General features: G+C 40.3%; 1 protein-coding gene across 1 annotated transcript; it reads left to right on the top strand.

The window, feature by feature from the left end:
* Positions 1–344: 344 nt before the first annotated feature.
* Positions 345–41,931, top strand: katnal1 (katanin catalytic subunit A1 like 1). Its single transcript, XM_062974693.1, has 11 exons — positions 345–587; positions 8,028–8,203; positions 16,004–16,164; positions 17,060–17,225; positions 22,449–22,576; positions 23,761–23,866; positions 29,802–29,960; positions 31,881–32,007; positions 32,186–32,320; positions 35,777–35,903; positions 39,389–41,931. Exons 2-11 carry the CDS (start codon positions 8,042–8,044, stop codon positions 39,585–39,587), a joined length of 1,470 nt encoding a protein of 489 aa, XP_062830763.1. The 5' UTR covers positions 345–587; positions 8,028–8,041; the 3' UTR covers positions 39,588–41,931.
* Positions 41,932–60,948: the final 19,017 nt, after the last annotated feature.

Genomic DNA, 60,948 nt, shown 5'->3' with positions numbered 1-60,948 from the left:
TGCCAATGCTTGATCTAGACTGTAGAATTAATGCACTTTGATCCCACTTTAACTGTTATTTACTAATTGTTTTAAAATATGCTATGATTGGGTATGCTCGTCATAATAACGCTTAGCTCCATTTATTTAAGACTGTGGTTCTGTAATTTATTGGCAGGCCCAGTCAGCCATCCTATTTTCCTGAGGAGAACCGTCTCCTGAGGGGACAAGACTGACAGGATTCGGATCTTCCTCTCACCAGGGCAGTGGGCGGAGCTACGGGCGGGCGGGGCCACAGGCGCTCTTGACTCCACCTCTCCCCCTCCCTTCTCTGTCTCCATGGTAACCAATCGCCGCCACTGCTCCCACCAAAGACCCAGCGCCTCGGCTAAACGCGAGTGCGCATGCGCCCGCGCCCACCAGCTCTCCAAAAGGGGAGGCTGCACCAACGGATAGGCCCACCGCTCTTCCATTCATTACCTCTCCCCTCTCAACTTTTTTCCTTTTTCCCTCTTTTTGTATCCGCTCGATACGGGACAATGCGCAACGACCAACTTCTCCGGTCACCAGGAATCGCCCTTAAAAAAAGACGTCCCTCCTGATTCAAAGTAAGTCATGATATATATAAAAAGAGGGCCGGGAGTGGGGGAGAGATCTCTGTCGCAAAGCAGGACGGGAGTCGTAGTCTAAGCGGGTCCTGCTTTGTACAGTCGCCTATGGAGCCGTGGGCTCCGAGAAACTACAAACCCCAGCTAGCTTTGCGGGGGAGATAATCAGATTCGTTTGGCTCTTAGACCCCGAGGCCTCCCCTCCCCCCGCTTATCCTAATGAACGATCGGCCAATGGGAGGCCCTCTGGTAGGTAGGAAGAGGCATTTGGAAAGGCGCCCGAATAACGGTGATGAGAGGAGCCCCGCCTCACTATGATTGACAGCATTTTCTGCGAATCATAGTGGCTGATTATTTGGGGCTGTAAATTTAGGTAGAGAGGATAGACTAAAAGGTGACATGTAAGCGACAGGAAAAAGCTGGAAGTGGAGACTGCCAAATAAATGACAGGAGGCTGAAGGTTTTTTTACACACCGTATGTAGGCCTGCCTTTGAAAAGGGCTAATATTGTTACCTGGGGCCTTTTGTTGTCTTTCTGAGAGGCTTTAAGGAAGGCATGGGCCAACTTGGGCCCTCCAGGTGTTTTGGACTTCAACTCCCTCCATTCCTAACAGCCTCAGGCCTCTTCCTTTTCCCGCTCAGCCGCTTAAGTGAAGGGGCCTGAGGCTGTTAGGAATGGTGGGAGTTGGGGGTCCAAAACACCTGGAGGGCCCATGTTGGCCCATGCCTGCTTTAAGGAAATTCACTGCAAGGGCTTTTACTGACTTTGATATTCTGTCTTTTGATGAATTTGTTGGTTATTATTATTCTCATCATCGTGATTGCTGTTACAACTGTGATTACAGAGATCAGCATTTTCTTTCATGGTATCTTGGTTTTGAGGCCTGTTTCTAGGTTTCATTGGGGCACCGATTCAGAAAACTGCATTGGATAGTCCACATCAGATCTGGTTTCCTAGATATGATGATCATGGTTTTTTATGGGCGAGCATAGAATCATACAGTTGGAAGAGACCTTGTGGGCCATCCAGTCCAACCGCCGGCAAGGAGCAGGAAAATCGCATTCAAAGCACCTCCAACAGATGGTCATCCAGCCTCTGTTTAAAAGCCTCCAAAGAAGGAGCCTCTACCACAGACTGGGGCAGAGAGTTCCACTGCTGAACAGCTATCACAGTTCGTTCTTCCTAATGTTCAGATGGAATTTCCTTTCCTGTAGTTTGAAACCATTGTTCCCGGTCCTAATCTCCAGGGCAGCAGAAAATAACCTTCTCTCTCCTCCCTATGTCTTCCCCATCACATATTTATACGTGGCCATCATCATGTCTCCTCCCATCCTTCTCTTCTGCAGGCTAAACATGCCCAGCTCTTTAAGCCACTCCTCATAGGGCTTTTTCTCCAGACCCTTGATCATTTTAGTCGCCCTTCTCTGGACACATTCCAGCTTGTCAACATCTCCCTTCAACTGTGATGCCCAGAATTGGACACAGTATTCCAGGTGTGGTCTGACCAAGGCAGAATAGAGGGGTAGCATGACTTCCCTGGAGCTAGACCAGTGGTTCTCAACCTGAGGTCTCTAGATGTTTTTGGCCTACAACTCCCAGAAATCCCAACTAGTTTACCAACTGTTATGATTTCTGGGAGTTTAAGGCCAAAAACATCTGGGGGCAGGTTGAGAACCACTGATCTAGACACTATTCTTTATGCAGGCCAATATCCCATTGGTTTTTTAAGCTGCTGCATGACATTGTTGGTTCATGTTCAACTTGTTGTCCACGAGGGCAAGATGTTTTTCACACATACTGCTATTGAGCCAGGCATCCCCCATTCTGTGCCTTTGCATTTCATTTTTTCTGCCTGTGGAGTATTTTGCATTTTTCTCTGTTTATCATCATTTTGTTAGTGTTGGACCATTTCTCTAATCTGTTAAGATCGTTTTGAATTCTGCTCCTATCTTCTGTAGTATTGGCGATCCCCCCCAATTTGGTGTTGTCTGCAAACTTGATTATTGTGCCTTCTAATCCTTCATCTAAGTAATTAATAAAGATGTTGAACAGAACTGGGCCCTAACGGAACCCTGCAGCACTCAACTCGTCACTTCTTTCCAGGATGAAGAGGAAGCATTGGTCAGCACCCTCTGGGTTTGTTCACCTAACCAATTACAGATCCACCTAACCACATTTGACTAATTTGTTTGCCAGAAGGTCATGGGGGACCTTGTCGAAGGACTTACTGAAATCAAGATATGCTACAGCCTTTTGTCTGTTCACTCCAGGTCTTGATGAACTACTATTCCCAAGGATATTGTCACCCTCTCTCACACAACCTAGTTTAAAGTCTGTCTGTTCAGGATTGCCATTCTCTGAGCAAAAACATTCCTTCCTACTTCTGTGTGGTGCAACCCATCCTGTGCTAGTAGCTTCTCTTCCTAGAAAAAGAGATAATGGTCCAGGAAGCTAAATTGTTCTTCCTGACACCATCTATGGAGCCAGTTATTCACCTCTACTATTTTTCCCACTCTGCCTGGGTCATGTTGTACAACAAGGAGATCAAAATATCCCCTTTACATTAAGATCTTTTAGTTTTCTTCCGAGACCTTCAAAATCCTTTCTGATCTTTTGAAGGCTATTCTTTGCAGTATCTTTGGTTCCTGCCAACATGAAAGGGGGAGGGTCAGTGGACTTTGTGAGTTTTGTCAGCTGCTGAGTTACGTGGTAGATTTTTGCCCCAGGGAGGCAGCATAGTTCTCTAGACATTCTGTCAGGTTTGCAAATCACAGCTTCTGTTCCTCTCAGGAGGGAGTCATCTATGACCTATACCCATCTCCTTTGAGGATTGCCAGGGTCCCTTTCCTGTAAGGTGCTCTGAAGGTCTCCTGAAAACTGACCCTGTTGCTGAACTGGATTGTATAGCTCTAAACTGGCCTCCTCCTCAGAAACATTCCTCCTGCATTTATCAAGGATAGTCCAGTCAAATATGTCCAAGACCCCATCATTCACCCTAGTGTGTTCTTGTTCTGCCTCATCTATGTTTGGGGAAGGATCCTCTGCTTCATTCTGTGACTGCAAATTCCATGATTGTGAGCTGTCTATCTCCTCAGAGACATCCTCTATGCATTGATCAAGGACCGTCTACTCAGTTGTGTCTGAGAACCTCTCATCCTCCCCAGGATATTTTATTTCCTTATCATCTGTTACTGGTGAGAGAACTTGGAATCACTTGTGTAACTCCAGATTAACAGAAGGATTAACAGAACAATGCCTGGTCCTCTTTCTCTTTCTAAATGTCACATTTTTCCAAGTATCAGTGTTCTCCGCATTTGAAGTGATTTCTCCTTGCCCTGCATGTTCATCTGATGTGGATTGTGTATCTAGAAGGGTCTGCTGGGCTGTGTCTAAGAAAACCTTGAGTTCCTTTATATCCTTAAGTGTCTCAATATGGGCCTCAAGTTGTTGGATCCTCTCTTCCATTGAAGTAAGCTGTTCACACTTGTTGCAGATGTAGCTCACTAGATGTTCTGTCAAGATGAACATCCTACAGCCCCTCCATGCGATTGGAACAGCTTGCCCCTGCTCCATATTCTGGTGACTCAAGGCTCTTCCACACAACCAGAATATCAAGGCAGAAAATTCCACAATATCTGCTTTGAATTGGGTTATCTGAGTCCACACTGCCATATATTCCAGTTCAAAGCAGATAATGTGAGATTTTATTCAGCTATCTGGAAGGGGCCTCAGGTTATCAAGCAGGATCCTTTTAAAAACCCCTCAGTTCTGCTGTGCACTATGTTTTCGAAATATGAGTGCGGTTAAGTTGCTCCACCCTGAGAAAGGTCAGATGATGTAGCTGAAGGAGCTCCACCCCTTGAGCACACAGCAGAAGCTCTGTTTCTCAAGCACAGAGCCAAAGTGCCATCCCCCTCAAGCACATAGTCTCAAACAGAAGGCCACAAGCAAAAGTATCAGTTCCTTAGACACCGGAACAACCACAAAGCCTTAGCAACACATTCACCACCTTATAAACAAGTATCCAACCTTTAAACAATAAGAGACAAACAAACACTCTAGTTTTCTAGTGCACTCTTAAGAGACAAGGCTTACCTCGAGCTGTTTCCTCTTTGGCTGCTGGAGCTGCTAATCTCTCAATATGACTGTTCCCCCATGCTTTCTAATATCTACATGAAATCCCCAATGGAAATAATCTGGGAATCTGAAGTGTAAAAATACAAATATTCTGGCAATATTGAAAACCTCTTTGTTTTTTCCATCATAGTCCATAAAACCTACTTAGGTCAAAGTGAATCTGAATACAAGCAAGATAATTTGTATATATTATTTTGGTTGCTAGGACTGTTAGTGTTATATCGGGTTTTATTCCTCTCAAAAAAACAACAACAAGCAGGCACACTGTTTGATAATACTTTTGGGCATGGCTTTGTTGGTGCCTGCTGCTTGATCATGGATCCAAGGCAGGTTTCTGAGTATTTACTCCTGATTTTATTATGATGTTCTTTTTTGCTGTTCTCATTGTGTTTATACTTTTTTATGATAGTCAGCTAACACTCAGTCATTAATGGCCTTGCATTGATAACCTTGGCTCAGTCATCAATCCAAATAGAAACTGCTGTCAAGTCACCAGAAGAAGAAGAATTGGAAGGGCAACTATGAAGGAACTAGATAAGACACTCAAGAGGACAATGAAATAAAGCAGCTCATTTGAAATGTTGTGCTGGAGGAGAGTTCTTTGAGTGCCATAAGCCTGTCAAAAAGACAAATAGATGAGTCTGAGAGCAAATCAAGCTGGAACTCTTTATTATAAGCCAGAATGACTAATCCAAAACTACTTTGCTTTGGACATATGAAAAGACCCTGGAGAAGACAATAATACTTGGTAAAGCTGAAGGTAATAGGAAAAACAGAATGCTATATTAAAGATGGAGTAACTCAATATGAATTTGCAAGATCTGATCAAGCCTGTTAATTGCATGTTGTCTTAGTAGTTTGTCATTCATGTGATCACCGTAATCCAAAACTGACTTTCTGGTACGAGGCAGCAACAACAAATCCTGTATGTTCAATTTTTGGACTTCTTACCCTTTGTTCTTTACATTTCATCAAAAAAATGAAGATTTTTTTTTTCTTGAGAGAGAAAAAAAACACCCACCCTTTATTTTCTTCTGTTGTCTCTTCTTCTTCCCACTTGTGAGAGAATGGATCTAGGTGAATGAGCTTTGCTTCATTCAATAGTGGGACCCTGACTTGATTTCAACTTGGAAAAAGATCTGTAGATATCCCTGTTGCATTCTGTATGAGTTGTGTTCTCTTAATTTGTGGAGACATTAGACCTTGAACAATCCAGACTTCTGGTTATATTTGTTATTAGTAGGACATCATTGACATTGCCATAGCTACTTGTCTCTTCCTTGTGCCAAAAATATCTGGATGACATTAGCCTGTCTGTTGCAGTGCTCTCCAAAGTATTCTGGAGGGCTTTGCTGTATCTCAAGTGCATTAAATGGTTTGGAATGATTGTCCTGGAAAGCAGCCAGCTACAAGTAATTAACAGATGTGTACATTAGAGCAAAAGCCTGTTGGTAAGCCAGAGCTTGCAAGAGTGTTGTGTTAACTGCTTTATGATGGACAGTCAGAATAATGTTATCTATGACTAGCTTGTGGTTTTTTGGAAGATTTAGAAAATCAGGACCAGTACAGATGGGCAGAATTAAAAGAATGTTAGAACCTGATCACTTGGATAAATATTTTGTGTCAGAAAACAATATCTTGGAAGAAATGGGTATCCTTGCACATAGTCTGCAAGCTTGATATACTTCTCCTCAGCCATGTTTGTGTTTCCCAAGGCATCTAAGAAACAACACTACCAAATTTTGGCAAAACCCCCAGGAAGAGCCATTTAAAGCAAACATCTTGCTTTGCTATAAATATCATGTGATGGTTTGCCACTGAATTTTGGTGCCAACTCGCTACACATCATTTCAAACAAAGCCAATGCTTTCTTTAAATGAGATTTCTCCAGTTTGCAACAGAATTTTGACAGTAAGGTGATAGTGTGAGAGCAACTTGCATGAGGTCCTTGGGAGTAAAATGGGTTATGCACCCAACATATTTGTCCATCCCTGCTCTGTGTTTCCAGGTCATATTCTAATATTGATTTTTTCATGAAGAGCTAAGCATGATAATATGTGGCTGAGGGTCCATCACTACTCCCCTGTTCAAGGAGCTCCACTGGCTGCCTTTTATTTTCCGGTCCCAATTCAAGGTGTATACCATCACATATAAAGCCCTAAACGGTTTGGGACCCACCTACCTTCGTGACCGTATCTCCTATCACAAGCCTACACGATCCCTTCGCTCATCAGGGGAAGCTTTCCTGTCCCCACTCCCGATATCCCAGACCCGCCTTGTGGGAACAAGGGAGAGGGCCTTTTCTGCTGTGGCCCCCCGATTGTGGAATTCTCTGCCCACGGAGATTAGGCAAGCCCCCACACTAGCAGCCTTCAAGAAAACATGGCTCTTTCGCTGCGCTTTTGGAGAGTAACCATTTTATATTTCTTTTCCATTGCTCCCCCTAATATCTATCCTCCAGAATACCCCACTCCCTTATGACCCTGTTCGCTGTGGTTTTTATTTTTATGTCTTTCTCACCCCGAGTTATAACTTAATGTTCATGTGGTCTGCCCTTGTTTTTATTGTCTCCTTGTTTTATTTTGTAATGGATATTATTTACTGTATTGTTTATTGTATTGTGTTGTGCTGTTCTTTTATATGCTGTTTACATTGTATTGTTTTGGGCGTGGCCCCATGTAAGCCGCCCCGAGTCCCCATTGGGGAGATGGTGGCGGGGTATAAATAAAGTTTTTTTTTAATTATTATTATTATTATTATTATTATTATTATAGAATTAAGGCAGATTAACATGACTTTAACTCATTCAATACTGTAGAATCCTGGGATTTGTAACTGGGTGAGGCACCAGAACTCTTTGGCAAAGATGTTTTCTGACACAAAACATCCAAGTGATCAGGTTCTAACATTCTTTTAATTCTGCCCATCTGTATTGGTCCTGATTTTCTAAATCTTCCAAAAAACCACAAGCTAGTCATAGATAACATTATTCTGACTGCCCATCATAAAGCAGTTAACAATTCCCATGGTTCTAATGTGGTGTCAGACCACACTAATTCTATAATGTAGATGTACCTTAAAACAAAAATGGTTTAAAATATATTAATCATAGAGCCAACATTGTCTGCAGCTAACATTCTTTGTTATACACCTGGATAAAATTTCCAGCGATAATAAAAGGCTTCATAGTTGGCAAAACAACACTAAATAATGCACAATGTCAAAACCTGCAGCCATTGATTACATTATTTGTTTTACTTCATTCAATATTTGACTGTTCATGAATGTGTGTCTCATTGTAGATTTCTCAAAGAAGATGAATTTGGCTGAGATTTGTGATAATGCTAAAAAAGGAAGAGAATACGCACTGCTTGGGAATTACGACTCTTCAATGGTTTATTACCAGGGTGTCATACAGCAAATTCAACGACATTGTCAGTCAATCAGAGACCCAGCACTAAAGAGCAAATGGCAACAGGTATAGTGAAGCAATGCTTGAGTGGGAAAAAATCATCCACATATATTACAAGGTATACACAGTAGGTTCTTTGTATCTGCTGGAGTTTGGTTCTAGTATCTGTGAATGCTCAAATCCCATTATGTACAATGACATAGTAAAATTGTGTCCCTTATATTGTTGTGGCACTTCTATAGTGCACCCTTGAAGGAGTCGCTACCTTAATATAGCATGGCAAAATCAAGGTTTCCTTTTTTCTTTAAAAAATTTGGATTATTGAATTTGTGAAGGCAAATTCTGTGGATATGGAAATCTAACTGTACTGTTACCTTTGACTGGTACGATGATTGCAAAACAGAATATGAACGTGAAACTCAAGATGGCTGAGTCATTAGCCAAACTTTAACAACCATTTTCATAATTTTATGATTCATAAAATCCCCTTGTTCTAGTGATAATTTAGCCTCATCCCTACAAAGAAATCTTTCTCAAATGCTAGTGGCAATTTCAGAACAGAACCTTTCAGGTTACTTTTGAGAAATGATAACCCTTGAAATATTCTGGGCCTAATATTAGAAAGCAGAACTGCATTCCATCAAGTCTTTAACATGTTGATTAGGTAGGGAGTTGAAGTTTATATTGAAGTTTATAATGTCTTGTTCAGATTTCAGTGTATTTTTCCCTATGAAATGTAACTTCAGATAAATCTAATTTCTTTGTTGCTATTATCTCTTATTCAGTCTTTCATCTTTTGGGAGACAGATTATATATATATATATATATATATATATATATATATATATACACACACACACACACACACACACACACACACACACACACACACATTCATTTGCTGGTGATTCACATCAGCATAGTCTAATGGAACTATGGAAGCATCAAATTAACTCTACTATCTTCCTGCATTTCTCTTTCCCATCCTTCACATGCAAATCCGTTTTCCTGTGTATTACTTTGATCCTTTTTTTAGGAGAGGCATTAGTAGCTGAGTTTTACAACTGATTCTCTCCCTTCCACCTCATCTCATCATGATCTCATTTAATGTGCAGGAAACTATGGGAGATGAGCTGATGCACTAACATCATTGCCTTTGTCTGGACATTATATTATGTGATCAAATTTTTGTGGCACAAATAGTGTGGTGGTTCTATAAGTGTTCCCTTTTCTGCATATGTCTTTTACTGGTGTCAGTTATGCATTTTATCTTTCCTTCTGAGCTAAGAGAGGAAAGCTGTGTCGTAAATCATTATAACCTCCATTTTAGGGCCTAATACAATTCAAAGCATACTTATAATAAGTATGTTCCATGGAAGGTGGTAGTTGCTTTAAATTTTGGCTATGAGTGATATTCTTTTTCAGCTCTCATTCTTGTTTCACTAATGTATTCTAAACTAAATACATTAAAAAGAATAAAGACAATCATATTATTTCAGTCTCTCTCTATACTGAAAAAGCTGGTTGGAAGCTGGTGGTGGCAGCGAAAAGACTGGTGGAAAGCCGCACTGTTCTGTCAGGCCTTCCCACCAGTCTTCTCGTGGCCACCATCAGCTTCCCACCAGCCTTTTTATGGCCACTATCAGCTTCCCACCAGCCTTTTAGTTGCCACTATCAGCTTCCCACCAGCCTTTTTGTGGCCACCGCTGCATCTCCCTTCTCTGTCCTCAGACGGGATCCCTTGCCTAACAGTACAGGCAGGTTTAGGTGCATGATTCTAATGCAACATCAAATCTAATGCACACTTCAATTTTAGCAATGCAATTTAGTAAATATGGTCTTCCAAAATTGTACATATGGAGGGCTAAGACAGTGATACTTTTGCTTTCTTGTGTTTCAGTGTACAGTACTGCATTAGATTCTTCAGTATAGAACTCTAGGTACTTCACTAAAGTAGAAATCCCAGCAGATGCACATCAATGTAAACAATGAGAATAATAATAATAATAATAATAATAATAATAATAATTGAAGGAAAATTCTCACAGAACAAAATGGAACTGATGGAAATAACAACTGAAATGATCAGCAAACGAGTGCAAAAAGTCAAGAACTGGACATCGCCTGGTAGTGATCAACTTCATGGATTTTGGCTCAAACATCTGATTAGTTTACATGGAAAAATGGCCCAACAATTCAATGAGATGCTGCAGAAAGGAAGTATCAGTGAATGGCTAACAACTGGAAGAACATACCTGATACAAAAGGATCCAGCAAAAGGAGCAGCACCAGGAAACTACAGGCCAATAACGTGTCTGCCCACTATGTTTAAACTACTGACTGGCATCATAGCTGACAGAATTCAAGACTATCTTGAAGAAAAAAACATCTTGCCAGATGAACAGAAAGGCAACAAACGGAAAAGCAGGGGCACAAAAGACCAGTTATTGATTGCAAAATGATTCTGGAGAACTGTAAGAGCCGAAAAGCTAATCTCCACATGACGTGGATTGACTACAAAAAGGCCTTTGACTCACTCCCACACGGCTGGATCATCAAGTGCCTGGACGCCATCGGGATTTGTAAAACAGTTGGCACCTTCATTGAAAACATGATGGAGCACTGGAAAACTGAACTGTTTGTTGGAAATGAAAGCTATGGACTTGTCAACATCAGGAGAGGAATTTTCCAGGGAGATTCATTGTCCCCTCTGCTTTTCATTATTGCCATGATCCCTCTGTCAACAATCTTACAAAAAACAAATCTCGGCTATCAAATATCTAAGAATTCTCACAAAATTTCACATTTGATGTACATGGATGACCTGAAGCTATATGGGAAAACGGAAACTGAAATCCAGTCTCTGACCAACACTGTCCGAATTTTTAGCACTGATATCAACATGGAGTTTGGTTTGGACAAATGTTCGACAGTGGCATTGAAGAAGGGAAAAATCATTGAAAGTGAGGGCATAAATATGCCCAATGGCCAAACAACAAGTGTCACCAGCCAGAGGCCTATAAATATCTGGGCATACTACAGCTGGACAACATCAAGCATGAACATGTGAAAACTGTGGTCAGCAAAGAATACACACAAAGGGTCAGAAAAATTCTCAAAAGCAAGCTCAATGGAGGCAACACCATCAAGGCCATAAACACCTGGGCCATACCTGTCATAAGATATACTGCTGGCATTATAAATTGGACACAGGTGGAACTGGACAATTTGGACAGAAAAACAAGAAAACTCATGACCATTCATCATTCCCTGCACCCTCGCAGTGATGTTGACCGGCTCTATCTGCCTAGAAGATCAGGGGGCAGAGGACTCTTACAAGTAAAACAAGCAGTCAAAGAAGAAGAACATGCCCTGGCAGAATATGTCAAGCAAAGTGAAGAACCTGCTTTGATTGAAGTCAAAAATCAGAAACTCCTCAAAACACAGCAGACAAAAAACCAGTACAAGAAAACCGCACTACAAACTAGAGCTGACAGCTGGCACAACAAAACACTGCATGGAAAGTTCCTTGACAAAATTGAAGGAAAAGCTGATAAGGAGAAGACCTGGCTCTGGCTCACGAATGGGACCCTGAAGAAGGAGACAGAAGGCATGATCTTTGCAGCCCAGGAGCAAGCCATCAGAACAAATGCAATTAAGGCCAAGATTGAAAAATCAGCTGATGACCCAAAATGCAGACTGTGCAAGGAAACCGACGAAACCATTGATCATATCCTCAGCTGCTGTAAGAAAATCGCACAGACAGACTACAAACAGAGGCACAACTATGTGGCCCAAATGATTCATTGGAACTTATGCCTCAAGTACCACCTCCCAGCAGCAAAGAACTGGTGGGATCACATACCTGCAAAAGTATTGGAAAATGAGCACGCAAAGATACTGTGGGACTTCCGAATCCAGACTGACAAAGTTCTGTAACACAACACACCAGACATCACAGTTGTGGAAAAGAACAAGGTTTGGATCATTGGATCATTGCCATCCCAGATGACAGTCGCATAGATGAAAAACAACAGGAAAAACTCAGCCGCTATCAGGACCTCAAGATTGAACTTCAAAGACTCTGGCAGAAACCAGTACAGGTGGTCCCGGTGGTGATGGGCACACTGGGTGCTGTGCCAAAAGATCTCAGCCGGCATTTGGAAACAATAGACATTGACAAAATCACCATCTGCCAACTGCAAAAGGCCACCCTACTGGGATCTGCACACATCATGTGATGTCTCATGGGCCTTGTAGTCCCGTTCCTAGTGCTATTGAGGCAGACGAGGAGGAAAACATGGGATTTCCACCGGTTCAGTTTGAAACGGAGCCTCTCCACCTGGAGGATGTTTGTCCTCAGGAAGTTACCCAAACAAGCTTTGGGCAGAATTCTCCCCCGTTTTCCCGAAAGGACAATTATAATAGAGATAGAGGAGTCAGGGAGGCTAATCGCCGGAGTCTCAGAATCGCTGCCAAACAACTAGCTGATTAAGTCTGCTTCCCGTGGGAAATTCTAAGGAGTCATGCATCTGGTCAGAGTTGGGTTTCGCTTCTTGTTCTCCAGGGAAAGTGTTCTGTTGGCGGGAAAACAAGACCCTATATAGGGGTTTTGCCGCAAGGGGAACCTTGCGGAGTCAATTGATCAGCCTGAGAGAGAGATCGTGTGTGGACTTCGTATTCCTTGTTCCCTGCTTCCCGGATCTAGTTCCAAGTCTTGCCTTGTCTCACGTTTTGCCACGGACCTTGTTTCATGCTTCAGGTTGCCACGTTTCAAGTCTTTGATCCAGCCAAGAATCAAGCTCGTGATCCAGCCTTGTTGTCAAGCTTCAATGGACTAAAAGACCTTGTCATCTCCCCACACTATTGCTTGGCAAAGTGTGTGTTTCGGTTAATGGATTATAACTTTGGACTCGAATATCTTATATTGGACAATATTTTCCTGGACTATATTTGGCCTTTCCTGAAAGGTCTGTTTCTGAACTATATTCTACACTTGTTTTTATTGACTTTATATATTTCTTTAATAAAGATATTAGATAGAATCTGGTCTCTGCGCATGGTTATTGGTGCTCTGCAGCCTGGGTCCTGACACATCATCAGAAAATACATCACACAGTCCTAGACACTTGGGAAGTGTTCAACTTGTGGTTTTGCGAAACGAAATCCAGCATATCTATCTTGTTTGCTGTGCCATACAACGTCGTTGTGTTGATAATAATAATAATAAGACATCACAGGTGTGGAAAAGAAAAAGGTTTGGATCATTGATGTTGCCATACCAGGTGACAGTTGCATTGTCAAGGACAGAACGCCACAAGATTCAAAGTAACAGAGTTTATTAGATTACAGAACTCAAAAATGCCCGTAAAACACAAGGGCCAGGCAATTTTTGCCTTTAGGAGCAAAAAAGGGACAAAAGTAAATGTTCAAAAGATAAACCGGATTAAACCGGAGTTTAATCCGGGTAAAAACAAACTGCTTTCTTCAGCCTGGGTATAAACAAAACGAAAGGCAAGGAACAAAAGATACAAAGAATGCAACTAATTGGCAGCAGATTCCTCTCTGCTGCCAACACTGAGTTTAGAGTAACTTGCGTTGCTCCCACACACACAGCAGACAGGATTCCAAACACGAACAAATCAGCCAGGGATTTTAGCAGTAGAGTAGACCAGTTCCGTTCCGTAGATCAAAGCCAGAAGCAGACGTTTGTAGTTTTTCCAAGTCCAAGAAGGGGGGGAAGACAAGCCGTGGTCAGTTCAGTCCGAGTTCTCAAAGCAGGAGATGGCGTCCGTCAGGAAGACGACGGAAGGTCAAGCTAATAAGAGTAAGCACAGGTTTGCACAAACAAATGCCCACACAATCCCTCCCGCCGTCTGACCCTGGATTCCAATCAACTTACGTCTCAGCACAGGAAAGTACACAAGTCTTCAGGGAAGCGTCCCACACACACACACGAATCCCAAGCGTTTGCCCAGATTACCTTGCCCGACGCAATTTGCAATTGCTCCCAAGCCCCATTTTATGCCAGTTACAAATCTTCATCACTGTCAGCTGCCCTCCTTAACCCGGGCGTTTCCTCATCACTTTCCTCGTCAGAGCTGGAACACCTCTGACTACGCCCAACAGCATCTCCAGCTGTGGATCCCGTCCCATCCCTCCAGCTACGCCATGGGTCTAATCCTGAAGGTCCCCATTCATCTTCTGCCCCATCATGGCCAGTGGCCCCCAATTCCTCCCTTACCCGAGTCCAATCCATCTCATCCTCCTCTGAGCTAACCAGCCCTTCCTCCATTCTCTCCGTGAACCCTTCGAAAGACTCTTCGTCAGAGGGTGCTGCAAATATGTCTCGCAGTCTTTTTCTCTCTCGCTCCTCGAGAGTATCCGACTCTCGAGGAGTCTTACGCCCACGCCTGTCAGAAACAGAGCCACGAGGCTCAATCATAACATGCATTGATGAAAAACAACAGGAAAAACTCAGCCGCTATCCGGACCTCAAGATTGAACTTCAAAGACTCTGGCAGAAACCAGTGCAGGTGGTCCCGGTGGTGATGGTCACACTGGGTGCCGTGCCAAAAGATCTCAGCCAGCATTTGGAAACAATAGACATTGACAAAATTACGATCTGCCAACTGCAAAAGGCCACCCTACTGGGATCTGCGCGCATCATCTGAAAATACATCACACAGTCCTAGACACTTGGGAAGTGTTCGACTTGTGATTTTGTGAAACAAAATCCAGCATATCTATCTTGTTTGCTGTGTCATACTTATAATAATAATAATAAACTTAATGTATATCCCGCTCTCTCTACAAACAGGAATCGGGGCAGCTACAAGAAGTAAAAACGCAGTGCAAAGCACAAATTACAAAATTAAAATATGATACATAAACAATAAAATCAAAAACCAGCAAAATCACAATACAAAACATAATACTTAACAATAATATATAAAAAACTAACAGATTGACATAACAATAAACACAAGGGAAATAACACAAATTTTTGCTGGATTTAAACATGTTGTCCACCAGAGGCAAAACCAGTTCAAGTCTGTTGGCATTGGTGCAGCTAAAAACCAACATGACAGTAAAATTATAATTAACCATTTTCGAACACCTGCTTCCACGTCCAAGTTTTAAATTCTTTTCTAAAGGAAGCTAGGGAAGGAGCCTGTCTAATTTCCTTTGGAAGGGCATTCCAGAGACTGGATGCCACCATCGAGAAGGCCCTTTCCCGCATTCCCACCAACTGCAGTTGTGAGAGTGGTGGGACCGTGAGAAGGGCCTCCCCAGAGATTCTTAAGGCCCGAGCAAGTTCATAGGGGGAGACATGGTCATGCAAATAAACAGGACCTGAATTGTAAAAGGCTTTATAGGTAGTGACTTGCACTTTGAATTGGGCCCAAAAACTCACAGGCAGCCAGTGGAGCTGCTTTAACAGAGGAGTGGTGTGCTTCTTGTAGTCAGTTCCCATCAGAAATCTGGCTGATGATGTCTGCACTAATTGCAGATTCCGAACTGTTTTCATAGGCAGACCCACGTAGAGTGCATTGCAATAGTCCATACGAGATGTAACTAAGGCATGGACCACCGTGGCTATATCAGACTTTTCAAGGTATGGGCACAGTTGGCGCACAAGTTTTAATTGTGCAAAGACTTCAAGAGTCAGCGCTGAGTCCAGGAGGACCCCCAAACTGTGGACCTGTGTCCTCAGAAGGACACAGGTTGCCACTCTATACCCTGTTTGGTCCTGCGTCTGACCAAGAGGACCTCTGTCTTCCTTACCCTGTTGACCTCATTTGTGTTAGAGATAGGTTGTGCATGACACAGTCTTTAGGGTAAAAGGATCTATTTCTTTTTAAGGTTCGTCAAGAATTGCTGGAAGAATATGAGCAAGTAAAAAGCATTGTCAACACTTTAGAGAGTTTTAAAATAGACAGACCTACAGATATTCCTGTGTCTTATCAAGATGACCATTTTAGGGATCCAGCTGTCTGGCCACCACCTGTTCCAGCTGAGCACAGGTAACAAATCGCAAGATAAATGATGGATTTTAATAAGTAGAGTTGGAGAGTATGTAAAGTGTAATAGCAAAAGAAATGAAATGCTGCCTTTTATCTCTTTGGGCCTGTAGTTGTGGTTTCAGCTTTACTCCTAGGCATTGCATTAAAATGGTGCATGTGCAATGTTTTTCTTTGCTCACTGTTACTATTTAATGGTGACTATACCTTTGAAGGTGTCACTATAATGATAACTATAATATTTCAGTTAAGACACTATACCTCACTATTATTTATACTAGTTATTGTTTTCAGTTTCACCTCAAACTTTATTTTTGTTAGTAGTTTTCTGAATCAAACATCATACCAATAATGAATTAAAGTATGATGTCTGGATTGAGTCTTTGGCTCCTGATTCTCTCCTTACACTGGTTGTTTTGACTGGATAATATTGATTCTTTGCCCTATTTCCCCACTGGCTACGCTCATGTTTAGTATCTTGTTTCCATGGTTTACACGTACTTTCTTTCACTAATAAGATATTTTGAAAGCCTAGGTCCTAATATTGCTGCTTCCTGCAAATCTAGTTATGTCCTTGGGGTCTTAAATACATTTGTATCCTTTACAGAAATAAAACAAACAATTTTCTTTAGCCCAGTAGAGGGAAATTTTTATCTTTCTGTGGACATTTTAGACTATAACCCCCCACAGTCCCTTACTCCATTAACTGTACAGGATGGACTGATGGGAGCTGTAGGCCAAAACATCCAGAAAGTAATTGGTTCCAAGCCTTCTCAAACCTTGACCATCCACCTGATGGTTCCTCATAGGTCAATCTGTATATTCTGAACATCAGCTTTGTCTATTGGATTGGGTATCAAATGAGAAGGTATAGTATTTTGATTTTCTTTCTTGACAGAGCTCCACCCCAGATAAAACGTCCCAATCGAGAAGTGAAGCCCTTGAGGAGAGAATCGCCAGGATTGCAGCGAGGACCTGTGGGCAGAGCTCAACCAATATCAAAAAATGAAAAATCTGCCAGCAGCCGAGAAAGGGAATCTAAAGGAAAAGGAAAAGATGAAAAGGTAAGATTTCTAAATCTAGAAAGAGTTCGATATAGTAGCATTTAATTTTAGAAGCCTGATAGAAGTGCCATCTTCTATATATATAAAAATGTAATGTGCATTTTTCCCATGGAGTAAACAACAAAACCACTGAACCAAATCACACCAAATTTGGCCACAAAAGACATAGTCATCCCATCTATGTCTGTCAATCAAAAAAACCTAGAAAAATAAAGTCCAAATTACAGAGGACAAGGAAGAGCCGTTCTCCCACTGGCTGCCAGTCAGGAGGGTAGGCCCTATCCCCTTTAGGCCTCACTCACTTCGTGTCCTAGCAAACCCCTCAGCCACAATGGCTGAGGGTTCACTTAGGCCTTTTCCACACTGCCTATAAAATGCATATTATCTGATTGGAACTGGATTATATGGCAGTGTAGATTCAAGGCCCTTCCACACAACATTTGCTTCCACAAACAAAAACCGACTTAGGACTATGCCACAGCAACGTGTGGCCGGGCACAGCTAGTTACTTATAAAAGAGACAATCCCTTTTCATTTATTCTCTGATATTTTAACTGTTTGATGTGCTATGATGCTTTTCATTTGATTTATGTATTTTTTCATTTCATTTGTATTTTTATTCTCCTAGAATTAAATTCCTCTGAAGTATTCCTTGTGATAAAACTACCTGTGTTTTGAGTAAAACATGAAGTATATATTAAGGATGGGAGATTTTTGATACAAGAAGCCCATCTCTGTATTTTACTATTTGCAAGGGGTTCTGCTAGTTCAGAAGCTAGATTGTAATGGAATAGGTTGCAAGAGATGCCATTCCCATTGAACAGATGACACAGGAAATAATTTCAAATTCAATAATATTTACTATTTAGCAGTTGCTTTAAAATGTTTTCTTTTTGTCAGGGGAGGTACAGAGTAGAGAGAGGAGGAAATTTTCCCTGTCCACAGTTGGATGCATGTTGTTCATGCATGTTCACCTTGTTTCATAATCATACTTGTGCTTAGAGATTAAGACTGCTTTTTTGTTGCACATCTCCTTGACCCATCTATGTACTCTCTGGGCTTGCATATTTTTAGCTTAGTTGCAATACAGTGACACAGACATGGGCTTTGTAGTTTTATGCTGCTACTCAGTCGTTTAGTTGTCTCCGACTCTTTGTGACCTCATGGACCAGTCCACCCCAGAGCTCCCTGTCGGTCATCCCTGCCCCCAGTTCCTTCAAGGTCAAGCCAGTCGCTTCAAGGATACCGTCCATCCATCTTGCCCTTGGTCGGCCTCTCTTCCTTTTTCCTTCATTTTCCCCAGCATCATTATCTTTTCCAAGCTTTCCTGTCTCCTCATGATGTGGCCAAAATACTCCAGCTTTGCCTCTAATATCCTTCCCTCCAGTGAGCAGCCGGGCATTATTTCCTGGAGGATGGACTGGTTGGATCTTCTTGCCGTCCAAGGCACTCTCAGGATTTTCCTCCAGCACCAGAGTTCAAAAGCGTCTATCTTCCTTCGCTCAGCCTTCTTTATGGTCCAGCTCTCGCAGCCATAGGTTACTATGGGGAATACCATTGCTTTGACTATGTGGACCTTCGTTGCCAGTGTGATGTCTCTGCTCTTCACTATTTTGTCAAGGTTGGCCATTGCTCTCCTCCCAAGAAGTAAACGTCTTCTGACTTCCTGGCTACAGTCTGCATCTGCAGTGATCTTCGCACCTAGAAATATAAAGTCTGTCACTGCCTCCACGTTTTCTCTCTCTATTTGCCAGTTATCAATAGGTGTAGTTGCCATGATCTTGGTTTTCTTGACATTTAACTGCAACCCAGCTTTTGCACTTTCTTTTTTCACCTTGGTGATAAGGCTCCTCAGCTCTTCCTCACTTTCGGCCATCAGAGTGGTATCATCTGCATACCTAAGGTTGTTAATGTTTCTTCCAGCAATTTTAACTCTGGCCTTGGATTCCTCAAGCCCCACATGTCGCATGATGTGTTCTGCATACAAGTTGAATAGGGAGGGTGAAAGTATGCAGCCCTGCTGTACTCCTTTCCCAATCTTGAACCAGTCTGTTGTTCTGTGATCTGTTCTTACTGTGGCTACTTGGTCTTTACTGTAAATGTGAATGTTTTACTGTAAATGTGATTCTTATTTGTTTTATTGAATTGTTTATATACTGTTGTGCTTTTTACATTGACTTTAACCACCTGGCCCTGGCCCCATGTAAGCCGCCCTGAGTCCCTTCGGGGAGATGGAGGCGGGGTATAAAAAATAATAATAATAATAATAATAATAATTATTATTATTATTATTTCTCAGGAGACAGACAAGGTGACTTGCTATCCCCATACCACCAAGAACATGCCATAGTTTATTATGATCCACACAGTTGAAGGCTTTAGAGTAGTCAATAAAGCAGAAGTAGATGTTTTTCTGAAACTCCCTGGCTTCCTCCATTATCCAGCGGATATTGGCAATTTGGTTTCTGGTTCCTCTGCCTTTTCTAAACCCAGCTTGGACATCTGGCAACTCTCGCTCCATGTATTGCTGGAGTCTGCCTTGTAGGATCTTGAGCATTATCTTACTGGCATGGAAAATAAGTGCCACTGTACGGAAGTTTGAGCATTCTTTAGCGTTTCCCCTTTTTTGGTATGGGGATATAAATTGATTTTTTCCAATCTGATGGCCAATCTTGTGTTTTATATCTGTTATCATTTCCTCTTAATTCTTGAAAAACTAGCTTAAGAGGGGTGGCTGCTATTGTGCTAAGGAGTGTTGTCTGCTGATGATTATGCAGTCTAATTGCCAATACCCAAGTTTTACAAGTCAGTGAAGGCTCTGGTGGCCTAGCTGTGGGTTTTATTGGGTGAAACCTAATGCCCAGTTTGTTTCATTTTTTGTTTAGGCATTAAGGTAGAATCAGTTTTGATTATCTTTTTGGATGAATTTATCCAAAGGGCAGTGAATTGTGATTTCATTGTTTTTAATGATCTATCAATAGCTTTTTATATCAACCATAGTATTATCTGGGAATTATTTTGTGGGTAGTAAGTTGGACGTACTTCAATTATTCTGTTTCTAGTTATGAGCTGATTTTGAGGAGTGAAATTTCATTACCCAGGAGCTTGAAGTATATGGTGTCTCAAGGCATCTTTTGTCTCCCTTGTTATTTAACATCTATGTTGAGTTGTGGGTTGCAATCATTAAAGGTTTTTAGAGTGTTATGAGTATGCTCACAACAGCTAGCTCTTTTTTCTCTTTAATATCTGAATTGAATGAGGCTGTATCATTAGTCATTGTCTAGACACAGTAATGTACTAGATGAGGATAAATAAAGACTGAATCGTAGTAATATAGAGGCGTTATGGACAAGTGGTTCTTGGGTCAAGGAGATGAGTCCACAACCTTCAGAAATAACAGGTTTGTAGTCTGGAGAATTCTTTTTGTCACTTAAGGTCCAAATGACCTCAGTGTTTATGGGTGCCTTTTATTAACTTTGTCACATTCATGAGGTATAGAAGTGTATGGATAAAATAATCTTGATGTAATGGCACATGTATTTATCACTGCAAGACTAGATTATTGTAATTATTATTATAATGAGCTTCATGCATAGCTGCCTTCAAGGCTGGTCTGGGAGCTGCAGTTGATATCAAATACTTACCGTCTGTATACAACATCTCTTCTGAAAGTGGTGCACTTACTTCCTATACTATGATAGCTTGGATAACACAAAATAAGGTATTAGTGCTAGCATGGCAGGCCCTGGACATTTGAAGCCCAGGTTATCTGAGAAGCTATTTTGTTCTTACACTCCTTTTCAACCTCCTTGATTTTTGGGTGACAATTTTCTCATGGTGAAACGTATCATTTAAATAATCTGACAACTATTCAGAAAAGGTCATTGGTTGTAGTGGCCTCTATCCTTTGTAATATACTGTCCCTAGAATTAAGGCATGCAACAATTATTGAGCTGTTTATGCACATACAAAAAGAAATATCTTTCACACACTTACTGTGGCTAGTTTTGTTGATCAAGCATTGTAATCAACAAAGAATTTGGTCACTAGAGAAGATTCCACCTTAAATCCTTGACAGAGAGAAAGGTAGAATAGAAATCAAATCAAATCACATTAATCAATAGTTGAGATTGCAAAATAGCAAAGTGTTTCTTTTTGAAATCCTGTGTACATATATAGCATAATCTGCTGCAAACATTGTGATTCATTCATGTTAGTGTATTGTCTCCTATACTTTTATCCAATGTAAGGCAGATGATTGGTAGGCTTCAGGAGAAGGAAATTGGAATGCAGTAAAGTCTGCAGTGTAGCCTCACACAGGCTGAAATGTTTCCCCATGTTCCATTGTCTTCTGGGGTTCAGCATCATTTTGACAACAATTTCCTGTTTTAAATGCGATTTCAGTATTCTTTGTTATGCAGAAGAAAAACGGAGCATTGAAGATTTATGAATAGCTTTGCTCTCAGTCCTATTTTTTATAAAGGTGTTTGGAAAAGAAGCATGCTGAAAGTTGCCTGCTGCTTCCAAAGTGAAAAAGGGAAACCATCAGCTCCTGTCTCATCTACCTTCTATTTCTCTGTCCTGTTGTCCTCTCTTATCTATGGCTCCCCAGCTGTGTCTGATTTTCTTTCCATTAATGCTTTCTCGAAAGCAGCTAAGGGTGCTCTCTCAGTTGATAGAAATGCACAGAGAACAAATGGCATTCTAATTCTGTCCAGCTTGGCTAAAACTGACAAACCCCATAATGGTTCTTCAGCGTTACTGACTCTTTTGGTGCAGTATGACTCGCTGCTGCCGTGTCATCAACGTCAATACACCTCCATACCTGAAAGTCTAAACAGATATACCCCAGTTAACAAAGCTGATGTGTTCATGGGTTTTACTTCTTTAACAAAAACTTTAGCACCAGAGGTAGAAACAGCACGAAAAGTAGAGGGACATTTCTACACCATAAAAAGAAGAGCAGGTGTCTATATTTCAGCAAACTTTTATTCAAAACTAACTTTATGCACATATGAAATGAAAACAGCTAAGCTAGGTAAACCTTGGATAAGTAAACAAAAACATGTTCAGTCTCTTAGAGACTACTGGAAAGCTTCTTCCAAAATGCCCAGATAGAATGGAGTAATGCCCAGATAACAGTTTAAGAAAAAGAAAATAACTACAGAAGTAGATTTGTTTTAATTTTGAACTAATTTGTTTTCTTCCAACACTTTGTTCAAGGGAAAGAAGATCCCTCAGGATGGTGCTGGTGATAGTGAAATTCAGAAATTCGATGGTGCAGGATATGACAAAGATCTGGTTGAGGCACTTGAAAGAGACATTGTGTCCAGAAATCTAAGTATTCACTGGTACAGTACTTGCTTTATAATATGAGAGATGCTTTGTTTGACTTCATTCTTCCAGCAGAGCCATATCCCATAATCCTAGTTATTTGGGCAATGGTTGTGGCTGATTAATAAACTTCACATTGAGGAAAAGCCAGGTAATGCTGATTTGGCCGTATAACACTTTGCTCACTTCGAGAGCAAGGTAGGATATAGATTCAGAATTAATAAAACATAAAAACTCTGGCTGTAATTTCCCCCTTATATTTTTTTTCAATTAAGAAAACTGACAGGCCTGGTAGTAACTAATGTGGAGTTTCATTTGGACGGACAGTCAGTTAAATTTAGTTTTGGTGATCAGAATAAACTCCTGGAATCAGAATACTTTAAGTGTATCTGTTTTGCACAATTGAGTGGATCTCTAGATTTAGGCAATGAATAGAAGGCTGTCCTAGAAGGCCACTTCCCACGCCTGCATTAGAGCACTCTGGATATGTTCCAGTTTTTCATCCTGTTCCTATCTCCTAAACAGCAGTAGCAGTTTAATTGTCTTTCACCTCCAAGGTCATTGCTATCTTCAGTATTTTTCTGGGGTCAAGGTTGGAGGCATTCCTTTTTTTAATCATCTTGGGCAAAGCAGCTAAGCTGTCAAGCCTGGGACTGAACTTCAGGAAACCTTCAGACATCTAAGGAGGTCTTGGCCGTCAGGAGCAATTGTCTTCAAATAATGAATAAATGAATTAGTTCTGTATGTTACAGCATGATGTCATTATTTAGACACTGGAGATTGTGTCTAGATATGGATGTCCAAGCCATACAGGGAAGAAGTAAGCCTATATGGTAGTCATCTGCTCTAGCAAGCTGGTTGTTACTCTTTCTGTTCTTCTGTAGTTAACTGTGTCAACAGCTCAGATCTCAAAGCTAGACAGTCATTTCAAAATAGTGAGCAAAAGTTTCATTATAAATACTCATGTGCAACAATGCTCAAGAGCATTATAATATATTGCCTTAATAATTAGGCTTCCCGGAAATGTATTTTTTAATTGAATTCCCAGGGGTAGCTGAAAGTCATTTTCCTCCATGCCCTTCACACAGAAGGTCATTTAAAAATGCTGTTATATACCAGTGCCCTACATAAGAATTTGCATTAACTTACCTGATGTAAGATTTTTTAATTTATATTCTAAATCTGTTGTGTTCTTGCACAGGGATGATATAGCTGATTTGGAAGAAGCCAAAAAGTTATTAAGGGAAGCAGTTGTTCTTCCGATGTGGATGCCGGATTTTTTCAAAGGGATCAGGCGACCTTGGAAGGTGAGATGTTTTAGTGCTTACTATTTGTGTGTGAAATGATAAATACAAAGTTATACTTATGCCTAATTCTGTAATGTGTATTTAGCAATTTCTTCATATGATAGGTACTATCCAATTGCAGGGATGCATCCTATAATTCTCTTGTGTTGTGAGATATGGTAGAGATGGTGCTGTTATCAGCAGAAGGTTCTCAGATTCTTGCTATCCTTTCATGTTAGTATTAGGCTACTAGTAAGATTGTAGGATGATCTATGTCTGTAGCCTTATTGAGCTATCTGAAACCTAGACATCTCTGTCTGTTATGCTTTCAGTTGGGAATTGAGTGAACCCTCTAGATTTTGTTGAACTGTAGTTCCTTGCACGTGTGACCATTGTCTGTGTTGGCTATGGCTGATGGGAGTTGCAGTAGAGCAACATCAGGTGGCCACATGATTTCCACCTCTGGAAAGCCACGTACAGTATCATGTCCACATACATATTTATATATAGTCTCTTAATACATTTTAATGTTTACCATTTTTAATTTTATAATTTTCTCAATTATTTTAAAATTTCAAAATTTATATCTATCTGACTTTTGCATTGGTTTAATTTGTATTATTTTAAATATACTGTTATTCATCTGGAGTAATACTATTGACAGAAAGATGGGATATTAATAAATATCATAATCATAATTATTTTCCTCCCTTCGTCATCAGTGACTGTCCTATCTCCATTCAGAAGATGTACTTTGTGTATAGTTTTTAAGGTAGATTATTGCCCTTTCTCTGATTTCCGTTCAGGAATATTGTTGAATACTTAATGATCGTCTAGCTCAAAGCAGCTCCACATACCATCAATCATTTACCGTATATTTCTGCAGGTCTGATTTTCAGTCTGGATATGATATTAGGACCAATGACTGTGACCAACCATTTCATCCTAGAAATTAGTGGTAGAATTTCATCCTATTAAATGTGATGAACTGGTCATGAGACAGTAAGATCTGACCACCTCTCAGGAAACTGAAAAACTAAATGCGGGCTGATTAAAAAGAGTAAATCCCAAAGCTGAGAAAAATATGCATTGATATCTTTTACTTTTGGCCTCTGACTCCAGTACAAGGTAGAAGCATTTTATTCTGTTGTTGTTGAGTTTTTTAACAGTAACAATAAGGTTTAGGTATCATTCACAGGGCACAATAACTCAGATAGCAACTAGCCAACTGTTCCTGGATGATTGGGATTCTTCTGAGAACAATTTGTAGTAAGTTTCTTTTATTTTTGAAGTAGGTATTCAGTATGAAAGACAGTGCTCCTTCCAGGTGAGTGTCAACATTGGTAGATATATTTGTGCAGACATCAGAGAATTGACATCTTTTCTTTCTTTTGAAGTTTTCTTTTGAGCCAAGAGATGCCAGGCTCAAGTTGTGCTTCCCACTGTTCCACTAGCAATTGTTACAGCGGCAAGAAACACCCCTGCTGTGTTTCCATCAAAATGCCCTCCCCCCTGCAGCATGCTTGAATATTGACATGGAAAATGCCTAGATTTTACAGAACTAGGGGAAAAGAATAGGTTTTGTGTGAAACATTATGTATAAGGCAACCTCATGTACATGCCAAGGGCAGATTTAGGGGCCAAAATTACAAATTTTGATATGATCAGTAGAAACATTGAGGGTCATTGTGCAGGGAGGGTGTTACCCAAACCCACCTTAGGATGCTTCTCAGCTTTGGTAAAAAAAAAAAACCAGCTGTGTGAATGGAACACCATACAAATGAGCCGTTTCATTCCTGTATAGCTGGAGCTCAGAGTGAAGGGCCTTTTTCAATTCCTTCTGATCCCATGTGATACTGGATGTGATACTACCCTGTTTCCCCGAAAATAAGACATCCCCTGAAAATGACCTAGTAGAAGTTTTGTTGAATTGCTAAATATAAGGCCTCCCCTGAAAGTAAGGCCTAGCAAAGTTTTTGTTTGGAAGCATGCCCGCCAAACAGAACACCAGAGTATGCAGGATTGGTACATTGTTGTACATGGAAATAATGGTAGTAACAAGAAATTCTTGATAGGATTCACAGTTTGTCTGGTTATGCTGGTTTGTGATGACAACTACTGTACAGTATATAATAAATGTTCATTTTTTGTTCAACAATAAATGTGAATTCTTCGTGGAAAAATAAGACACCCCTGAAAATAAGACCTAGCACATCTTTGGGAGCAAAAATTAATATAAGACACTGTCTTATTTTTGGGGAAACATGGTAGATGTGATACCCTGATCACTCTTGGTCACAGCAAGAGTGGGACAAGGGTTGCATGATTCTCATCTCTGTATGTAGATAGGACTTTAAAGAGCCTCTGCAAGTCTCTCTGCATTTGAGCTGAAGCTGACTTTAGGCAGTTGAGTGCCAGGTGCCAATGCCACCATTTGAATAGCTGCTGTTGTCCACTGATTCACATATATCAGAAACAAAGAGAAAACTAAAATGGTGATGTCAGTGAATAATTTCTTAAAGCCTATTTATCTGAACAATTACCAATATCCATTTATTAAGGTCCTCTCAGGAGACCCTCTCCCTCGCTTACTCTTTGCTACTCAATGGATATTAGCTAGTGACCAGAGAGAGAGGGGGGGGGAGACTTTTTGGGTTTGACCTTTCTTTTCTAGAAGAATCTAGTTGACACCAAATATTGTTGTCAGTGCCAAACACAAATATTTTTGTTGTTTCGGGCTTTGCAGTGTATGGGTTTTATTGCTATTGTGATTTTATTGTATTTAATACTGGATGCTTTAGATTTTTGGGTGAATTTTTATACTCTATATGGTATATGAATTTTTAAAATAAATTATTGTAAGAATTTTTTTTGAGCTTGGATTCATGACACTGACCAAATATGTAATTATCTTATGAAAAATAAGATCTTACTTATCTTCTGTTGTCTTTCAGGACAACATCTGCTGCCTTAGAAGAAGCATTTAAATACTAATATGAACATTTGTGATTTAATTAGCTACAAATCTACATTGGAACATGCATTTTAAAACATGCTTAGAGAGTTAGAGTGGTAATAAGAGTTAATGTAAAACCTAGACACAGTGAGTTTATTATTTCCAATGAATTAGAGGAAAAACAATTCTTGAGTAATTGCATTTTCAGTTGATTTGTTTTATATGCCTTCATATTATTGTTTTAAAGCAAAATTCGCCCCGAAGGAACAGACAAAATTTAATGTAGAGTGTAGTTAGCTTTTAACTAGTTATCCTATTGTGAGAGTATTTTATGTAAAATATTAATTGCATCAAGTTCATTATGGTGTGTCAGAATAATTTGATTTGCATCAAAATACAGGAATTCTTCAGAATGGTCTAGTTAGTTTGTTATTTGACTTTAAATCTTGCAGAGGCATGAATGATGTGTAGTAACAGCACAGTCCTGGATGACAGAATATCGTGGCAAATATGTCTTAATTGAGAGCTTGAAATTTTTATATTTGAACTGCAGATACCAGAATCCTCACCAGTATGTCCATGTTGGATGGGGGATTGTGGGGATTATAGTTAAAAAGAGACCCTTTAAAGTCTTTGTTATTGTGATTTTTCTGATGGAATCAGTGCCTCAGTTACATGTGGTTCTTGGAAAAAGTCCCTATGTCTATACAGGGTGTTTAAAAAGAACTCCCTATTCACCATTTAAATTAAACAGTGAATAGGGAGTTCTTTTTCGAACACCCTGTATATTGTAGATCAACAGTGTGAGAACATTGGGAGAATAAATGAATAATGGATGAGGATGAGGTTATCTTTATTTCCATCTTCCTAGTCTCTAATGATTTCCCAGCATCCCAGTCTGTTGCTGCAGGGAAGAGATATGGCCATGTAGCAGAGCAAGCTGCAAGGATTTGTTTGTAAGGTTTGTAAAGGAAAATCTAAAGGATTAATGTAGGTAGGTTTGGATATGTAGGTTATGGTTAGTGTTTCAAGGGTCCATCTGCACTGTAGAATTAATGCAGTTTGAGCCATGTTGAGCCATGACTGTTAAAGTGGTGTCAAACTTCATTAATTCTGCAAAGCAGATGCACCCTGGGTTAACTTGCAAAGAGAAGAGGCAAAGTTGGCACATGGAGGAAGTAGTGATTTGAAATATATATATAAATTATTTACTTTAAAAAAAGTAGTTATTAGGCTTTGGCCTTTCTGATTCCTTTGAAAGGTGAACAAACGTTAATAACAGTTTCCTAAATAAATAAATTCTACAGATATCTGCAGAAATCCACTCAGGTTATTTATTGGATCATTATATGGTAGAGGCAGTTGTGTGGCTAAAGAAAGAATCCTATGAAACTCAGAACATTAGCATCCTGCCAGAACAGATTATCACATCCTCCCTTCTCCCCTGGCAGCTTTGGCTCACATCTGTCACTTTGAAATACTTTGATTTTCTCTTCTGTTTTTTTTAATCCCTTTGTACTTTCATTGCCTGTTAACAGATTATTTGTTTTGTCTTTAGCTATGTAGTTTATGTAGAAGACATATTTTAAAATACAGTTTTGGATACCTGCTTCTCTGTATAGGATTCCTGTTTATTTACCTCTCAACTCACTAGGGTCCCTGATTGATAGAAGAACAAGTTTTCCCCATTATTCCAATACAGCTAAATTATGTGCATAGTGTTGCATATATGTGAGCATGCAGGATTTTCAGGTAGCCAATTCACATGGCATAGGGTCTTTCTATACTGCCATAAACTGTAATCCAGAACATCAAGGCAGATAATCCACATTATTATATAAGTCTACAGTGCCATATTATCCAGTTCAAAGCAGCTAATCGGGATTTTATACAGCTGTGTAGAAGGGGTCACAGTTGTTTGAGGAAGTTCTGATTCCTAAAGCCTTTGCATTGCGGAAAGGTAACAGAAATCTGAATTGCACCTGAACATGTCAACCAGAACCATCTGTTTATTTTACTGCAAGACATTCATAAAATGAATTTGGTGGCTGAGAATGACACACAATTTGCTGTAGTAATGTTTAGACAGAATATTTTCATAGTGAGGAATACAGGAGTTCTGAACTGGAAGACATAGTTGAACTCTTACGTTACTTCCTTGTTGTTTACAAACAACAAGGTATGTTAGTCTCTTGCAACAGAAAAAATAAGGAAGGGAAGGGGAAAAAAGAAACATGACAGCACTTTGAACACTGGTTTTTATTTTCATGTGAGCTTTTGTGGCAATTAACCCATTTCTTTAGATGCAGTACTGGATGATACTAAGGCGTCAGGCATAAAGCAAATTTATATAGTTGTGGGAGTAGGATAGCTTTGTTTTAGTAGAGTAAATGAAGACCTATGAAACCCAAACCACATGGACACTTACCAGTTGGGCTGAATCCAACACGCCATGTAATTTTATGTGATTCTCCAGATGCTGGATTACACCTCTTGTATTCCTCATTATTAGATATCATGATAGAGCTGATGGGAGTTGTGATACAGTAACATCTGGAAGGCTGCAGTTTGTTCCGTTTAGTCAGGGGACTTTGAATTAAGATACAAGTGTTGTGGATATGATGTCTGACTTTAAAATGTCCTTTATCATTTTCCCAACCTCGAAGCCACAAGTGCTGTATGACTGCAGTCTGCATGGTGGATAATCAAAAGTGATGGGAGTTGTCCTTGAATAACATCCGAGATCCAAATTGGAGAAAAAGTGAAGAGCACACCAGCCACTATGTAAAAATATATAATTGTCCCACAGTATCCACATATCCTCCAACTGTAGATTCTACAGCCCTTTGAAAGCAACCATAAGGCTAATGTAGCCCTCAATGAAAATGTGTTTGACACTCCTGGTCTAGACTATGCTTAGACTAATTCATTTAATTTAATTGTATTCTACTGTTAGCAGATTTGGATGTGGCCTATTCAGTGCTCTACATTTAATTTCAGGGAGTGCTGATGGTTGGCCCTCCTGGCACCGGGAAAACCATGTTAGCAAAGGCTGTTGCTACAGAATGTGGAACAACTTTCTTCAACGTATCTTCATCCACCCTGACGTCAAAGTACCGAGGCGAGTCTGAAAAATTAGTCCGCTTGTTGTTTGAGATGGTATGTAATGTTGATGTTTAAGTATCACAGATTTTTATCATGTCACAAACATTTTCATCATTCCAACGTGTTGCCTTATGTTAAAAAAATGATAGTTAAATGAAACAATCCATGTTTACTGTTGATGCATCCCTGTCAATACTGTCAGACAGAAATATTAGATCTCTGCAGTGGAGTGAATTGGTGGCTCCTCAAATACTGTCAAACTGGCTTGCCACATTTTGTCTAAATCAGAGTGAATGAAGTCATACAAACTAAAGTGTGCTATCTCCATAAGAATACTAAATTCAGAATTTTTTTAAAAAACATTTACAGTCATACCTTCTCAGCTAGCATCAGTTTTCTTTCCAACTATAGAAGAATCATGGATATTTGAATGAATGCCATATGTTTAATGTATGTAATTTATGGTATGTATATTATGGTGATGTGTTTTAACTGTGTCATGCCATGCCTTGAGCTGTGAGGAGAGGTAGATTATTATTATTATTATTATTATTATTATTATTATTATTATTATTATTATTATTATTACCTGTATTTGAAATAACATGTTTGGAAGTGTGGCCAGTTCATCTTTTGAGGAACTGCACATGCTGTTTTCTTGGATATTTTACTTTACTTATAGTCTTGACCTTTGTGTCTTCTGTTGTTTTTTCTTTATTTCTTCTAAACCTTTTCATTTTATCATTTGCAACTGCCACATTCATTTAGTAGCTCTTACAGTATGCAGAATAGCATGTATAGCCTGTGAGGTAGGTAGCTGTATCACACATTTACAAAAGGCAACTGGTTTGAAAGAGATAGATATACACATATTAATAAATGAAAATATTGCATCCTTCAGTAGTCCTGAAAACATTAGCAGACCTGTCCTGTGTCCCTGCCTCCTCTTGATTTTTCTCAAATCCAAACACAGAGGAGAACACTTTGGTCTATTTTTATAACAACAGAACAATGAGAACTTGTCACATTTTATTGATATATGATTAGGAGTATTTTAAATGACAGCTATGACAGCAGACAGAACATATTTTATAGTCACAGGGATGGGACCAAAGTGCTCATATTCTAAAACACCAGAATAGTTTTATTAAATGGAAATTTGCTCAAAAATATATTCCTAATCCTGGATGTTAAGTATGCCACTTTCAAGTATGTAAAGGTAAAGGTTTTCTCCTGACATTAAGTCTAGTCGTATCTGACTGGGGGATGGTGCTCATCTCCATTTCTAAGCCAAAGAGCCGGTGTTGTCCATAGACACCTCCAAGGTCATGTTTCCGGCAGCACTGTTACCTTCTCACTGAAGCGGCACCTATTGATCTACTCACATTTGCATGTTTTTGAACTGCTAGGTTGGCAGAAGCTAGGGCTAACAGCGGAAGCTCGCCTTTCAGTCAGCAAGTACAACAGCTCAGTGATTCAACGGTTTAACCCACTGTGCCATCAGGGGCCCCACCACTTTCAAGTACTACATACACAATCTAGCTTTTGTACCAATACTGCAGTGGTGCTACCTATTGCCTATGTTGACCAAAACCTTTTCCACTAGTCACTCCTATATTTTTTATGCTGATTGGTTTTTTAAACATAATAGCTTTAAAACGCTTCAAAAACTTTTTATCAGTATTTTCCTTGGAGGTCTCTCCTCCCTTAGTATATATATTTATGTTTGTGTGTGTGTCAGTAGATAAAATGTTGTTTTCCTGCATATCTCTGTTATTTAATAAATTGTCTTTACGTAGTCGTGAAAAGTTCCTTAAATATTATCCAAAACTGGTTTAGATTTAGCATCAAAGATATAAATAATGCTAAATGTGTCACCATAACATTGTCATTTTCAAATGTGATTGTAGCACTGTTCAATTTTTCGTGTTATGGGATTACATTCATGCAAGTAATTTTTATCTTTGTTTCAAGGCTAGATTTTATGCACCTACAACCATTTTTATTGATGAAATCGACTCTATATGTAGTCGCAGAGGCACTTCTGACGAACATGAAGCAAGCCGTAGAGTCAAGTCTGAGCTGCTTGTTCAGATGGATGGTAATGAGTGTTTGATATCTAAATTAGAGCTGCCTTTTCAGTCATTTACATTGTTTTCCACCTCATTTTGGAGAATGAGTACAGGCAATTGATAAATAAATGGTTTCTCCTGCTTTGAATAAAAAGAAAAGAAGATGGATATATTCAATTGTACAAATACATCCATTCTTTCCTTTAGGAGTAGGAGGCGCTCTTGAGAATGATGACCCTTCAAGGATGGTGATGGTTTTAGCTGCTACAAATTTTCCATGGGATATTGATGAAGCGTTGAGACGGAGACTAGAGAAAAGGATTTATATCCCATTGCCAACAGGTTGGGAATGCTATATCCTCTAAATTTATTTTTCAAACATGTTTTTTCCCTAGAGTGCTATTAAAGAACCTATTGATACTTCTGTTACCAACACTGCATTTTCACTGTTTAATAACTTGCCTCTTTTCTTTCTTTAAAAAAATGCTTGAGATTGCAGAATGAAAGTTTTTTATTGCAGCCTGATTGAGTAAAACTATGACTTTTGAATGCAGATTCATTTAATGAGCATGGAATTATTCTGAATGTTTAAGAAGCAATCCAGGAATGAGCTTCAAAGGGAGCCTATAGAAATCTCTAAAGAAATATTGGCATGCTCTTTTCAATAAATTCAGAAAAACAGCAATCCACGAATTTTCACTCTCAGGCTTGTCATGTTGTAAATCAACTCTTGCCCGACCTTTATGACTCGATTTCAAGCCCTTCAGATAGCAGCTTTCTGATTGTTCTGCCTGAGGATGTCTCATCATAGATTGCTTTTCTTGGCTGTCGGTCATATCTGCTATTAATTTCTGGATTCTTTATCATGTTAGGCTTGTATAGTTGTGTTTCCTCTTCAGTCTGCTTGCTTCCCATTGTAAGATAACAAAATAAAAGCGCGTTGTGATAGCAGTTGTAATTGAACTTGCAGGAGGGAATGACCTTTGTAAGTTGTACAGCTTGCCTCTTGTAGCTCGTAGACTGTGACATTTAATGGCAAATTGATGCATGAAATGTGGCAACTAGCGACAGTAGCATCCCTAAAGAGGTTTTCCCTCTTTCCCTGACAAAGTTTTGGAATCATTTCTCATCTGATAATATTGAGGAGGGCTATCCCTACCCTTTCTTTCCATTATTGTTTGCTACTGTTGGAATAAGCATTCCCATGAGGCATTAAACTATATGGCAAATCAATCTAAATCGTAACAAAGGAGTGGAAAGAGATGTACAATTTGCAAAAATGTTAAAGCAATGGGAAAAATATACTTTTCCCCATTGTTTATTTTTAAAAACTAGATTTTTTGGAAATGTGATTTTAGTGCTGTTTATAGATTGAAAATCACTTTGTTAGGTTAGGAAAATAAATGTATACACATATTTATTTTGCATAAAATTATCAAATTTGAATTTCCTTTTGATTTTGATTTTTTAATGAATTACCAATGGAGGTCCAATGTCCTGAACTGTAGGAAACCTTTTTATTTATTTTATTTATTTACAGTATTTATATTCCGCCCTTCTCAGCCCGAAGGGGACTCAGGGCGGATCACAGTACACATATAAGGCAAACATTCAATGTCTTAACATAGAACAAAGACAAGACAAACGCAGGGCTCCGAGCTGGCCTCGAACTCATGACCTCTTGGTCAGAGTGATTTGTTGCAGCTGGCTGCAGCTGGTTGTTCAACATGATTTTGCCATGTTATTGACATTAGTAAAAGAGAAAACTCTCTGATTACTTCGCTATAGTGTGAAAGTTTTAAAACCACAAGAAATTGGAGAACCACCAGAGCAGACATCCCTAATTTTAAGAACCAAAGGCTAAGTGAAACTGCATAATTTTAACTTCCCAATGGAAACTCGAAATGATGGTTTCAACGTGACCATCCAGCCCCAAAATGCCCAGAGTGGATATATCCATAGTCAGAAAGATTTGATTGACAGGTTCCTGTTTCTTGAGATCAATATACAATTACATGTAATTATATAAGCATAAACAATTACATTTAGATGGATTGTTGCTATATTAGTATAGGTATATTAGTATTTTCCAGAGGCACACTGCGATAGGGAGGGAGGCTTATGTACCTTCTGTTGCTGCCGTTTATACTGTCGTTGGTGTTTATTGGCAACACAGACGTATGTCTTCTCAGGAGATGTGATTCTCAAGAGATGTGCACTCTTAAATAGTCAAGGGGGATGGAAAGAGATAAGGGAGACGTACTCTCATGTTTCTTTAAATCAGGGTGGGCAACTACAGATGACGTGGGGTCAATGTTTATTTTTGTAAACCTCTGGGCTGCAGAAGAACACTCAATTCAACCAGAAGTGATGTTATATGACTTCATGTTCAGCCTTTCGTTTGCTTTGGGAGTGTATTGAAATATGTGGAAGACTTTGTGGCCCCAATCTGCAATGTTTTGTAGCAATTTTAATCACCTAAAATTAAATTAAGGGGCTGTGGGGCTTCAGCGGGATTTGAGATCTTTGGTGCTTCAAGAGCTGTGCCCTGTGAACCATGTTTTGTCCATCTCTGCCTTTAAAACTTGATTGGAGCTTGGAATCAGTCAGAAGAACATGCTATAGGCCAACATAGGGAAAGCATGTTTTTTGATAAGTTGCATGAAGAGTTGTGACACTTGGTGAATGCTGTTTTTCTATCAACACACACGACATACATCTTTGTACACTTGATTTGTTAGATATAGACTTAGGGCCCTTCCACACTGCCCCTATATTCCAGGATCTGATCCCAGATTATCTGCTATAAACTGGAATATATGTGTCTCCATTGCCAGATAATCTAGGATAAGAAGATAATCTGGAATCAGATCCTGGGATATAGGGGCAGTGTGGAAAGGCCCCAGTCATATCTAGAGTACATATGTTCCTCCACATTTGTGGTTTTCACTTTTGCAGATTTGATTATTAACAAATTAGATTAATATGGTCTCTAGAATCTCTAGGTCCTCCAGACAACTCTATAGTTAACCTGCTATAAATTCCACTGGGGAACCTAGAGATTGCTAAAGAGGCATTCTTTCAGGTTGAAAAACATTGTTTTTTATTTGCCTTTCCCCCACTTTTCTGGGGGTTCTTTACCCCTACTCCAAGAAACTGTAGACCTATGGAATAGACATTAGGTTTGTTGCAATGAACTTAATTTCATTGATTTCAATTTATCTACTCAATATTTGTTTGGCCGCAACTCATAAATTAAGTTTTTTTTTAATAACATACCCAGACCTAAATCCTATGATTACTTTCAACTAGGTTGACCTCTTTATCAATGATAATTTGATAAATCAAGTTTATGATTTGGATGGCATGATTTTAATTTATGTTTAATAATGTATGTTTAATGTATGTTTTTAACTGTAATTGTTTATTTTTAATATATGCATATGGCATCGAATTGCTGTCTGTTGTAAGGCTGCCTTGAGTCCCCTCTGGGGTGAGAAGGGTGGAGTATAAATATGGTAAATAAATAAATAAATTGGTGCATATGTAATTGCACCTGATTCCTTCAATCTACTTCAGTTGAAATTTACAAAGATTTAGATCCTGGTTTCCTTTCTTAATTGACACAGTTTTGGTGTTTTAAAATGCAAAATTTGTCATCAACAAATTGTTTACCAGTCACCATTGTTGACAAATTGTTTACCAGTCCCTGTCCCATAAAATCCAATTATAGGGGTAAATATTGAAAAATCTTTACATGTTTGCACACCTGGTTTAAATCAAATTCACTTTTTTCAGCAAAAGGCAGAGCAGAGCTTCTTAAGATAAATCTTCGGGAAGTAGAACTGGATCCAGACATCAGACTGGAAGAAATTGCTGAGAAAATTGAGGGCTACTCTGGTGCTGATATCACTAATGTTTGCAGGTATCTTATTTCCTATATTTGCAAGCTAAAGAAATGTTGGATTGCCAGATGAACTGTCTTTACTAAACAAACACTTATTTGAGGACACTGCCAAACTCCACACTGCTTTACTCCATGACTTAAGATCCTTTTCACACCAAATTATTTACAGAGGAACCAACTGTATATGTGCTACATGAAATCCTGGGTTCTGTTTTAGGGCATGCAGTCTGTTCAGGCTGGATGCTCATTCTCTTGATAACTGTCCCTTTAGAACTGGCTTTGAACCCTAAAAGGTATTCGGCATTCCTCTTTGACCGAATTTTTGCTGGAGAAAATTGGTAATGTGGACCATGTTACCAATTTAGGAAATTAGCAACCTTTCATTGATTAATCCCTGATCACTTTCTGAAGCATCCCAAGGTTTACCAGAAAACAATTGGAAAGTGCATTATAGCAGTTTAAAAATTATACTAATATATACAATCTTCAGTTGACTGAAAATTATGTATACTTAATTTTGGAACAATTTTTTGCTCTCAAATTGCAAGTGTGGGTTGGATCCATGTTTTAGAGTAGACATTATTAGGACTTAATAGGCATCAGATGTCATAACATGCAGCTGCAAAAGGTTATGGCAGAGAAATATTTTTATTCCGCAAGGTGTCACTAATTTATTTTATTATTTTTTTCTGTGACAGGCCAGCATATTTGTCCCCTGGAAATTTTTACATTATGACTTTAGTCTTGTCTACCTTGTCCCATGGATTTCATTAGGTCTGCTTTAAGTATGACTGCCATCTTTATCTGTTAAGAGAGTGTGCACCAAGAAGTGACAAAGGCTGTTTTGGATGGAATTAACATTGTTATTCTTTGTACTAAACGTTTGTGCCTAAAATAGCACTTAAACTGGCTTTTCAAAGTTTAAGAAACTAGGTGTACTACATGGTTGTACCTAAAGGAGCATTTGAGATTAGCTTTTCAAAGTTTCAGAAACAGCTGAAATGGACAAATAACATACTTTGGAGAAATGCCATTTCTCTTTCCCTGGATGAACGGGAAGCAAAAGCAGAACTAATAATAAGCAGTAAATAGCAAGGGTCAAAATGCATATGTGTCCTCCTGTTCACAACTTCTGTGGAAAATAATATCCTCAACCTGCTTTCTAAAATTAAAAAGGAAAGCAGGCATATCTCCATATGGAGGAATCTTTTAACATCTGTGCATCACTAATGAAAATACCTTATTTCTGCCATACATAAGTACTGCATTTTCTGAGAATCCTTAGAGCATGATCTCTGAGGATAACCCGAAAAGCTGGTTTAGCTGTATACGTTTGGATATGTTTGAAGATCGAGCAAGGAGGTTACTAAGCAACAAGGACTCCACTACTGACAAAGCCGCTTGGCTGAACTGTCACACTCTCTGTGTTTGTTCCCTCATCCCGCGCATGGCTGGATTAAAGCAGTTGGGGCCTTGGGGCCCTTCCAGAAACAAGGCTTCTCTCTGTGGCACTCTCCAGGCTCCACTGTTGGCAGGGCTGATTTTGTGCTGGAGCAGATCAGGCTTGGGAGCCCTCCTTGGGGACACAGCCACCCCTCTGGGGATTTCTCCCTGTGCATTTGCACTCGGAGGGTTAGAAAAGTGGCCCCAGTGTGCCACCATCCTCTTCACATGCTCCACAACAAGAATATGGGCCAGTAATGGTTGTAAACAATGGGAAGAGTAGGAGAAGAGAGAGCTGCAGTCTCCCTTCCCAAAAGCATTTCTCTTTTGTCAGCAGCATCACACAAGAATAACAATATTAATATAAGAAGTATATGTGTGTTTGTGTATCTATTTGGGGATCTTGACCACTCTGGAGCCTTTGTTCCTGTTGCACAATTAATGATCTAGATTTTGAGGGGAAACCACATTCATCCTAAGGAGTAGGATTAACAGTAACCTCATCTTAAAACACTTGGAAGGAATCTTAACCTGTAATGCAAATTTCCAGGCTAATTAAAGCTATCTTTTTTCCTGATAGGTAGGTTGAACAGGATTCTCTCTCCATTCTCTATATACCATTTGACCTTTAATATATTTAAAGTATCTCCATATCTCAAAAAGAACTGCATCCAAGACAATTTAGTACCTGGGAAGAAAATATTAAAACCTGTTCCTTAACTCTGTGGCCTGAATTACTGGTTCCAATTAGAGTAAAACCAATTAGAGCTTATAGATGTCTTGATCTATGAGGATCCCATTTATTCAGTTAGTCTAATCTAGGTAAGAGAACTCAAGGGCCATCCAGTCCAATCCCTGCCATGCAGGAACACACAATCAGGGCACCCCTGACAGTTTGCCATTCAGCCTCTCTTTAAAAATATCTAAAGAACAAGTCTGCACTACGCATCAAGGCAGCATATCCAACTGCTGATCACTCCTATTATCAGGAGGTTCTTCATGACGTTTTGGTGGAACAATAGTTATTTATATGTAACAGGCCCTTGTGGAGAAAAAAGTGGGGTATAAACAATAATAAACATAATTTATATCTAAAAGTGAAACTAATTCCTTGGATCAATAAAGAGGAATGCAGTTCTAGAGACTGAAAAGGTCTGAAATAGTTGAACAGCATTTTAGTTCATAAGTTACCTGGCACCTTCATAAATCATGGTAGCCTCCTTGTTCCATATACAGTGGGCCCTCAGTATCTGCTAGGGTTTAGTTCCAGGACCTCTGTGGGTACCAAAATCTGTGGATGCTCAGGTCTCATTATATGAAATGGCCTAGTAAAATGCATCCCTTGTATTAAATGACAAACCACTTAAAGGAATGCTGGAGAGAACCAGAGGATCTGTGAAATGGTGGGAGTCTATAGCAGAGTGTGCTTGTATATCAGAGTAGAGCTTTTCACATAGGAAAATCAGGGGTTGCTTTTTGGATTTTTTTCCCCCTTAAACATTTTCAAGTCTTGACTATACTTGATTTTCCCTGCAATTTCACAGACTCTTTTATGGATTTCAGTGCTTACATTATATCCATGTTGGGGGCAGAGGTGTGGAAACTTGTCTCACCAGGGGAGCTGAGCAAATAGATAAAGAGTAAATGCATTACACAGCCATGTTGGAGGCCTGCAACGCACAGAGATAACCAGAATCAACATTGCTGTTAACACATACAGTTAGCAATTAAGAATACTTGAGAACTTCATTCACTCTACAATTTGAAGCAAATTGACCCTATTCACATTTGCTGGAACTAATGTGTGAATTTGAAAGCAATTATTTTTCAGATTATGTAGCTCTCTAAATTTCACCTTAAACAGTGTGTACAAAAATGTGAATGAGATGGGGATGAGTATAGTTTTAAATGCAGAATTTCATGTGGTTGTAAAAGTCATAGAAAACAGGATGGAATGAGATTATGATTGAACAGATGAGACACTGACACGGTCTAAAAGTGGACTGAGTCTTCTGTCCTTTTTGATCATTGACTCTTGTGTGCTTTCTTTTCTGTTTTAGGGATGCCTCTTTGATGGCCATGAGGCGGCGCATTAATGGCTTATCCCCAGAAGAGATTCGTGCTCTATCTAAAGAAGAGCTGCTGATGCCTGTTACCAAGGGAGACTTTGAGCTGGCTCTGAAGAAAATCTCCAAGTCTGTGTCAGCTGCAGACCTGGAGAAATATGAGAAGTGGATGTCAGAATTTGGATCTGCTTAACCTCAGAGACATCTCTTTACAAGAGATTTTAGCATTTCAATTACAAAACATTGTAAAGACTTAGAAAACTTTTAAGGCTTGAGTTTTTTTCCTATGGACAAGCTTCCCCTCCCCTCATTTTGTTGCACTTTAAAGGGAACAAAAAGAAATGTTAACACAGTGAGACCATAACATTTTTTAGACAAATGCTAAAACAGTTAACATAGAAAGTTGAGTTGTCTGCACTTGCGAATGGCATTGTCCTGATTTTCATAATATGAGTGTGTGTTTTTTCAAGACTTTTACCTGGCAATCAGTTATAACCTTTTGCGAGAAATATTTAACAAAAATTATGGCCTAAGTGTTGGGCCACATTGTTGGCTATTTAAATAAGCCTCCTTGAGGGTAGCACTGAATCTTTTATTCTTTGTGTCTGCTTTTCTCCCTCATTTGAAGAGATTATCAGTATAAACCAATGAACATGCTAAAAGTCACTTTGCACCAGTTTTGCTGTTATGGTTATACTGGTATTTGCTGTGATTCTGCTAATCATGCACAATGTGATGGGGAGACTCATGTTTCTAAACATGCCGTGTGTACTTGTGGTGCATCAGAGGGAGTTTTGGGGGGCATTTTTTGTTCCTCAACGTGAATACTTTTTTCTTCTACCCTTTCACCTGTTGTCACAGTCATCATCAGTGTAAGGGCAACATACTGAGTATAAAGAGGAAAGCAGACCGTAAAGGGAGTTCCTATTCCATCACATTCATGAGACTGGGAATCTCAAATCCCAAGTTTTACTCTTGTTTCTGTTTTAAACTCTTATAAATCTACTATTTACTCTCTATACTGTAAGCAAGGTATACCGAAATATAACAGCCAAACAAAGGCCGTAAACACTACAGATGTTACCGTGATTTAATTTCCAAGCGCTGCTAAAACCAACTGATATACATCTTGCACTGTTTCATCCAATTGTCTATGTTTTTAGACCACTGGGATTTGGAAATCTTTGACTTTTCAGATGTTTTGGACTTCAGCTCCCAGAAGCCACGCCTATTACGACCAGAAGTAAGGGATAATGGGAGTTGTGCTCAAAACTCTTGGAAGACAGAAGGGTTCCACATCCATTTTAGACTAACATTTTTCTAATTTATGTTTTATTAAAATTAGTTGCAAATAGGACATTGAAGTGGAATCCAGTGAAATCAACTTACAGAGCTGTCTGTCCTTGAAATCCAGGAATACACTCTTACCATGCTTCTTATATTTCTGGTGTTTTCTAAACATGCCACCCCTCTTTTAAAGTAGTTTCTTCAAATATGAAGTTCCAAACGCTAATTTTTGTAGGCCTTTCCACTGACAAAGAATTCAGTGAAATGGTGATATAGGCCTGTTCTGATAATTTGCATAGTTCACTTCCTAGAATAGATCCTCTGTGTCTCCAGGTATGATGGGATTCGTTTTCCAAGTTATTTGTGTATTTACATTGGAGAAGGATGTAGCATCAGAAAGTCCTGATTTTGAATTTGTTCTAGAAAAATTGCAATCTTTGTACTTGAATGAAATATGCCTGATGTTACATTACTCAGATCACTGCACCTTGACAGGGAATTATATAAAGTGATTAATAAGCATTCCTAAGCCATCATTTCATTTGTTGGCTAGTTGCTTTAAAATACTTTTTTCCTCAGAAAGGCTGTCCTTTCAGACATTCCTCGGGAGAAGAACTTTTCAAATATCAAGCATGCTGGTCTTGCATTTCTGATGTGGCAAACTGCATGGAGAGTGTAATGATCCATTTCATTGATCTTTAGCATTTTCGCTAAACTGCATAGAGACCTGCATAGGGAAATTGGCATCCCAACTCTAGAATGTTACCCTCCCTGATAAAGGTCAAGACCTAGAAAAATCTGGAGGGAAAACTTGCATTCGCTGGTCTTCTTGAACTTACCTCCCACACTGCTAAATCTATTTACATGGGGGTGAGCTTCTTTCTCAGCAGGGCATTAGTTTAATTTCATCCAAAATTGCCAAGCTGCTGTGGCTCAGTCAGCATATGCATTACAAGGGCTTCATGTCTTGTCATAACCAACTCATTTCTTGTCATAACGAACTTTATGTTTGCTGGCCAGGAGTAGAGATTTGATAGGAGAGTGACATCAGTATTTATGTGACCAAATCCCAAATATGGCCAGATATTTAGGTTGGGTTTGCAACACTTCTTTTCATATTCTTTAACAAATTATTGTTTTATATAGAAGGTATCGTACGTAAATACTGTGAATGGCATATTGTGTTCATGTCCAAGAAAAGGCAGCTCTATTGTTCATAGAAGGAATCATAATAAATATATTAATGACAATGCATTTTCTTTAGTATTAATTTGTAGTGCTACAACACTTGGGATTCATTTGGGCTAAGTAGGCTGTGATGCTCTGGACATAATTAGATATCTATTAGTGTTTTGGACTGAGATTTTTTTTTCGTGTCAGAAGCAAGCTGAGTCACTTCTGGTTTGAGAGAATTGGCCGTCTGCAAGGACGTTGCCCAGGGGATGCCCGGACGTTTTGATGTTTTTACCATCCTTGTGGGAGGCTTCTCTCATGTCCCTGCATGGAGCTGGAGCTGATAGAGGGAGCTCATCCACGCTATCCCTGTGTGGGATTCGAACCTGGCAGCTTTCAGGTCAGCAACCCAACCTTCAAGTCACAAGGCTTTACCCCTCTATGCCATCGGGGGCTGATATGCGTTATATCTATTATTGCCTCTCACTATGGTCGCTTGTGGAAGTAATGGTGACTCTGGCATTAGTCTTCAAACATAAGGAAAATACAAAGCTGATCTAGGACTCACTCCTGTTTTTATATAAGGAACTGCAGAATTCATGGTAGTAGCATTTTCTGTACAGGCAATCCCTGAATTACAAACACCCGACTTACATACTATTCCTAGTTACAAAGTGGGGTGAGACAACAGGAAGTGAGAGAAAAGCTACTCCTAGGAAGGTAAATTCACTCCTGCAAGAGTTATCATAGGGAAAAGGTGTCTCTGCTGAAGCTGTATCACCAATTCTTGTTTTCACAATAAGCCAAATTTTTCAAAATGCAATTGTCACAGGAACAGAAAGTGGGGTGAAAACTTCCGAACAGGCACAGACCTCAAAACAAATGTTACAGGGCTGTTAACCCTTCACCCTGCAGTCCAAAACCTTTTTAAAAAAATTGGCTGGACTTACATACAAATCAGCTGATGCACAAACCTGGAGACTGCCTGTACATAGAAATAGCACAAATTTTACATAGGCCTCATTCACACTGACCATATAATACAGCCTGAATATATATACAGTCATATAATGCAGATCAGTGTAGTTAAACTGCAATATGCAACAACTTGGACGCAAGCTACTCAGGATAAGCCAAATTGGTATTCAACATAGTGTTGCTGTAGGTCAAGGATTGGGAACTGTAGACCTCCAGATATTTTCCTCTTACATCTCCCATGAGCCTGCTCCAGCAAATCCAATTATGAATGATTATAGAAATTATTGTCAAAATATTTCTGGGGAGCTGTTAATCTGTCTTTGTGAACAGAAATGTTTGGATTGAAAGGAGTATAATCCAGGGTAGCTATTGTCGATTGAATTCTTTCTCTGTGACAATTGGATTTTTTTTTCCAAAACAAGGAACCTTTAGAATAGCTATGAAAAGATCTAATTTTTAAGGAAAACTGTGAAAAGACACATGTAGACTATCCCTTTTCCAAAATATTTTGGATCAGACGTGTTTTGGATTTTGCATTTTTATTTTTTATTTTGGAATACTTCAAATGAGGTCTTTTGGAGATGCTACTCAAGTTTAAATACAGAAGTAATTTTTATTTCATATATTCCTTATACACATAACCTAAAGGTCATTTTATGCAGTTTTTAAAATGATCTTGTACATGAAACAAAGTTTGTGTCTCTTGAACTATCAGAAAGCAAAGGTGTCACTATCTTAGCCAAACATGTGGATAATTTGGGGTTTTAGAGTATTCTAGATTTCTGGCTAAGGAATGCTTCACCTTTACTCATTTTCTGGACCATCCTCCCCTGCTGTTTGTGCCACAAAGGGAAGAACGAAAAAAGAAACAAGTACCTGTGTGTCTCTGTCCTCCCACTCCACCTGCTATGGTGTTGATGGAATATTTGGGATGATTTCAACTGGGAAAAGAAAGGCTAGCCTCAAAATTGGCATCTCTCTTTAACCTGCCAACTCCTTTTTAAAAATAGAAGAAAACAATCACAGACTTCCTGCATTGTGCCTTGTTTCAACCCACAAAGAAGCGTGAATCATAAGCACTGTTAGAGGAAATTGAAAAAATGGGTTACTCTGCCAGCTTATATAAGTGAGTATACCAAAGTGGTGTTCTTCACAATACCTCCTTGTATGGAAATTAGATTTACGTTTTCTCATCACAGTTGTTCTTGCCCATAACCAATGGGGATTTAGCATTTTGCTAACTGGCTATTCCGTGACACATTTTCTAACAGAAGATTGTGTGTAAGGTCTTAGCAAAAGGGAGGTAGGTCATTGTGACGATGAAGATGAGAAGACATAAGCTGTATGCCAAATGGTCTGGATATGTAACAGAAACCATAGCAACACCAAGGAAGAGTTTTAAATATAACACATATAAGCTAAGTGAATTGCACAAAGGACTTCCAGGCAGGAAGGATTCAGGCTAAACCAGTTGCAGTTGATCCAAGCATAGAAGGCAACCATGTGCACATCATCACTGGCCAAGAAAATGGGCTACTATGGGAATAAAAAGGAATAAAAGCATTTTTGGGTGGGCAAGCTGTGTCACACATTGGTAGAAAATTGCAGTGGCTATTTTATTGTTTTTAAAGCAAACGCCGGGGGGGGGGGGGATTTGGACAGCACTGAAATAATCAGGTTTTTTTAAAAGTTAGGGTAGGATAAAGCAAAAGCCAAACAAACAACAAACTGCAAACGTGGAACTCTCTGCCCCGGAGGCTCCTTCTTTGGAGGCTTTTAAGCAGAAGCTGAATGACCATCTGTTGGGGGTGCTTTGAATGTGATTTTCCTGCTTCTTGGCAGGGAGTTGGACTGAATGGACCACGAGGTCTCTTCTAATTCTATAATTCTATATCAGAGCTCATCATGCCAGTGTGCTCTTGGGTAAAACCCAATGTTCAGAAAGTGGAAAAGGAGCATGAGTTTGTTTGGAAGAACTCTTGTCCTGCTGCCTCCAATCCGGTGCCCTCACTGAATAAAAGGGGGGAAAGCACATCAGTACTGTACAAACAGGGCCGGCCGGAGATATTTTTTGATGTGAAGCGGGGGTGCTGAAAAGCGCCCCCGCCACCGGCGCCCTGGCCCCGCCCAGCGTGCCCTGGCCCCGCCTCCCACGCTGCGTGGGAGGCGGGGCCAGGGCGAATAGTGAGGGGGGCGGGGCCAGAGTTGGCCCCGCCCCCCCGCCCAGCGTGCCCTGGCCCCGCCTCCCACGCAGCGCAATCGCGGCCTGGAGTGTCACGACCCAGGCTGCAGAGCACCAATAACCATACACAGAGGCCAGAATCTATCTAATATCTTTATTAAGGAAATATATAAAGTTAATAAAAACAAGTATAGGAAATAGTCCAGAAGTAGACCTTTCAGGAAAGGTCAAAATTAGTCCAAAAAAGCAATGTCCAATATGAAATAGTAAGGTCCAAAGTTGTAATCCAATAACCGAAACACTCACTTGCCAAGCAAGTGAGGGGAGATGACAAGGTCCTTTAGTCCATGAACTTGAGCAAGGCTAGGAAATAACTTGATTCTTGGCACACAAAGCTTGATTCAAGGCAACAAGGGAACGAGGAGCAAGAACAAGATCCGTGGCAATTACTTGGCGAGGTCCGGGAAACAAGGCAAGATCCGGGGAGAAAACAAGGCTGAGAACGAAGGCTTGGAACAGGAACAAAGGCTTGGAAGCAGGAGTAGCTGTCCACACACGCTGCTCCGGTAGCTGACGAATTGACTCCGCAAGATTCCTTCGGGAGCAAGGAACCTAAATAGGCCTCGTTTTCCCACCAGAGAACACTTCTCTGGGGAATCAGAAACGAAAGTCAATCTCTGTGTCCAGATGTATGACTCCCTAAAATTTCTCATGGCAGCAGGCTTAATCATCTGAATGCTTTGCTGCAATTCTCAAGCTCCTGCGATTAGCTTGTTGCACTCCTTTTTGCTGGAGATAATAATTATGGCGCGAAAAAGGGGGAGAACTCGACTCAGGGCTTGTTTGGCAGATTTCTGGAAGACAAGCCTCCTGCAGGTGCAAAGGCTCAATTTCTGGCTGGAATAGTTCCTTTTCTGGCTGAAATGGTGGAAAACCCAAGTTTTCCTCTTCATCATTCACAACAGCACTAGGAACGGGACTACATGGCCCATGAGTCATAACACTATCCCCCTCCTCAAGCCCCCTCTCAAACTGGGACTCCCTCCCCGAGGCGCGAGGTCGCGGCTTGGCGGGGTAGGTCAGATGGAAGCGGCGGGTTAAATCGGGGGCATGGACTGTGGAAGCGTCTTCCCAAGAACGTTCCTCGGGGCCAAAACCCACCCAGTCAATGAGATATTGTAGGCGGCGGCGGTGAAAGCGAGAATCCAAAATGTCCTGAACCTCGAATTCCTCCTCCCCATCCACCAAAACAGGAGTGGGGGCCGGCCGGTCTGCATCAGGGCGCACACCTTCCGCCGGAAGGAGCAGAGAGCGACGAAACACTGGATGAATGCGCATAGAGCGCGGAAGTTGGAGTTTGAAAGTCACGGGGTTAAGTTGCGCCACCACTGGGTAGGGCCCAATGAAACGGGCATCTAATTTCCGGCAAGGGCGATGGGAGACCCTCCCGAAATTGTCCTCTGAGGGCAACATCGTTCCAGCCGGTGTTGTGGGCCAGCACTCGGAACTCGGCTATGTACTGAGACATGGGTCTGTCTCCTTGGAAGAGGCGGCGGAGTTTGTGACCGGCTGCCTCCAAATTGTCCTCGATTCCCCAAGTCTCCTTAAGGTGGTCCAAGAAGCGTTGCGCTGATCTTAGGTGTGGAGAGGCTTGGTCGAACAGTGCCGTCGCCCAGTTGGCCGCTGGCCCGTCTAGAAGACTGTAAACCCACGCCACCTTGATGTCTTCTTGGGGAAACTCGGCAGCACGGGCCTCTAGATAAGCTTGGCATTGGCGACGGAAAACATGAACCTTAGAAGCTTCTCCAGTAAACTTGGTTGGCAACGCCATGGCCGGAAGACGGATTCCGCGTTCCTTCAAACCCTTTATTTCCCCATCCTGTGCATTGAGCTTATCACGGATTCGGTCCACCTCATCCTTGTCGATGGTGTAGGTAATCGGCTGGCCGCCCGGTCCAGGTCCGGCTCCGGTAGACATTCTGGCCGAGGTTAATTGGTGCTTAGGGTGGCGGAGTCAAACTGTCACGACCCAGGCTACAGAGCACCAATAACCATACGCAGAGGCCAGATTCTATCTAATATCTTTATTAAGGAAATATATAAAGTTAATAAAAGCAAATGTAAAAGTTAGTCCAGAAGCAGACCTTTCAGGAAAGGTCAAAATTAGTCCAAAGAAACAATGTCCAATAAGAAATATTAAGGTCCAAAGTTGTAATCCAATAACCGAAACACTCACTTTGCCAGGCAAAGTGAGGGGAGATGACAAGGTCCTTTAGTCCATGAACTTGAGCAAGGCTAGGAATTAACTTGATACTTGAAAACAAGGCTTGAATCGTGGTACAAGGTAACAAGGAACAAGAACAAGATCCGTGGAATTACTTGGTAAAATCCGTGAAACAAGGCAAGGTTTAGTCCTGAAAGGCGAGGCAAGGTCCGTAGGTAAACAAGGCTGGGAAACAGGAGCGAAGGCTTGAAAACAAGAACAAGGCTTGAACAGGAACGAGGCTTGGATCGGAGCGCGCTGTCCAGACACAACTCGCTCCGGAGGCTGACGAATTGACTCCGCAAAGTTACTCCGCGGGTAAAACACCTATATAGAGTCTAACTTTCCCGCCGAGAGCAGTTCTCTGGGAACCAGAAGCGAAAGCTAATCTCTGAGACCAGATGTTTGACTCCTTAAAGATTCTCATGGAAAGCAGGCTTAATTGGCTAAATTCTTAGCAATTATTCTAGCACTCCTGCGCGAGGCCGCTTCCAAACCTCTCTGTTGTTTACAAAACTCATGGCGAGAAAACACAGGAGATGTAGCCTCAGTGTTTGTTTGACATACTTCTGGAACATAACCCTCTTGCAGGTGCAAGGTTCCCAGATCTGGCTGGGAAGAATCTGTCTGGGAAGAATCCAGTTCTGACTGGGAAGGTAAAAAACCCAAGTTTTCTTCTTCATCAGGCATCACAATGTCATGAGCAGGACTACAAGGCCCATGGGTCATCACATGCAGGGACCTCCGGTGCAGTCTGGCCAGCTAGAAAAGGCCAGACGGGCCAGGGCGCACTGGGCGGGAGGCGGGGCACCGTCAGGGCGGTGCCCCGCCTCCCGCCCAGCCTGACGGCGCCCCCCCGGGCCTGCGCCCGAGGCAGCGGCGTCAGGTGCCTCAATAGTGGGGCCGGCCCTGTGTACAAAGTAGTGCTCTTTGGACTAACGGTTGTTCATAAGGTATTAGCTGATGGTTTCTGGAGAATTTCCAGTTAAAAACCAAACACTGGTACTTAATAGGCAATGTGGTAATGATCCCAGACACAATGGGATCACTGCTCCTACCTCTGCTTCATCAGATTTCTAAAGAAGTACTGAAATATATTACTTTTGTCTAATACAACTTGTTAACTTGTGGTATAGAACAATTAAGGACAGTGAGCATGTTTACAGCATAGGAAGTTACAAAAGATGTGGTCAGATTACTGTTCATCTAGCTTTGTCTCAAGGTGTTCCCTATTTTTGTTCTTCCAGATATTTTGGAGTTCAAGCCCCAGAAGTTCTAGCCAGGACTTCTAATGGGAAGGAATTATGGGTGATGTAGTCCAAAAACCATGGCATCCAAATATTCTCCACTCCTGTTGTGCTTAGAATGGCAGTGGGTCATGCAGCTTCGGTTATGAGCCTCTTTTGTCATCTACTTCAGAAGCAGACAAATTACAGCCCTTCTGATAATGTTAGGACAACAGCTCCCATCAGCTTTACCCAGCATAGCCAATGGCAAGGAATGATGGAAATTGCAGTCCAGCACCATCTGGAAACCTCCAGTTTGCCCATTCTTGATTCATAAAATATTATTGTGAGCCATCAAATCACTGATGGTGATTCTTATGCAAATTTATAATGGGATTTTCTTGGCAAGGTTTGTTTAAAGCGGGTTTACCTTCCTCTGAAGCTGAGAAAGTGTGACTTGTAGTCAATCCATGCAAAATCGACTGGCGTTCTTCCACAAACCTGCATCACTTCAACAGCGCGATAGAGCATGCCAGGCTTGGCTTTAAAGGTTGGCTTAAAGCCAACCTTAAAAACTGTGGCATAGACATTGAGAACTGGGAAGCCCTGGCCCTTGAGCGCTCTAATTGGAGGTCAGCTGTGACCAGCAGTGCTGCGGAGTTCAAAGAGGCACGAATGGAGGGCTTAAGGGAGAAACGTGCCAAGAGGAAGGAGCGTCAAGCCAACCCTGACCGAGACCGCCTTCCACCTGGAAACCGATGTCCTCATTGCGGGAGAACATGCAGATCAAGAATAGGTCTCTTCAGTCACCTGCGGACACACACCCAAGACACCGGAAACGGAGGACCATCATCCTCGACCTACGAGGGATCGCCTAAGTAAGTAAGTAAGTAGAGCATACCAGGAGGGGTTGCGGCAGTTTGCCATTGCCCAAATATACCGAACGAGGCAAGATTCTGCCCCCTCCTTCTCTACTGCTGAATTAATTGAGTACATATTACTTTTGTTTTTCAAAACCCACTTGTTTTATTAAAAGTAATCTGAGGATAAAGAGGGACATTTTAAAAGCAGCTGGAAAAAAGTAACAACAGATTAATTGAGACTTTTTCTCTGCCAAATTGGGATGATTAAGCCTTTAGGAAACTGGGTATTTGGAGTCATTTTGCAGTTCTGAAATGATTAGGAATGGAAAATGTTTATTGACCTACTTCATCCAGAAATCTAGCACTTATTTCTATTCTACTTTGTGTTCACAACTAATCTATTGTTGTATCTGGAGAAGGCATCAACTAATCTAAAAACCTTAATTAGGTGCTCAAGGGAGGATCTCATTCCCATAGTGAGTTCCAGCTTCTTTCTCTTTAGCAGTAAGAGATGCAAAGGCAGAAATAACAAAGCTCAGGCTGCATCCATTCAGTTCTTCTCCATGTCTGCATATTGCTCCCTAGGCAAAGGCTGGACAGCTGGTTGTTCATTAATGTTGCTTAGATAACTAATACGTACCATACGTATTTAGACTGATTGGGAACAGTTGGGCTTTTGAGCCACATGCTGTCTGCAGGATGAGGACATCCTGTATGGCTTTCAACTCCCTGAAGTTTTTTGGGGGAGGGACTTATGAAAAGTAACTTCTGGTTTGACTACCATATCATTTTTATTACTGCAGCCTTATGATTTAGGGAGGGCTGAAAAAGATCCATCTTGAATTGGTCCTCAGCAGAAGAATCTTTACCGAACTATCCTCTGAAGTGGAACCATTTTACTATTCTCAGCTATCATTTAATCAGTGGTCAATATGTAGATTGTAAGTGGCCCCCATTCTTGGTAAAAAAAAAAGAAGAAGCAGCATAATTTCCTTTGAAAATGATGATGATGATATTTATTTATATCCCACTTTTTCTCTCTTAAAAGAGATTTATTTATTTATTGTGTCAGAAGCAAATTGAGGATATGGTTATAATGTATTTAAAAACATGAAGTTAAAAACTTGGCATTATACTAGATTTCCTTTGACCAGAAGTTGGCCACTTGGAGTGCCTCGAGTGTTACTGTAAGAATGTTCTCCAACTGTGCATGTGGCAGGGCTCAGGTGCATTATAGTAAGTGGTCTGTGGTTTCTCCACACTTGCATGCCATGGACTCCACTTTGTAGCCCATTTCCTAAGATTGGCTCTGCATTTTGTGGTGCCAGAGCACAGTCTGTTGAGCACCTTCTAAGTCACCCAGTCTTCTGTGTGCCCAGGAGGGAGTTTTTCATATGGTATCAGCCATGGATTAAAGTTCCGGGTTTTAGCCTGCCACCTTTGGACTCTCGCTTGCTGAAGTGTTTCAGCGAGTATCTCTTTGGATCTTAGGAAGATATTTCTTGATTTAAGGCATGTTGGCTGATATCCAAAAAGAGGGTGGGCCAGAGATATCGATACCTTGGTCCTTTCATTACAGACTGGTACTTCCCGATGGATATCAGGTGGTGCAATTCTGGCCAAACAATATAATTTCTACAGTGGTGTAGGGTGTAGACATCCTGTGATAATGCAACATGTCTCATGAAGGGGGAATGAGAGTATTGGAAAATAACTGCACCCAGTCTCTGGACACATATCCTTTTGGCAAATGTGAATCTCCATGAATATGTAGAGACCATCTTTTGAAAACCACTAGTCAAGAAAAAGCATAACCTTGTTAGATGTCAACACTTTGAAGAAGTAATATTCATTAGCATTCATGTAATGGCACACAGATAACTCAGCTGTGAAACTAAAGAACCATGTCTTTGAACTGCCAAGGACAAAGACATGCATATATATATATGGATAGCAGAGGATGGTTGTTCCTTTAAAGCTGAAATTGCAGTTGCATTTGCCTAAAACACTTTAAAAACTTTTTGGTTTAAATATGCACTCAGAAATAAAAAAACAAAGTCTTCTTTAAAAATATATATCTTGTTTATATATATATCATAAGCATCTTGTATTAATTCACCATACAGGCACATTTCTTATTAAAATTTAGTTATAGGTATGAGTACACAGAGTATCATTCTTAATCAATAGTCTATAGTCTTTAAGTATAGTAGTACTCACTGAAATCCATAAGTAAGCATGCATCCACCTCCACTGAGGTCTAAAGGAGACACCTGCTTTCATTGAAGACCAAACACATACTGAATACAAAATGGAGTCCTGTGTCTGAACGTGCTCAGTACAATCACATGTCTATAACCCATCCCACACCAAAGAGGCAAGTCAAACTGGCAAATCAATACACACATAGAATACAGATTAGCAAATATATACCTTAACAAATATATAGTGAGAGGATTGGGAGCTTGCTATTTCCAACAGAGGGAAGCCTTCCTGCAGGATAGTAACACATCCGGGTGTTCCCAGCAACGTCTTTGTAGACGGCTGATTCTCCTACACCAGAAGCAACTTGCAGTCTAAAAAGAAATGCAACAGCACTAAATACAACACATAGTTGTAAACCTAAAAAGCATATGAACACTAAAATAGGATTAAACGTAAAAACTATTTAAAATACTTAAAATTATTAAACACATTATCATACATAAAATGCTACAAGTACAGTATCATAAACAATATTCTGCTCCTGCAAGCTTAGGTGGAAACACAGTCTCTTTTCTAAACAACACGTGTTATGCACATTTTGTTTTCTAAGGAAACCATATTGTGTTTTACTGTTAGTGGAGAAAATGCAGATGTTTCTATTTTTAAAAAATGTGTGTATGTGAAAGGAAATTTTTCCTCAGAACCCATAGAAATGCTAGTATACATATGGAACTTTATCCTGTACATTCTCTATAGATAAATTGTGGGATAATTCTAAGCAAACATTTATGTCATCATGCATGTAATCCTCTTTGGAGTGCTGTGAAAAACACTCACGGTTCCATTATATTTAAGGCCAGGCTATTTTCCGAATCCAGAAGTAACCCTTCTAGCCATTGAAATATATCTGGCTAGTTCAGTTCAGTTTGGCTCAAGGAACTCTCTCCAGGGCCCTCTGAGAAATCTATTTACAGCGTGCAAAGATTCAACACCACGAAGATTAACGCATTATCAGCAGATGGCACCACTGCTTGGCTCTTTCTGATGTTATGCTTTCGCTCCTAAAGAGCTGTGGGTGAATACATCTATTTGCTCTAATTATCTTGGCTTCTTCTTCTAAGATGACGCTCAGGGCTTGTGGTGTTATGTTCAGCATTTTGGCTCCTCTAAAAGTGCTGGAGGTGGTGACTGGCCTCTTCAGTACAAGCACATTTTGCAAGAGTTTGGAAATAGTTACAAATAAGTTATTGCAATTAATTCTTTTTTTCAGTAATTAAGGTATAAACACTTTACATTACAATTGTAGTATAATTTGGGATCATGTTTGTAGGGACAAAAATGCAGATACTTTGGAACTGCAACTCTCAAAATTTTCCAGGGAGCCATGTTGAGTGTGTACTCTGGGATTTATAGTTCCAAAAGTAACTTTCTAAGGGCTGAGCTACGACATTGATTTATTTTTATATAACCTCTTTTTGCACAGGCAGTATGGCCTTAGTATTTAAGTGTATTTAATAATACACTTTATTTATATTCCGCTTTATCTTCCTGGAGGGACTCAGTGCAGATTACAGTACACATATAAGGCAAAGATTCAATGCCCTTTTATATAGTGAACAACTACATGCACTATACAGACAAAGGTAAAGGCCTCCCCTTTTCATTTCTGGGGTCTGGAGGCGATGCTCAACTCTGGCCATGGAGAGATGCTCTTCTTCCATTTTTCCATGTTGAGGAGCCTGTTGTTAGGGATTCCTCTTTTTCAGAAGAGGAAGGGGAGAAGGAAAGTGTTCGGGGTGAGAAGGGCGGAATATAAATACTGCAAATAAATAAATAAATAAATGAATCTGAGGGGGAGTTGGAATCTGCGGAGGAGATTTTGCAAGTACCCACATTTCAGGAGAGGTGACAGCAAACAGAGCAGAGATGTCGTTCAGCTAGAATAGCTGACAGAAATACAGCTGAGTAATTGGGAATCACCCTAGCAGCTGTGAGGGAACTCAGGGCTATAAAGCAGAAGCAGGTGCAGTCAGCTTTTGCTGGTAACAAACTGACTCTAAAGCCTAAGCCTTCGCTCTCCTTGTACCTGTTTAGAGTCTGCATCTGGGAAACTGCTCCTGAGGATTTGTTGCTGTTTCTTTGTCTGAAGTAAGACGGCTACTTGATTTGTGAATTGATCACAGACTTAAGAACTGTGTTTGCCCTAAGACTTCTTTGCTTTCTTTTGCATTATACCACTGAGTGTGCTGTTCTTTATGTTTTGCTGAAGTAAAGCAGTTTTCATTTACTTACCACATTGTTTTAAGGCTGTTCTTGAAAGACAAACCAGGACACCTATTGTCTGTAGATCTCTCTGATCATGTTGCCGGCATGTCTGCGCGAGCAGCCCTTTTACCTTTCCGCCAAGGCAGTACCAATTGATCTACCTGCATTGCATGCTTTTGAACTGCTAAGTTGGCAGAAGCTAGGGCTAGAGATCACCCCGACTCGTGGCTTTGAACTGCCAACCCTCTGGTCAGTAGATCTCCTGCAGCTAGCAGTTTAACCTGCTGCACTACCAGAGCCACTTAGATATATCCACAAAATGCTCATGAAAAAATAAAGATCACTTAGTTTTAAAGGTGCTGCCAAATTTCCCTCCTTCCTTCCTTCCTTCCTTCCTTCCTTCCTTCCTTCCTTCCTTCCTTCCTTCCTTCCTTCCTTCCTTCCGAGAGTTGGGCCTCATCTACAAAATCATATAATGCAGTCTGAAAATATATTATATGAAAGTGAAGATGGGGCCTAACATGGCTACTTTTTGAGGAGTGGCGGAAAGATTTTAGGTATGTTATAGGACAGTTGCATATCGTATTCTGATTTTTTAGTGAATCCAAAGTAACTATCTTTATTGCTTTTCAATACTAAGAAAGTGGAGTTACTTAAAAAAAATTCACCAGCAACTGCCTTCTAAGTGAGGGGGCTTGAAATAGTAATTGCCATTTTTTAAAAAAAAAACAAAAACCCAGTAACTTTCTCAGCTCTGCATTTTACTCTATATAAAGGGTGAACATCCTTTTATTCCAAAATCTAAAATCGCCCACATGGGTAGCTAATATTGTGATATTTCTGCTTTTTAATGTTTCAGAGTACTCAGATTTTGTTTCATGCAGAAAGTTATTAAACATATCATTTAAAATTGCCTCCAAGGTATGTATAAAAGGTGTATAGGAAACATAAATAAATTCTTTGTTTAAACATGGACCCCCATCTCCAAGAAATACCAAACATTCAGATCAGGGATACTCTACATCAGCCATGCCATTTTTTCCAGAAACTTAGTACGAGTATATCCATGCATGGAATGATGTAAAATGGACCAAATCGCTCCAGATTGCAAGCATCAATTTTCTGCAAATAGGAAATCAGTACATGGGGAGGTGGGTTGACTAGATGGACTGGCTTGGGTTTCTGGAAAGTTTCTTCGTAATGTGGAGGAGCAATCCAAAGTGATGTGCTACTCCTGAAACTCAAAAGGGTCCTGTCCATTGTACCATCCGAACATTACTACCTGATTGCATGGCATAGCTCTGCCAAGCTTCCACAGTGATGTCTTGAGTAAACTCTGACTTAATTGACATTCTATCAAATGTGGAAATAGAAAATAGTAATTATGGTTGTCACAAAGGATAACTTCAACACTGGGATCTCTAGCAAAATGTCCACAATGCTCAATGTTCTAGGGTAAATCTACACTGTGGAATTAATGCTGCCACTTTAGTTGCCATGGCTTTAATACTATGAAAACATGGAAGTTGTAGATTGGGTGAGGCACCAGCACTCTTTGGCAGAGAAGGCTAAAGAAATAGTAAATGTACAAATTCCAGGCTGCCATAGCTTTGAGCCATGGCAGTTTGAGTAGTGTCGAATTACATTAATACTACAGAGTAATGTATCCTTAGTTCACCAATTGTTCTGGTTTGGTGGAATGGCCAAATTAATTGTCACTGTCTCACTTTCTGATTTTTTTTTTAAAAAGTCTCTCTTTCTCTCTCCTTCCACTTTCCCTCTTTATTCTGGTTTACTTTGATTACTGCAAATTAAGTTCAAAATGCAAAAAAGGAATTTGCGTCCAGTTAACTTGGCAGGAAAAAGTGTCTTGTCTTTCCCAACAAGCTAAGGCAAAAGTAAACTGCTGCATACTCCTTGAGATCAGGAACAGAACATTCTGCGCTATGTGCCCTCAAATTGCTTCTGGAAGTAAGCAAAAGGAATAAACACACCTTGTAAACAGGAGGGAAAGGGGACAGACCTCCCGGTTAAGGGGGAATTTACTTGGGACTACCCTGAAAGGTCATGCAATGAAGTTATAATTTTGAGGTTGATTGAAGCATTTTGATTTTAGAATACTGTAATATACAATATTATATTTATTGTTAATCATGCTATGTGCATGTATGTACACACAGATAATATTGTATTGATTAATATAGGGTCGTCTCTGTCACGACTCAGCCTTCTCTTAAAGAGCCACACACAATTAGAAAAGTTAACAAATGTTTATTAAATGATATTTTGCACTTAAAAACACTTAACTTCAGTGTTTCAACCAAAAGTAAATGTCTTTACTTCAAAAAAAGATAAAAAGCAAAAACAGGAAAATAACTCGGATTATCTAACTTGATAATCCGGTTCAAACTAACCCAAAGCGTTCACAAGAACTAGCGCCACACTATGTTGCGGCACAAAGAGTTAAGAAAGAGTCAAACGTTCTTCAATAAGGAGTGCAGACGATACCGTTGTCAAAAAACCAAGCCGAATTCCAAAAGTCAAAAGGGAGCCAGAGAACACCAAGCCAGGAGCAACCGTTGCCGTTGTCAGAAACTAAGCCGAATTCCGAAGCCAAAAGGGAGCCAGAAACACCAAGCCAGGAGCGAACACTGTCATTGTTAGAAGCCAGACCGGATTCAGGAGCCAGGGGAAGCCAGAAATGCCAAACCAGAAACGCCAAGATGGAATTGCCAAGCCAGGAGCAAACGCCGCCGTCAGGAGCCAGACCGGATTCAGGAGCCAGAAGAAGCCAGAAACGCCAAACCAAAAAATGCCAAGTCAGGAATGCTGTCGTCAGGAGCCAAACTGGATTCAGGAGCCAGGAACGCCAAACCAGAAACGCCAAGTCAGGAACGCTGTCGTCAGGAGCCAAACTGGATTCAGGAGCCAGGAACGTCAAACCAGAAACGCCAAGTCAGGAATGCTGTCGTCAGGAGCCAAACTGGATTCAGGAACACGAAGGTGTACAGCCAGGACCCAAGGAGAACAGGCAGCGACAAAGCAATGTCCCAAAATGACACCTTGCCTTCTGCAAGGGACCTTCACTTGCAACTCCACTTTTAACTTACACCTCGGAGTCTGATGATGATGAGGCTTCCGTCCTGTCATCATTATTCACAGCTGATCTTGATCTCATATGTGAACCTTGCCCAACAGCCCTCCAATCACTCCATCTTTGTTCAAGACTTAGATCTCCCCATGTCCCTGGTGTACCAGTAGTTTGCCAGTCTTCTGATGTACCCTCAGGAATTGGTTCTGCACATACATTTACTTGAGTCCAATCTGCAGCATCTTCCATCCCACTCCCAGATCCATCATCCCCAGAAAAACCTTCAAACGTTTCATTGTCCATGAGAGCAGTAAGTATTTCCCGGATCTTCTTCCTTTCCCTTTCCTCATCTGACTCTTGCTCCCGAGTTGACCTCTTAGTTCCTCTACTTTCTGTTAACCCATCATCTTCCAGCATTGACTCCTCCTCACTAGAGAACCCTTCAAATGTTTCATCCTCAGAAGGAGCCATAAGTATTTCTCGAATCTGCTTTACTTGCTGTTCCTCATCAAACACCTGCTCACCATTATCCCTTTCCCTCCTACTAGCAGTTTTACCAGTAGTACCAGAACTGCCCCTTGGCGCAACTACAACACTTTCCTTCTCCCAACTTTGTTAAGCAGAGGTTTCCTTTGTGTATTCTTCCTCATTGATGACTTTTACCCTCTTCTTGCCTGGTCATACCCTTTTGACCATTCTTTGGTGTCGCTTGGCTATATGTGTACCAGTTTTCATCTGTGAAATGTAGGTGAATCTCTTGTGTGCATATCGTACTGTTTCTCCTGCATTAACAGACTCCCAACTTGAACACAATAAAAAGGAAGAGTGGTTTGCTTTAATAGCTCAGAGGCATATGAAAAGGCACAAGAAAAACCTAGGTACATTAATTTTACCATCAGTCCTATTACTCATTGCTAGGAGCAGGTTCAATTCCAGTCATTAATTCCATTGGGCACTCTGCTATTATTGTGTGTGCCTCCAAGTCACTTGGAAACATATGGCAAGCCCATGAGTGTTGGCATGGTTTTTGGAGGCAAGGAATACTCAGAAGTGGTTTTGCCAGTTCCTTCCTTTTCTATTTGCCAAGTCTTAAAAACATTTACGATGTGGTTTTCTATATAAAACTATTGGGGAATGTGAGATGGAGGATTTGAACTGGATTGCAGGAGGAAACTGAGGTGTCCACCACTGGTTCATCTACTCCAAGCCCTGCCAAAGAAACAATGGAACAGCAGCAAAAGCAAGAAGCTGTGTCATTGGACTTTATATGAACAAGACTGTTACTGATGCCCAAGTGAAAACTCAGTTCGTGCAAAATCCACAGACTCCATTGTCAGGATATGTATTTCCTGTGGATAAGAAGAGGCATCTAAGATTTCAACTCAAATGGTTCAGTAGATTTCCGTGGTTAGCCTATTCATTACATGCACAAGATGCGCTCTGTAAGTACGGTGTGGCGTTTGGAGGAGAAGTTGGTTGTAAAGGTGCTCATCAGAAGATTGGTGCATTGGTTGCTAAACCATTTGTGAGATGGAAAAATGTCATACACATCTTCAATAGACACCAAAAAACAAAGTACAATAGAGTCTCACTTATCCAACATTCTCTTATCCAACGTTCTGGATTATCCAACGTAGTCTGCCTCCTGCCCAGATCCACAGCTGTTTCTCTAGGCAGCAAGGACTGAAGTGTTTACGGATTTAATTTCTGACAAGGTTGTTACTGTAAATTTATTTTATGCCATTCTATCTTTATTTGTAATCAATTTGTTAGTAGTCAATGTTTTCAATGCATTGTGATGTTTTGGTGCTAAATTCGTAAATACAGTAATTACTACATAAGTGTATTGAACTGTTTTTTCTGTCGATTTATTGTAAAACATGATGTTTTGGTGCTTACTTTTTAAAATCATAATGTAATTTGACGTTTAATAGGCTTTTCCTTAATCCCAGCTTATTATCCAACATTTTCGCTTATCTAATGTCCTGTTGGCCTGTTTATGTTCGATAAGTGAGACTCTACTGTACCATCAGAACAACTTGTGCTTGGATGAAAACTTCTTGCTAATTCACAGTGGAAAATGTCTTGATGATAAAGGAAAGCAGAAGAAATCAGAAGCAAACAGAAAGAAATGTCTACCAATTGTGGAAACAATTGTCCTTTGTGACCAACAAGAACTGGCTTAAAGAGGAAGCAATGAATCAGGACCGATTACCTGTGAAGAACCTTTGCACAATGATGGTCATTTCAGGCCTTGTTGAGGTCTCGTGCCAGATCATGAGACACTGGCCTGAAAAGCCATCTCGGGGGGGGAAAAAATTTCAAGCCCTCCTGAATGTTTTTTCTGTCTCTGAGTCTGCTTCACAGAAAGTGGAGGTCTAACTGTACTACAAAATGGAAGATGAATAAATCCAAACTAACTGCAAGAGAGAGCTAAGAAGAACAACAGGAAATGACACAAACACATTCTATGCCTAAATTCTTAGAGGCATGCAAACTAGCTACTGCTGAATATAGTAACAATATTGTGACAGATCTGAAGCCAATTATATTGCATTTCGGATAGAGTTGGATACTTAAGGCTACAAAAACCAGCAGGCTTTGTAAGCAGTAGTTTGCCATGAAAGCCATCATCATCAGATGGTCAGGACCTGCAGCCATGATCACAGCAGCAATATTCTAGGTTTGCCAGCTTTCGATTGCTTAAAAATTTAACAGACTGCACAGAAAAGAATTTAGCAGGTGGAATTTCCCCCTGAAATAGAAATAAAATAGGGGGAAGCTTCACCTGTGTGTTTCTGGCTCCTGTGTAGTGTTTTAAAGCACTTATGTGTGCATGTTCACCATATTACTACCTCCTTTAGTTGGAAAATGTGAATGTGGGGCAATTCTTGCATCACCATGGAAGAGAGGAAGAGCCCTTAATACCGGGTCAGTTGAGAACATTTTGACCCAAACCTTCAGAATAATTGATTAATGAGCTACTTTATTAAGGTACCAGCTTCTGTGGATAGTCATCATTTATTCGGATATACAAAATGTTCTCACAGCTAGATTTACATTCAAAAGGTGTGGATTTTAAGCACATGAAACTAAAAAGCAGGCTAGGATAATGAAGAAAATAGTCACTGGATGCAAAAGAAACACCCTTGACTTGATGAGCTGATTAACCCAAAGACTCATTTCTCTATGAATTAGGAGATCCGGCTTGTATCTTCTGTGATGAAGAGTTTTATCACACTACAGCTCATCAAGGCAAAAATGCCTGTGATTATGCCTGCCGATCTGTTATTAATAACCATTGTTGATGCAATTATCACTGCCTTACTTTCTGAATTTCAGCTCCCTTTGACCTCACTGGAGCTGTAAGAGGAAATCAGCCACGTCTCCGCATTAAGCTACTCATCAGAGGAAGAATGACTGGACACTGGAAAAATACTTGATTTTAATAGCCTCTTCCTCTTCATTAACAACAAGGATGAGGCTGTGGGCAGATTCTCTACAGTGCTGGCTTTTTTTGTTTTGTTTTCCCTTACAGTCCATATGCATTCTCATATGGTTCTGATCCAGTTTCCAATGCCACACTGTCACAATCATGTGAATAGGGCTGTCTGTATCATTAGGGCAGAAGTGAGAACTGTGTGGCCCTCCAGATGTTGTTGGACTGCAATTCCCAGCATCCCTTACATTGCTGTGCTGGCAAAGGCTAATGGAAACTGCCATCCAGCCATATCTAATCTTGTCCACTTCTGTAATTTTGACAGAAATCTGACATATAAAAATCAGGCTATTATTGCCTTGTTACTGTGTGCTTTTAAGGGCCCTTCCACACAACTCTATATCCCAGAACATCAAGGTAGAAAATCCCACATTATCTAACTGGGATATATGGCATTGTGGATTCAGATAACACAGTTCAAAGCAGATATTGTGGGATTTTCTGCCTTGATATTCTGGGATATAGGGCTTTGTGAAAGGGCCCTTAATCATTTCGACTTATGATGACCCTATCACAGGGTCT

This window comes from Anolis carolinensis, chromosome 3 (assembly GCF_035594765.1).
Source record: "Anolis carolinensis isolate JA03-04 chromosome 3, rAnoCar3.1.pri, whole genome shotgun sequence".
In the NCBI taxonomy this organism is placed as follows: domain Eukaryota; kingdom Metazoa; phylum Chordata; class Lepidosauria; order Squamata; family Dactyloidae; genus Anolis; species Anolis carolinensis.
This window is presented reverse-complemented; position numbering and strand designations above follow the sequence as displayed.

Excerpts from the sequence above, each read along its gene's own strand:
- katnal1 (XM_062974693.1), top strand. The coding sequence starts at position 8,042 with ATGAATTTGGCTGAGATTTGTGATAATGCTAAAAAAGGAAGAGAATAC. Across the intron at positions 23,867-29,801 it reads GGATCAGGCGACCTTGGAAG|GGAGTGCTGATGGTTGGCCC; the intron begins GTGAGATGTTTT and ends ATTTAATTTCAG. Across the intron at positions 35,904-39,388 it reads GATATCACTAATGTTTGCAG|GGATGCCTCTTTGATGGCCA; the intron begins GTATCTTATTTC and ends TTTCTGTTTTAG.